The 64,571-nt window shown below is 35.3% G+C and overlaps 1 protein-coding gene and 2 non-coding genes across 16 annotated transcripts; 2 read left to right on the top strand and 1 right to left on the bottom strand.

The window, feature by feature from the left end:
• Positions 1-12,671: 12,671 nt before the first annotated feature.
• On the bottom strand, positions 12,672-12,779 carry LOC148578206 (small nucleolar RNA R71). The gene has a single exon (XR_015903777.1). It is a non-coding gene; the product is annotated as a small nucleolar RNA R71 (small nucleolar RNA).
• Positions 12,780-24,656: 11,877 nt separating this feature from the next.
• On the top strand, positions 24,657-24,764 carry LOC148578205 (small nucleolar RNA R71). Its single transcript, XR_015904571.1, has one exon. It is a non-coding gene; the product is annotated as a small nucleolar RNA R71 (small nucleolar RNA).
• A 26,429-nt stretch (positions 24,765-51,193) lies between these two features.
• On the top strand, positions 51,194-56,087 carry LOC107633681 (calcium-transporting ATPase 8, plasma membrane-type). Of its 14 annotated transcripts, none has more exons than XM_088501671.1 (17): positions 51,198-51,502; positions 51,710-51,756; positions 52,042-52,157; positions 52,251-52,438; positions 52,556-52,722; positions 53,025-53,092; positions 53,573-53,689; positions 53,773-53,815; positions 54,079-54,235; positions 54,494-54,550; positions 54,672-54,761; positions 54,886-54,955; positions 55,158-55,228; positions 55,343-55,403; positions 55,489-55,560; positions 55,695-55,748; positions 55,857-56,087. In XM_088501671.1, exons 9-14 carry the CDS (start codon positions 54,125-54,127, stop codon positions 55,379-55,381), a joined length of 438 nt encoding a protein of 145 aa, XP_088357797.1. In that variant the 5' UTR covers positions 51,198-51,502; positions 51,710-51,756; positions 52,042-52,157; positions 52,251-52,438; positions 52,556-52,722; positions 53,025-53,092; positions 53,573-53,689; positions 53,773-53,815; positions 54,079-54,124; the 3' UTR covers positions 55,382-55,403; positions 55,489-55,560; positions 55,695-55,748; positions 55,857-56,087. The 14 variants fall into 14 exon arrangements, with proteins under 14 accessions (XP_088357789.1, XP_088357791.1, XP_088357797.1 ...); XM_088501670.1 differs by having other exon boundaries at positions 51,200-51,502; positions 52,556-52,718; positions 54,116-54,235; XM_088501664.1 differs by having other exon boundaries at positions 51,200-51,502; positions 54,116-54,235.
• Positions 56,088-64,571: the final 8,484 nt, after the last annotated feature.

Here is a 64,571-nt window from a genome sequence, read left to right as displayed (position 1 = left end):
AAGTAAGTAATTGATGCATAAATCCACTTCCGGGGCCCACTTGGTGTGTGCTTGGGCTGAGCTTGAGTGTTGCACGTGTAGAGGTCATTCTTGGAGTTGAACGCCAGCTTTTGTGCCAGTTTGGGCGTTGAACTCCACTTTGCAGCTTGTTTCTGGCGCTGGACGCCAGAATTGGGCAGAGAGCTGGCGTTGAACGCCAGTTTGCGTAATCTAAACTTGGGCAAAGTATGGACTATTATACATTTCTGGAAAGCCCTGGATGTCTACTTTCTAACGCAATTGGAAGCGCGCCATTTTAAGTTCTGTAGCTCCAGAAAATCCAATTTGAGTGCAGGGAGGTCAGAATCCAACAGCATCACCAGTCCTTCTTCAACCTCTGAATCTGATTTCTGCTCAAGTCCCTCAATTTCAGCCAGAAAATACCTGAAATCACAGAAAAATACACAAACTCATAGTAAAGTCCAGAAATGTAAATTTAACATAAAAACTAATGAAAACATCCCTAAAAGTAACTAGATTCTACTAAAAACATACTAAAAACAATGCCAAAAAGCGTATAAATTATCCGCTCATCAAAGCCCTGAGCAACAAGTCGGGCTTTAAATTTGTTGATGGAACCATCTGGATTCTGTTTAACATGAAACACCCATTTGCTACCAATTGCACGTCTGTTCGGAGGCAGAGCGGTGAGCTGCCAGGTACTATTCTTCATCAATGCTGCATATTCGTCTTCCATTGCTTGTCGCCAATGTGGTGGTATTGTCATGGCTTCTTTGGCTGTTTTGGGTAAAGGGAAGGAGTGTAGTTCAGAATTGAAGAGTTTAGGTTTGGTGATGCCGTTCTTGGCACGGGTAGTCATGGAATGAGTGTTAGATAGTGCAGAGAGTGTGGAGACAGCTACAGGTCTTGAAGGGTTGATGGAATTAGTGATGTTAGCATGTGAATTGCTGACTTGATAGGCCAAATCTGTAGATTGGGGATCTGAGTTAATAGATTGGTGAGGAGGAACTGAACTAGGCAAGGTAGAATGAATGAGAGGGATAGTTGGGAAGGTGGAGGATAAGGGTGATTCTGGAGAAGGTAATGAACGAGGACAAAAGCCAAGAGTTGGGTCTTTGAAGGGAAAATGATCTTCTTGAAATATGACATTTCTTGTGATAAGAATCCTGCCATCTGTTTTGAGGCATTTGAACCCCTTGTGGTGAATTACTGGGCCAATATAGACATAGGACTCAGACCTGAATTGCAGCTTGTGTTTGTTGTAAGGGCGAGTGTTAGGGAAGCATAAGCAGCCAAATACTTTCACCATTTGAAGAGAGGGAGCTTTGCCAAACAATTTGCAGCTTGGAGATTGGAAATTCAACACTGGTGTAGGTAGTAGGTTTATTAAGGTTGCAGCAGTCATGAAAGCATCAGGCCAATACTGAACAGGCACTGTTGCTTCTGCCAACAATGTGAGCCCCATGGTTGTGATGTGCTTGTGCTTTCTTTCTGCTACACCATTCTGTTGGTGAACGTGTGGACAAGAGAACCTATGCACAATTCCTTCAGACCTCAAGTAGTTAGATAAACACAAAAATTCTTTTGCATTATCAGATTGTAATGCTTTTATTCTAGTACCTAATTGGAGTTCCACCATTTTCTTAAAAGCAAGGAAGACAGAATAAATTTGTGATCTACTTTGAAGAATATAAATCCATGTAAATTTGGAAAAGGCATCAATAAAGTGAATGTAGTAACGTGAGCCATTTATTGAAGGGACAGGGGAGGGACCCCAAATGTCTGTGTACAACAATTCTAAAGGCGCAGAAAAAGTTGAGGAAGAAGTGGGGAGAGGAAGCTGTTGGGATTTCCCCATACATCAAGAGCTACAAAGTGATGAGGGAATTTGATAGGGTATTTTACAATTATTAAGAATCTTGGACAGAATTTGAGAAGAAGGGTGACCTAATCCCCTGTGCCACAGCTTGAAGTTGGATGATTTCCGCACATGGGCAGTGAGTGCAGCTGGGCTTAGGCTTTGTGCTTTAGCTTGGCCAAAACTATATAGACCCTGCTTAACAGTTCCTTGGAGGAGCGTCTCCTTGAAATCTTGACATTTCACCAAACACTTGTTAGGATGAAATTCAAGCCATACATTATTATCACAAACGAATTGATGAATACTTAAAAGATTCTTCGTGAGTTCAGGAACGTGTAGCAATTTGTTTAGCGTAAAAACGTGCTTTGAAGAAAATGGTTTTAAGACGGAACTTCCAACATTAGATATTTGTAAGGCATTACCATCACCCACAATTACTTGCTCATTGCCATTGTAGCCTGTAAATTCAGAGAAGTTGCTTCTGTCAAGAGTCATGTGGTGTGTTGCGCCAGAATCCGGGTACCAATTTGGATCATAAACTGTTGCTTGATCTAGAGGAATGTTGCTCGTAGCAATATTAGCACTGGTTCTGCCAGTTGACTGAGTGCTTCCACCTCCACTACTATTCTGATTATTGTATCTATACCAGCAATCACGAGCACTGTGACCTGCCTTGTCGCACAGTTGACAGACTATTCTATCATAATTTCTTCCATAGCTGCTATAGTTTCCTCTTCCTCGTCGCGGATTTGCTCGACCAGAGTTCATTCTGCCATTTTCTCGTCCTCTTTGCATAAAACTGCCTCTATTGCTTGAAAAATTCCTATATCCTTCTCTATCACCATAGGTAGATTCAGAATTGTATCTGCGCTGTTGAGACGGATGAAACTGTGCAACATTTGCCATCATTGGTTCTGGTTTCTTGAATTTCTCTAACCATTCTTCTTGTGCCATCAGCATTGCTTCTAACGCTCCAATTTGAAGAGGCGTGTCTCTGGTGTTGATTGATGTGATAAAGGAGCTATATTCTTCAGAGAGGCCTTCAAGAATGGCTTCAACATGTGCTGATTCATCAATTTGAGCTCCTACTGACACTAATGCATCCACAGTTTTCTTTATTTCTAACAAGTAATTTGCCATTGTACCTTCTTTCTTTGTGTTGCTGAGCTTTGCTCTCAATTCCCTGACCTTGGCTTTCATTTGTGCAGCGAAAAAGTCCTGAAGTCTCTGCCAGATCTGATGAGAGGTTGTACATCCTACCATTCTTGCTGCAAATGATGGAGTCATTGAGGCTAGGAGCCAGGTTTTCAAGAAAGAATCTTGCCTCTTCCAGATCTTGAATTCTGCAGTTACTATGCCATTTCTTTTATCTTCTTCTAATCGAAATTGTGTTGGAACATTCACTCTATTGATGAAATCTACAAGCTCATGAGCTTCGATGGAGGCTTCAGCTTGATCCTTCCAAGGAAAATAGTTTTCCTCATCTAATTTGATTGAAATCGGAATTGAAAAATTGTGCACCACTGCTGCTGGTTGATTTATTGCAATGCTTCCACTTACTGGTGGTGGAATAGCCATGGCTTGAGACATTTCTGCCATTGAACCCTAAAGCTCTGATACCATGAAATGGTATCGGTAACTCAGAGTGTTGTGAGAGAGAGAGAGATGAAGCTTAGATGAATGAATGAGAGAATGAGAATGTGATTATTGTGTAGCAGCTACAACTGATAGGAGTTTATATACATATGTTAAGACACGTGACTTGCTGCACCTGTTACCACTAATTAGTTGCTAACTAATTGCTAAAGTGACTCTAACAAACTTCTGTTATTCTGTTCTATTATCCTGTCAGTACCAATTATAAGATCCAGAAATTTATTTTCTGGCAACAATAATCCAATTTTTTCATCGGCATTTTTAAGAGATGTGGGACAGAAGTAGAACGTGCCATATACTACATTTTATATACCGCTTACACTATAGTAATATATAGGTCGTAGTTATATGAATGATTGAAAATTGATTAAAAATTTTTAAATTATAAAAAAATATTTTATCCTTCAAATAAACAAATAATTAAGACAAAAAATGACATTTATTTTTTTTCCCTCTCTTTTCAAAGGAAAACCAATTCTCATGCAACGTAGCAAGGCGTTAATCAAAGTGACATTAACTGATTTTGAATTGGATGGAGATTTATGAGGCCAAGTGGAAACAGCCGAATCACATTTGTTGGTCTATTTTGGTTGTGACTTGTGAGGTAGCTGCTACTCACTCAGATTTATTATTATTATTATTATTATTATTATTATTATTATTATTATTATTATTATTATTATTTGTTAATGTTTTTTTATTAAGAATTTATTAATTTTTATTATATATATAATAGATACGTTACGTTGTTGAAAAATTTTATATTTTATCTTTTTATATAAACTTTCAATTGAGAATACTAAGATAATTCCTAGGAAACAAAATCCTATTAGTAGTTGCTTAGATAAAAATATTTTTATATAAAAATAATAATTAAAATGTAGCCACATATTATGTTAAATAGTTAAATCAAATATAAAATTATTTAACTAATATTTTATATTATTATTTTTTTTATGAAGATATATATATATGAAATACTTTTGTTCCTCCCAAAATAAAAAATGATTGATTAGAAATATCTAGAATTCATATTCTTTATAAAGGACCAGAGATACCTTGCTTACGTATCATTGGAAAGAGGCTTTAAAAAAGATATAGATATATGATATTTATCTATGTATATTGAATTGCGAATATAGAAATAATACAATTATTTCAGATTCGACAAAATCTGAATATCCGATATAGATGAAAAAAAATAAATAAAATGGGTGAAAACATTTTTCAATAACGGAATATATTTCTAATAAATTCTACAGTTATATATATATATATATTAAGTAGTCATTTTTATTATATAATTTAGTGATTCTTAAAAGAAAAAGCACTATATACACTTAAATGTTGAATACATGATTCTCTTTCTCAGGGCCAATCAGCTACTGAAGAGAAGTCATAAGACACTCATCATTTTAATCAATTGATGACTTACCTTCACCAAACTTTTTCTTTCTCTTGTAGATTACGATCGAGTATGACTACTTTACAATTATTAATTAATTTTATTGTTTTACTAATTAACAAGTACTCATATGTGGAGAAAGTACATAAAATTAATTTCTAGTTAAATTTCAATTTTTTTCAAAAGTATTTAAAGTTTATAATTTATAGTTTATAATTTATGATTAAAAATTTATAATTTAAAATAAATAAAATACTTTTATATTGACTGAGAGCTGTTTACTCTATTTTAATTTTTTTTCTTCTATTTTTTAATTAACGTACATCCACGTGTAATCATATAGAATATTTAGATTGAGTTGGAGTTCTGAAATAAAAGTTTTAGTACGAATAATTGCGTGCTCCTAATTGCATAATGTGCATGTGAAAACCGAAACAGACAATAATATCAAGACAAAGGAAAAGGTAAAGGGAAATGGAATTGGGTCCCACGGGCATATATATGTAATGTGAATATGTGATTGTGAAGAGTGAATAGTGCAGCATCTACGTACTGCAGCTATAAATTGTTTTCCATCACTTTCGTAATAATATAAATTTCTCTCTCATTTTCTTAGGTATATATTTCTATCTAAATACATTAAACTATTAATAAGTATATATTGTCTAAATATATTGAATATAATGAATCTTAGAAGGAAAAGATATACTTATTAATAAATTAAAAATGTAGTAAAAAATATATGGTTCAACTTTAATTATTATATATTCGTGTATGGTTATATAATTTTTAAGATAGTAAAATATTGAGTAAATTATCTTAATATATATGAAAAGAGGTTTATGTAAATATTTTTATATTGAAAAATCCAAAATTTTACATGTATATAATATAAGTAATGCTGATATCATTTAGGGTGCATTCTTTTTAATGTTTTTAGCAATTTTTTTCTATCTAGATATATTTGTATAGATGGTGTAAAATAATCAAAATTTTGAAAGAAAGAATAATTCTTTTGAAAATGCGAAATTCAGTGTTTTTGACTCAAATTATTTTAACTTTTGCACTTATATATAAAACATTAAATTATTGAAAATAAGGAAAAACAAATATGTACAAGAAGTTATCTACATTATGATAAGTGTTTTACGAGAAAAAAATAAATTGGTCATCTTTGTCTTTTAGTTTAAGTTGTGATTGAAGTTCTTTTGTTTGAGTGTTTTTCACTTTTTTTTGTAATAGTAACTATCACTATGTGTATTGAAGCTTAGCCTTTGATTATTTGAGCATATACGTATTAAATTATTGTTTTTAGTAATGGTGATTCTTAGATATTTTTTTTATTGCTTTAGTTTAAATGTTTTTATTGGTGATATTGTGCTATTGCTATATTTTAAATGTTCTTTTTTTTTTTTTTAATGTTCAGTAAATACTTAGTACTTATTCTTGGTTGAATATTGGTTTTGCATTCTGTTTGTACTTGATGATAAATTTTAAATTGATAACTTTGTTACTGACTTACTACTTGATAAAAATTGCATTGCTTGTATTATTGATTAATTGTTCATTCTTGCTTTTTTTTCTGTTGTTAAATTTTGTTAAATTTTTTTTTTACGGTGTTACTGATTCACTACTATTAAGTGCTTTTTTTCTGTTGTTTTATCATTATGCTGAGATGGTTAAACTTGAATTGAAAATTTTGTTAATTTTTGTTAAAGCATGTTAATTATTGTACCGATTTTGTTAAAATTATGTTGAAAACTTTGTTAATCATAGTTAAATCTTATTCATTTTTGTTAATATTAGTATATTTATTTATTGTTTTATTATAAAATAATTATTCCGATTGAAACATTATTGAACAGATTGAAGCAATAAACTAATGAACCAATAACTAGAGCGGTTCAATGACCGATCTGGTTTTCAGAACCTAGGTTATAGGTATGGCGCGAAGGAGGCCTGATTAGAGAAATCGGGGTTCTGTTTTCCCAGCGGGAAGAGTTCTGGATCATTACCACTAGGTGACATCTAACGTATCGGGGATGCCCTCTAGGCTGGACAAGGATGATCTTCAAAAATTGTGGGACGAACGGGTCATTTGTGGTGGTGGTAAGGCAGAGCATCATCACAGGTTGGTGCTTACCGGAAAGGATGAGATGGTGTGCTATATCAACTTAGATTTTTCCTGGATTCCTAATTGGATATGGGTCCATGAGCCGTTATTCACGAAAGGGGGTTCGATTCCCGTTTTCTAATTTTGTTATGGCCCTTTTGAATATGTGTTTTATGGAACTGTCCCAATTGCACCCGAATAGTTAGGCGGCGACCGAAATTTTGAGTTGGTATATGATTTTTTGGAGATTCCAGCTCAGGTCGAGGTGTTTCTGTACTTTTTTCTTTGTGCTATTCCAAATAAGGAAGGAAAGCATCAGGAAGGGGTCTGTTTCATTCTGAGCTCAGCCCAATTGACAAGTCTTTAGCTTGTTCGAAGCCTCATTATATGGTTTTAAGGAGGATTACTCTAAAATTCGTCTTGCTTGAGGTCGTCATCCCTTTTGGTTGACCCAAGAAGGGGAGCACCGATTTTCAACCTACTGAAATTATGGTGCGTGTTCTTCCTATCTGACGAGGATAACTTACAAAAGGCTATCCCCAAAGAATAAGGATATAGCCGATGTTCTGTTGGCTATTTGGGGGGATAGGCCTCTGAATTCCCGAGATGTTATGGGAGATCGAGAGGCGAGTAGGCAACTTGTCGGTAGGTGTTTTGCATATTTGTGCTTTGTGTTCTCCTTTTTTTTATTTTCACCAGGGAAGAAGCTACGAAGAAGGCAGAGGAGGCAGGTGACAAGATCCAATGGTTGTCGGATTGTGAAATTGAGCTGCTGGTTTAGGTGACTAAGGCCTGGCAAGAGGGCGCCGATGCAAAGAAAGCTGTCGAGGCCACTCGTTTCGAGGTGAAGAGCTTGAAAGCAAAGTTGCAAAGATGAAGAAGGAGAATGGGGAGCTGGCAGCCAATGCGATGGATGCCATCTAGACCATTGAGGAAGCTTTAAAGGCACAAATTCAGGTGGTAGCTCTCGATGTGGATGTTTCTGTTCTGGGGTCATTTCGCATTGTGCGGGATGGGGAGATTGTGGAAATGGCTTAGTATTTTGCCTTTTTTTATTATTCTTTTGCCTATTTTTTCTAAGTTTGATTGCTATGTGTTCGACGGATATTTGAATAATTTGCTTGTCTTTTTGGCTGTTTAATGTTAATTTCTTTGATATCCATTTGTGTTGGCATCTGGGGTAATCAGTGCCCGAGTTGCCTTTACAATTGTATACTACTTTTGTGACTTGATATAAATTCTTTAAAAGGGGGAATTTAAGATTGTCAATAATATTCGAAAAAACCTTACAACATGAGGGCCTCGTTAAAACCTTCTGTCTATCCGGGTAGGAAAGAGTACCTGGTGCACGAAATTGCGATCATCAACAATGGCGCCAAAGACTTGGTGCTCTCAAATGTGAATCACACTTTGTCACAACTTCGCACAACTAACCAGCAAGTGCACTGACCTTACGTGAGTAAGGGTCGATCCCACAGAGATTGTCGGCTTGAAGCAAGCTATGGTCACCTTGTAAATCTTAGTCAGGCGGATTCAATTGGTTATGGGGATTTAATAATTAAAAGATAAATAAAACATAAAATAAGGATAGAGATATGATGAGCGGATAATTTATACGCTTTTTGGCATTGTTTTTACATAGTTTTCAATATAATTTGATTAGTTTTTAGTATATTTTATTAGTTTTTAATTAAAAATTACATTTCTAGACTTTACTATAAGTTTGTGTATTTTTCTGTGATTTCAGGTAATTTCTGGCTGAAATTGAGGGACTTGAGCAAAAATCAGATTCAGAGGTTGAAGAAGGACTGCAGATGCTGCTGGATTCTGACCTCCATGCACTTAAAGTGGATTTTCTGGAGCTACAGACCTCCAAATGGAGAGCTCTTAATTGCGTTGGAAAGTAGACATCCAGGGCTTTCCAGCAATATATAATAGTTTATACTTTCCTCGAGTTTAGATGACGCAAACTGGCGTTCAACGCCAGTTTCATGTTGCATTCTGGAGTTAAACGCCAGAAACAGGTTATAAACTGGTATTCAACTCCAAGAAAAATCTCTACACGTGTAAAGCTCAATGCTCAGCCCAAACACACACCAAGTGGGCCCCAGAAGTGGATTTCTGCATCATTTACTCAATTCTGTAAACCCTAGTAACTAGTCTGATATAAATAGGACCTTTTACTATTGTATTAGACATCTTTGATCAGTTTTATGCTATCTTAGACCTTTATGGGGGCTGGCCTCTCGGCCATGCCTGGACCTTGTTCTTATGTATTTTCAACAGTAGAGTCTCTACACACCATAGATTAAGGTGTGGAGCTCTGCTGTTCCTCATGAATTAATACAAAGTACTATCGTTTTTCTATTCGATTCAAGCTTATTCCGATTCTAAGATATTCATTCGCACTTCAATATGAATGTGATGATCGTGACAGTCATCATCATTCCCAACCTATGAACGCGTGCCTAACAACCACTTCCGTTCTACCTTAGATTGAATGAATATCTCTGGGATTCCTTAATCAGAGTCTTCGTGGTATAAGTTAGAATCCATGGACGGCCATTCTTGAGATCCGAAAAGTCTAAACCTTGTCTGTGGTATTCCGAGTAGGATCTGGGAAGGGATGGCTGCGACGAGCTTCAAACTCGCGAGTGCTGGGCGTAGTGACAGACGCAAAAGCATCAATGGATCCTATTCCAATATGATCGAGAACCGACAGATGATTAGCCATGCAGTGACAGCGCATTGGACCATTTTCACTGAGAGGACAGGATGCAGCCATTGACAACGGTGACGCTTAACATATAGCTTGCCATAGAAAGGAGTATGAATGATTGGATGAAGACAATAGGAAAGCAGAGGTTCAAGAGGAACAAGCATCTTCATACGCTTATCTGAAACTCTCACGAATGAATTACATAAGTACCTCTATCTTTAATTTATGTTTTATTTATATTTTAATTATATTTTAATTATCGAATATCCATAACCATATGAATCTGCCTGACTGAGATTTGCAAGATGACCATAGCTTGCTTCAAGCCGACAATCTCCGTGGGATCGACCCTTACTCACGTAAGGTTTATTACTTGGACGACCCAGTGCACTTGCTGGTTAGTTGTGCGAAGTTGTGACAAAGAACTAAGATTATGAACGTGCGTATTAAGTTTTTAGCGCCGTTACCAAGGAATGAACCGTCACGATTTCTGCGCACCAAGTTTTTGGCACCGTTGCCGGGGATTGTTCGAGTTTGGACAACTGACGGTTCATCTTGTTGCTCAGATTAGGTAATTTTATTTTTATTTTTATGTTATTTTCGAAAAAAAATATTTTCAAAAATATATTTTTCTTCAGAATTTTTAAGAATGAATTCTAAAGTTTCATGAAGCACGTTGAAGCCTAGCTGGCTGTAAAGCCATGTCTAATTCATTTGGACCGAGGCTTCCACTTATCAGCATATGAAGTTGGATGAAGTATCAACTGTTGTATGTCTGATTTGTATCTGCTAAAGCTTGGCTGGCCATTGGCCATGTCTAGTGTTTTGGACCGGATCTTTCACTGAAAGCTTGGCTGGCTAGTGAGCCATGTCTAATTCCTGGACCGGAGCTTTAGACTAACATTGCAGATTCCTGGAATTCTTATTAAAAATTTTGAAATCCTTATTTTTTTTAATTAATTTTCGAAAAATCCAAAAAAACTTTATAAAATCATAAAATCAAAAATATTTTTTGTGTTTCTTGTTTAAGTCTTGTGTCGATTTTTAAGTTCGGTGTCAATTGCATGTTTATCTCTTTCTTGCATTTTTCGAAAATTCATGCATTGCATTCTTTATGATCTTCAAGTTGTTCTTGATGAATCCTCTTGTTTGATCTTCATATTTTCTTGTTTTGTGTCTTTTCTTGTTTTTCATATGCATTCTTGCATTCATAGTGTTTAAAAATTAAAAATTTCTAAGTTTGGTGTCTTGCATGTTTTCTTTTCTTGAAAAATTTTCAAAAATAAGTCTTGATGTTCATCTTGATCTTTAAAGTGTTCTTGGTGTTCATCTTGACATTCATAGTGTTCTTGCATGCATCATGTGTTTTAGTCCAAAATTTTCATGCATTGCATCATTTTCATGTTTTTCTTCTTCTTCATAAAAAATTCAAAAAAAAAAAAAATATCTTTCCCTTATTCTTTCATAAATTTTTGAAAATTTGAGTTGACTTTTTTAAAAATTTTTAAAATCTAGTTGTTTCTTACGAGTCAAATCAAATTTTCAATTTAAAAATTCTATCTTTTTCAAATCTTTTTCAAAAATCAAATCTTTTTCATTTTTCTTTCATAATTTTTGAAAATTTCAAATTGATTTTCAAAAATCTTTTTCTTATTTTGTTTCATAATTTCAAAATCGTTACTAACAATTAATGTGATTGATTCAAAAATTTTAAGTTTGTTACTTTCCTAGTAAAAAAGGTTCGATCTTTAAATTTTAAATCATATCTTTTTTTTTCTTGTTAGTTAAGTAATCAACTTTAATTTTCAAAATCAAATCTTTTTAAAAATTTCTTTTTCAAACCTTTTTCAAAATAAGTTTCAATCACATATTTTTCAAAATCAATTTCAAAATCTTTTCTAACTTATTTTCTAACTTCCTATCTTTTCAAAATTTGATTTTCAAATCTTTTTCAATTAACCACTTAACTTTTTGTTTGATTCTTATCTTTTTCAAAACTACCTAACTAATTTCCTCTCTTCAATTTTCGAAAATCACCTCCCTCTTTTTCAAAATTCCTTTCTAATTAACCAATTATTTTAAATTTTAATTTTAATTTTATTTCTTTTTTTTTCGAATTATAACCTTAATTTTTAAATTAAAAACAAAAAATTTTTTATTTTAATTTATTTAATTTTCGAAAATTCCATCCCTCATCCCCTTCTATTTATTTATTTATTTATCTACTAACACCCCTTTTTCACCCAAGAATTCGAACTCATTCCTCTCCCTTGTGTTTGAATTCTTATCTTTTCCTTCCTCCATTATTCTCTTATATACTTACATAAGGAATATCTATACTGTGACATAGAGGATTCCTCTTCTTTTTTGTTTTCTTCTTTTTCATATGAGCAGGAACAAGGATAGGAACATTCTTGTTGAAGCTGACCTTGAACCTGAAAGAACTCTGAAGAGGAAGCTAAGGGAAGCTAAAGCACAACTCTCTGGAGAAAATCTGACTGAAATTTTTAAAAAAGAAGGAGACATGGCCGAAAATAATAACAATGCAAGGAAGATGCTTGGTGACTTTACTGCACCTAATTCCAATTTACATGGAAGAAGCATCTCAATCCCTGCCATTGGAGCAAACAATTTTGAGCTGAAACCTCAATTAGTTTCTCTGATGCAACAGTACTGCAAGTTTTATGGACTTCCATCCAAAGATCCTTTTCAGTTCTTAACTGAATTCTTGCAGATCTGTGATACTGTTAAGACCAATGGGGTTGATCCCGAGGTCTACAGGCTTATGCTTTTCCCATTTACTGTAAGAGACAGAGCTAGAATATGGTTGGACTCTCAACCTAAAGACAGCCTGAACTCTTGGGATAAGCTGGTCACGGCTTTCTTAGCCAAGTTCTTTCCTCCTCAAAAACTTAGCAAGCTTAGAGTGGATGTTCAAACCTTCAGACAAAAGGAAGGTGAATCCTTCTATGAAGCTTGGGAGAGATACACGGAACTGACCAAAAAGTGTACTTCTAACATGCTTTCAGAATGAACTATTCTGGATATATTCTATGATGGTCTATCTGAATTATCTAAAATGTCATTGGACCATTCTGCAGGTGGATCCATTCACCTAAAGAAAATGCCTGCAGAAGCTCAAGAACTTATTGACATGGTTGCAAATAACCAGTTCATGTACACTTCTGAAAGGAATCCTGTGAGTAATGGGACGCCTCAGAGGAAGGGAGTTCTTGAAATTGATACTCTGAATGCCATATTGGCTCAGAATAAAATATTGACTTAGCAAGTCAATATGATATCTCAAAGTCTGAATGGATTGAAGGAATCATCCAACAGTACTAAAGAGGCATCTTCTGAAGAAGAAGCTTATGATCCTGAGAACCCTACAATAGCAGAGATGAATTACATGGGTGAACCCTATGGAAACACCTATAATCCCTCATGGAGAAATCATCCAAATTTCTCATGGAAGGATCAACAAAAGCCTCAACAAGGCTTTAATAATGGTGGAAGAAATAGGTTTAGCAATAGCAAGCCTTTTCCATCATCTACTCAGCAACAGACAGATAATTCTGAGCAGAATCCATCTAGCTTAGCAAATATAGTCTTTGATCTATCTAAGGCCACTGTAAGTTTCATGAATAAAACAAGGTCCTCCATTAGAAATTTGGAGGCACAAGTGGGCCAGCTGAGTAAAAGAGTCACTGAAACTCCTTCTAGTACTCTCCCAAGCAATACAGAAGAAAATCCAAAGAGAGAGTGCAAGGCCATTGATTTAACCATCATGGCCGAACCTACAAGGGAGGAGGAGGACGTGAATCCTAGTGAGGAAGACCTCCTGGGACATCCAGTGACCAATAAGGAGTTTCCCTTCGAGGAACCAAAGGAATCTGAGGCTCAATTAGAGACCATAGAGATTCTATTGAACCTCCTTCTGCCCTTTATGAGCTCTGATGAGTATTCGTCCTCTGAAGAGGATGAAGAAATTACTGAAGAGCAAGTTGCTAAGTACCTTGGTGAAATCATGAAGCTGAATGCAAAATTATTTGGTAATGAGACTTGGGAAGATGAACTTCCTTTGCTCACCAATGAACTGAATGCATTAGATAGGCAGAAATTACCTCAAAAGAAACAGGATCCTGGCAAATTCTTAATACCCTGTACCATAGGCACCATGACTTTTGAGAAAGCTCTGTGTGACCTGGGGTCAGGAATAAACTTAATGCCACTCTCTGTAATGGAGAAACTTGGGATCTTTGAGGTGCAAGCTGCCAGAATCTCATTAGAGATGGCAGACAACTCAAGAAAACAGGCTTATGGACAAGTAGAGGACGTGTTAGTAAAGGTTGAAGGCCTTTACATCCCTGCTGATTTCATAATCCTAGACACTGGGAAGGAAGAGGATGAATCCATCATCCTTGGAAGACCCTTCCTAGCCACAGCAAGAGCTGTGATTGATGTGGACAGAGGAGAATTAGTCCTTCAACTGAATGAGGACAACCTTGTGTTTAAAACTCAAGGATCTCCTTCTGTAACCATGGAGAGGAAGCATGAAAAGCTTCTCTCACTGCAGAGTCAACCGAAGCCCCCACAGTCAAACTCTAAGTTTGGTGTTGAACCACCACATTCAAACTCTAAGTTTGGTGTTGGGAGGTCCCAACAATGCTCTGATCATCTGTGAGGCTCCATGAGAGCTCACTGTCAAGCTATTGACGTTAAAGAAGCGCTTATTGGGAGGCAACCCAATGTTATTTAATTATATCTATTTTATTTTCCTTTTGTTATTTCGTGTTTTATTAGGTTGATGATCATGTGGAGTCACAAAAACTACTGAAACATCAAAAATAAAATGAAAAACAGCATTGAAAATAGCACACCCTGGAGGAGAGCAGTCTGGCATTTAAACGCCAGAAACAAGCATCTGTCTGGCGTTTAACGCTAGAAACAAGCACCAAGCTGGCGTTTAACGCCAGAAACAAGCATCTGCCTGGCGTTAAACGCCTGAAACAGGCTACATTTGGCCGTTTAACGCCAGAAACAAGCAGCAATCTGGCGTTAAACGCCAAGATTGCACAGCAAGGGCGTTTTACACGCCTAATTGGAGTAGGGATGTTAAGTCCTTGACCCCACTTGATCTGTGGACCCCACAGGATCCCCACATTTTCTTCTCTCCTCTTCACACCTTTTCATAACTCTCTTCCCCAAATACCCTTCACCAATCACCTCAATCACTCTTTCCCATCACCTCTTCACCACTCACATCCATCCTCTCTTCCCCATAAACCCCACCTACCTCCAAAATTCAAACTCTTTTCCCTCCAAACCCCTACCCTAATGGCCGAACCCTAAATCCCATCCCACCCCTATATAAACCCCTCTTTCCTTCTTCATTTTCACACAACACCACCCTCTCTTCTTACCCTTGGCCGAATACACCTTCTTCCTCCATCTCCTCCATTCTTTTTCTTTTTCTCCTTCTTTTTTTCTTCTTTTGCTCGGGGATGAGCAAACATTTTAAGTTTGGTGTGGTAAAAGCATAGCTTTTTGTTTTTCCATAACCATTTATGGCACCTAAGGCTAGAGAAACCTTTAGAAAGAGGAAAGGGAAGGCAATTGCTTCCACCTCTGAGTCATGGGAGATGGAGAGATTCATCTCAAAGGTCCATCAAGACTACTTCTATGAAGTTGTGGCTAAGAAGAAAGTGATCCCTGAGGTTCCTTTCAAGCTAAAAAAGAATGAGTATCCGGATATCTGACATGAGATCCGAAGAAGAGGTTGGGAAGTTCTCACCAACCCCATTCAACAAGTCGGGATCTTAATAGTTCAAGAGCTCTATGCAAACGCATGGATCACTAGGAACCATGATCAAAGTGTGAACCCGAATCCAAAGTATTGGCTTACCATGGTTCGGGGGAAATACTTAGATTTCAGTCCGGAAAATGTAAGGCTGGCATTCAACTTGCCAATGATGGAAGAAAATGCACGCCCCTACACAAGAAGGGTCAACTTTGATCAAAGGTTGGACCAAGTCCTCATAGACATATGTGAGGAAGGAGCTCAATGGAAAATTGACTCAAGAGACAAGCCGGTTCAATTAAGAAGGCATGACCTCAAACCAGTGGCTAGGGGATGGCTAGAGTTCATTCAACGCTCAATCATTCCTACTAGTAACCGGTCTGAAGTTACTATAGACCGGGCCATCATGATCCATAGTATCATGATTGGAGAGGAGGTGGAAGTTCATGAGATTATACCTCAAGAACTTTACAAGGTGGCTGACAAGTCCTCCACTTGGGCAAGGTTAGCCTTTCCTCACCTCATATGCCACCTCTGTAATTTGGCAGGAATTGACATAGAGGGAGACATCCTCATTGAAGAGGACAAGCCCATCACTAAGAAAATGATGGAGCAAATAAGAGATCATGGACCTCAACAAGAGCATGAGGAAACTGCCCCACCATGAAATCCCTGAGATGCCTCAAGGGATGCACTTTCCTCCACAAAACTATTGGGAGCAAATCAACACCTCCCTAGGAGAATTAAGTTCCAACATGGGACAACTAAGGGTGGAACACCAAGAGTACTCCATCATCCTTCATGAGATTAGAGAAGATCAAAGAGCTATGAGGGAGGAGCAACAAAGGCAAGGAAGAGACATAGAGGAGCTCAAAAGCACCATTGGTTCTTCAAGAAGAGGAAGACACCACCCTCACTAAGGTAGACTCATTCCTTAATCTCCTTGTCTATTTATTTTTCTGTTTTTTCGTTTACTATGCTTTATGTTTGTGTCTTCATTACATGATCATTAGTGTTTACGTGTATATGTCTTAAAGTTATGAATATCCTATGAATCCATCACCTCTCTTAAATAAAAAATGTTTTAATTACAAAAGAACAAGAAGTACATGGTTTCGAATTCATCCTTGAAACTGGTTTAATTATTTTGATGTGGTGACAATACTTTTTGTTTTCTGAATGAATGCTTGAACAGTGCATATGTCTTTTGAATTTGTTGTTTATTAATGTTAAATATGTTGGCTCTTGAAAGAATGATGAAAAAGGAGACATGTTATTTGATAATCTGAAAAATTATAAAAATGATTCTTGAAGCAGGAAAAAGCAGTGAATACAAAAGCTTGCAGAAAAGAAAAAAGAGAGAAAAGAAAAATGGCGAAAAAAAATAGAAAAAGAAAAAGCAAGCAGAAAAAGCCAAAAGCTCTTTAAACCAAAAGGCAAGAGCAAAAAGCCAATAGCCCTTAAAACCAAAAGGCAAGGGTAATAAAAAGGATCCAAGGCTTTGAGCATCAGTGGATAGGAGGGCCTAAAGGAATAAAATCCTGACCTAAGCGGCTAAACCAAGCTGTCCCTAACCATGTGCTTGTGGCGTGAAGGTGTCAAGTGAAAACTTGAGACTGAGCGGTTAAAGTCGAGGTCCAAAGCAAAAGAAGAGTGTGCTTAAGAACCCTGGACACCTCTAATTGGGGACTCTAGCAAAGCTGAGTCACAATCTGAAAAGGTTCACCCAGTTATATGTCTGTGGCATTTATGTATCCGGTGGTAATACTGGAAAACAAAGTGCTTAGGGCCACGGCCAAGACTCATAAAGTAGCTGTGTTCAAGAATCAACATACTGAACTAGGAGAATCAATAACATTATCTGAATTCTGAGTTCCTATAGATGCCAATCATTTTGAACTTCAATGGATAAAGTGAGATGCCAAAACTATTCATGAGGCAAAAAGCTACTAGTCCCGCTCATCTAATTGGAGCTAAGTTTCATTGATATTTTGGAATTTATAGTATATTCTCTTCTTTTTATCCTATTTAATTTTCAGTTGCTTAGGGACAAGCAACAATTTAAGTTTGGTGTTGTGATGAGCGGATAATTTATACGCTTTTTGGCATTGTTTTTACATAGTTTTCAATATAATTTGATTAGTTTTTAGTATATTTTTATTAGTTTTTAATTAAAAATCACATTTCTAGACTTTACTATGAGTTTGTGTGTTTTTCTGTGATTTCAGGTAATTTCTGGCTGAAATTGAGGGACTTGAGCAAAAATCAGATTCAGAGGTTGAAGAAGGACTACAGATGCTGCTGGATTCTGACCTCCGTGCACTCAAAGTGAATTTTCTGGAGTTACAGAACTCCAAATGGCACGCTCTCAATTGCGTTGGAAAGCAGACATCCAGGGCTTTGCCCGAGTTTAGATGACGCAAACTGGCGTTCAACGCCAGTTCCATGTTGCATTCTGGAGTTAAACTCTAGAAACAGGTTGCAAAGTGGAGTTAAACGCCAGAAACAAGTTATAAACTGGCGTTCAACTCCAAGAAAGACCTCTACACGTGTAAAGCTCAATGCTCAGCTTAAGCACACACCAAGTGGGCCCCAGAAGTGGATTTTTGCATCATTTACTCAATTCTGTAAACCCTAGTAACAAGTCTGATATAAATAGGACCTTTTACTATTGTATTAGACATCTTTGATCAGTTTTACGCTATCTTAGACCTTTATGGGGGCTGGCCTCTCGGCCATGCCTAGACCTTGTTCTTATGTATTTTCAACGGTAGAGTCTCTACACACCATAGATTAAGGTGTGGAGCTCTACTGTTCCTCATGAATTAATACAAAGTACTATCGTTTTTCTATAAAATTCAAGCTTATTCTGATTCCAAGATATTCATTCGCACTTCAATATGAATGTGATGATCATGACAGTCATCATCATTCCCAACCTATGAATGCGTGCCTGACAACCACTTCCGTTCTACCTTAGATTGAATGAATATCTCTGGGATTCCTTAATCAGAGTCTTCGTGGTATAAGTTAGAATCCATGGACGGCCATTCTTGAGATCCGAAAAGTCTAAACCTTGTCTGTGGTATTCCGAGTAGGATCTGGGAAGGAATGGCTACAACGAGCTTCAAACTCGCGAGTACTGGGCGTAATGACAGACACAAAAGGATCAATGGATCCTATTCCAGTATGATCGAGAACCGACAGATGATTAGCCATACAGTGACAGGGCATTGGACCATTTTCACTGAGAGGACTGGATGTAGCCATTGACAACGGTGACGCCTAACATACAACTTGCCATAGAAAGGAGTATGAATGATTGGATGAAGACAATAGAAAAGCAGAGGTTCAGGAGGAACAAGCATCTTCATACGCTTATCTGAAACTCTCACCAATGAATTACATAAGTACCTCTATCTTTAATTTACGTTTTATTTATATTTTAATTATATTTTAATTATCGAATATCCATAACCATATGAATCTGCCTGACTGAGATTTTCAAGATGACCATAGCTTGCTTCAAGCCGACAATCTCTGTGGGATCGACCCTTACTCACGTAAGGTTTATTACTTGGACGACCCAGTGCACTTGCTGGTTAGTTGTGCGGAGTTGTGACAAAGAACTAAGATTATGAACGTGCGTATTAAGTTTTTAGCACCGTTACCAAGGAATGAACCGTCACGATTTCTACACACTAAGATATCTATGTAATTCATTGGTGAGAATTTCAGATAAGTGTATAGAGATGCTTTCGTTCCTCCTGAACCTCTGCTTTCCTGCTGTCTTCATCCAATCATTCCTACTCTTTTCCATGGCAAGCTGTATATTGGGCATCCCCGTTGTCAATGGCTACATCCCGTCCTCTCTGTGAAAATGGTCCAATGCGCTGTCACTACATGGCTAATCATCTGTCGGTTCTCGATCATACTGGAATAGGATTTACTATCCTCTTGCGTCTGTCACTACGCCCAACACTCGCGAGTTTGAAGCTCGTCACAGCCATCCCTTCCCAGATCCTACTCGGAATACCACAGACAAGGTTTAGACTTTCCGAATCTCAGGAATGGCCGTCCAGGGGTTCTAACTTATACCACGAAGACTCTAATATCTCAGACTCGGTCCCCTGTATTAGATATCCAAGAGATACTCATTCTATCTCATCTTCATGTAGAACGGAAGTGGTTGTCAGGCATGTGTTCATAAGTGAGAATAGTGATGAGCGTCACATAATCATCATATTCATCATGTTCTTGGGTGCGAATGAATATCTTAGAATAGGAATAAGCTTGAATTAAATAGAAAAACAATAGTACTTCGCATTAATTCATGAGGAACAGCAGAGCTCCACACCTTAATCTATGGTGTGTAGAAACTCTACCATTGAAAATACATAAGTGATGAGGTTTAGGCATGGCCGAATGGCCAGCCCCCATAAAGGTCTAAGATAGCATAAAACTGATCAATGATAGATCCGAAGATGTAAATACAATAGTAAAAAGTCCTATTTATACTAAACTAGTTACTAGGGTTTACAGAAATGAGTAAATGATACAGAAATCTACTTCCGGGGCCCACTTGGTGTGTGCTTGGGCTGAGCATTGAGCTTTACACGTGTAGAGGTTTCTCTTGGAGTTGAACGCCAGTTTGTAACCTGTTTCTGGCGTTTAACTCCAGAATAGGGCAGGAAGCTGGCGTTGAACGCCAGTTTGCGTCATCTAAACTCGGGCAAAGTATGGACTATTATATATTGCTGGAAAGCCCTGGATGTCTACTTTCCAACGCAATTAAGAGCGCGCTATTTGAAGTTCTGTAGCTTCAGAAAATCTACTTTGAGTGCAGGGAGGTCAGAATCCAACAGCAACTGCAGTCCTTCTTCAACCTCTGAATCTGATTTTTGCTCAAGTCCCTCAATTTCAGCCAGAAAATACCTTAAATCACAGAAAAACACACAAAATCATAGTAAAGTCCAGAAATATGGTTTTTAATTAAAAATTAATAAAAATATACTAAAAACTAACTAAATCATATTGAAAACTATGTAAAAACAATGCCAAAAAGCGTATAAATTATCCGCTCATCACAACACCAAAGTTAAATTGTTGCTTGTCCCCAAGCAACTGAAAATAAAATAGGATAAAAAGAAGAGAATATACTATAAATTCCAAAATATCAATGAAACTTAGCTCCAATCGGATGAGCGGGACTAGTAGCTTTTTGCCTCTTGAATAGTTTTGGCATTTCACTGTATCCATTGAAGTTCAGAATGATTGGCATCTATAGGAACTTAGAATTTAGATAGTGTTATTGATTCTCCTAGTTCAGTATGTTGATTCTTGAACACAGCTACTTTATGAGTCTTGGCCGTGGCCCTAAGCACTTTGTTTTCCAGTATTACCACCGGATACATAAATGCCACAGACACATAACTGGGTGAACCTTTTCAAATTGTGACTCAGCTTTGCTAGAGTCCCCAATTAGAGGTGTCCAGGGTTCTTAAGCACACTCTTCTTTTTGCTTTGGACCTTGACTTTAACCGCTCAGTCTCAAGTTTTCACTTGACACCTTCACGCCACAAGCACATGGTTAGGGACAGCTTGGTTTAGCCGCTTAGGCCAGGATTTTATTCCTTTAGGCCCTCCTATCCACTGATGCTCAAAGCCTTGGATCCTTTTTATTATCCTTGCCTTTTGGTTTTAAGGGCTATTAGCTTTTTGCTCTTGCCTTTTGGTTTAAAGAGCTTTTGGCTTTTTCTGCTTGCTTTTTCTTTTTCTTTTTCTCTTTCTTTTTTTTCGCTATTTTTCTCTTTTTTTTCGCAAGCTTTTGTATTCACTACTTTTTCTTGCTTCAAGAATCATTTTTTATGATTTTTCAGATTATCAAATAACATGTCTCCTTTTCATCATTCTTTCAAGAGCCAACATATTTAACATTCATAAACATCAAATTCAAAAGACATATACATTGTTCAAGCGTTCATTTAGAAAACAAAAAGTATTGTCACCACATCAAAATAATTAAACTAATTTCAAGGATGAATTTGAAACCCTGTACTTCTTGTTCTTTTGTTTTTAGAACATTTTTAATTTAAGAGAGGTGATAGATTCATAGGACATTCATAACTTTAAGGCATAGACACTTAGACACTAGTGATCATATAGTGAAGACCCAAACATAAATAAAATATAAAGCTCAAAAATCGAAAAACAGTAAAATAAATAGACAAGGAGATTAAGGAATGAGTCCACCTTAGTGAGGGTGGCGTCTTCCTCTTCTTGAAGAACCAATGGTGCTCTTGAGCTCCTCTATGTCTCTTCCTTGTCTTTGTTGCTCCTCCCTCATAGCTCTTTGATCTTCTCTTATTTCATGAAGGATGATGAAGTGCCCTTGATGCTCCACCCTTAGTTGTCCCATGTTGGAACTTAATTTTCCTAGGGAGGTGTTGATTTGCTCCCAATAGTTTTGTGGAGGAAGGTGCATCCCCTGAGGCATCTCAGGGATTTCATGGTGAGGAATTTCCTCATGCTCTTGTTGAGATCCATGCTCTCTTGTTTGCTCCATCCTTTTCTTAGTGATGGACTTCTCCTCTTCAATGAGGATGTCTCTGGCCTTAGGTGCTATAAATAGTTATGAAAAAAAAAGCAATGTTTTTACCACACCAAACTTAGAAGGTTTGCTCGTCCTCGAGCAAAAGAAGAAAGAAGTAAGTAGAAGAAGAAGAAAATGGAGGAGATGGAGGTGTGTGAATGGTTCGGTCAAAGGGGTTTTAGGTGGTTATGATGTGTGAAAAGGAAGGAGTGATGGTTTGAATTTGAGTGGGTGGGTGTAGGTGGGTTGTATGATGGTTTTGGAGGAGTAATGAAGGTGATTGGTGAAGGGTATTTGTGGAAGAGAGTTATGAAAAGGTGTGAAGAGGAGAGAAGAAGTGGTGGGGATCCTGTGGGGTCCACAGATCCAGTGGGGCCAAGGACTTAACATCCCTGCTCCAATTAGGCGTGTAAAACGCCCTTGTTGTGCAATCCTAGCGTTTAACGCCAGACTGCTGCTTGTTTCTGGCGTTAAACGCCCAAATGTAGCCTGTTTCTGGCATTTAACGCCAGGTAGATGCTTGTTTCTGGCGTTAAACGCCAGCTTGGTGCTTGTTTCTGGCGTTAAACGCCAGACAGATGCTTGTTTCTGGCGTTTAAACGCCAGAATGCTCCTCCTTCAGGGTGTGCTATTTTTAATGCTGTTTTTCATTCTGTTTTTTATTTTTCAGTAGTTTTTGTGACTCCACATGATCATCAACCTAATAAAACATGAAATAACAAAAAGAAAATAAAATAGATATGATTAAATAACATTGGGTTGCCTCCCAACAAGCGCTTCTTTAATGTCAGTAGCTTGACAGTGAGCTCTCATGGAGCCTCACAGATAATCAGAGCAAGGTTGGAACCTCCCAACACCAAACTTAGAGTTTGAATGTGAGGGTTCAACACCAAACTTAGAGTTTGGTTGTGGCTTTCCAACACAAAACTTAAAGTTTGACTGTGGGGCTTTGGTTGACTCTGCAGTGAGAGAAGCTTTTCATGCTTCCTCTCCATGGTTACAGAAAGAGATCCTTGAGTTTTAAACACAAGGTTGTCCTCATTCAGTTGAAGGACCAACTCTCCTCTGTCCACATCAATCACAGCTCTTGCTGTGGCTAAGAAGGGTCTTCCAAGGATGATGGATTCATCCTCATCCTTCCCAGTATCTAGGATTATGAAATCAGCAGGGATATAAAGGCCTTCAACCTTTACTAGCACGTCCTCTACTAGTCCATAAGCCTGTTTTCTTGAGTTGTCTGCCATCTCTAATGAGATTCTGGCAGCTTGCACCTCAAAGATCCCAAGTTTTTCCATTACAGAGAGTGGCATTAAGTTTATTCCTGACCCCAGATCACATAGAGCCTTCTCAAAGGTCATGGTGCCTATGTTACAGGAAATTAGGAATTTACCAGAATCCTGTTTCTTTTGAGGTAAGTTCTGCCTATCCAATGCATTCAGTTCATTGGTGAGCAAGGGAAGTTCATCTTCCCAAGTCTCATTACCAAATAATTTGGCATTTAGCTTCATGATTGCACCAAGGTACTTAGCAGCTTGCTCTTTAGTAACGTCTTCATTCTCTTCAGAAGAAGAATACTCATCAGAGCTCATGAAGGGCAGAAGGAGGTTCAATGGAATCTCTATGGTCTCTAGATGAGCCTCAGATTCCTTTGGTTCCTCAAAGGAAAACTCCTTATTGGTCACTGAACGTCCCAGGAGGTCTTCCTCACTAGGATTCACGTCCTCCTCCTCCCTTGTAGGTTCGGCCATGATGGTCAAATCTATGGCCTTGCACTCTCTCTTTGGATTTTCTTCTGTATTGCTTGGGAGAGTACTAGGAGGAATTTCAGTGACCCTTTTACTCAGCTGGCCCACTTGTGCCTCCAAATTTCTAATGGAGGACCTTGTTTCATTCATGAAACTCACAGTGGCCTTAGATAGATCAGAGACTATATTTACTAAGCTAGATGGGTTATGCTCAGAATTCTCTGTCTGTTGCTGAATGGATGATGGAAAAGGTTTGCTATTGCTAAACCTGTTTCTTCCACCATTATTAAAGCCTTGTTGAGGCTTTTGTTGATCCTTCCATGAGAAATTTGGATGATTTATCCATGAGGGATTATAGGTGTTTCCATAGGGTTCACCCATGTAATTCACCTCTGCTATTGCAGGGTTCTCAGGATCATAAGCTTCTTCTTCAGAAGATGCCTCTTTAGTACTGTTGGATGATTCCTTCAATCCATTCAGACTCTGAGAGATCATATTGACTTACTGAGTCAATATTTTATTCTAAGCCAATATGGCATTCAGAGTATCAATTTCAAGAACTCCCTTCCTTATAAGCGTCCCATTACTCATAGGATTCGTTTCAGAAGTGTACATGAACTGGTTATTTGCAACCATGTCAATGAGTTCTTGAGCTTCTGCAGGCATTTTCTTTAGGTGAATGGATCCACCTGCAGAATGGTGCAATAACATTTTAGATAATTCAGACAGACCATAATAGAATATATCCAGGATGGTCCATTCTGAAAGCATGTCAGAAGGACACTTTTTGGTCAGTTCCTTGTATCTCTCCCAAGCTTCATAGAGGGATTCACCTTCTTTTTGTCTGAAGGTTTGAACATCCACTCTAAGCTTACTAAGCTTTTGAGGAGGAAAGAACTTGGCTAAGAAAGCCGTGACCAGCTTATCCCAAGAGTTCAGGCTGTCTTTAGGTTGAGAGTCCAACCATATTCTTGCTCTGTCTCTTACAGCAAATGGGAAAAGCATAAGCCTGTAGACCTCGGGATCAACCCCATTGGTCTTAACAGTATCATAGATTTGTAAGAATTCAGTTAAGAATTGAAAAGGATCTTCTGATGGAAGTCTATAAAACTTGCAGTTCTGTTGCATCAGAGAAACTAATTGAGGTTTCAGCTCAAAATTGTTTGCTCCAATAGTAGGGATTGAGATACTTCTTCCATGTAAATTGGAATTTGGTGTAGTAAAGTCACCAAGCATCTTCCTTGCATTGTTATTATTTTTGGCCATGTCTCCTTCTTTTTCAAAAATTTCTGTCAGATTTTCTCCAGAGAGTTGTGCTTTAGCTTCCCTTAGCTTCCTCTTCAGAGTCCTTTCAGGTTCAGGATCAGCTTCGACAAGAATGTTCTTATCCTTGTTCCTGCTCATATGAAAAAGAAGAGAACACAAAAGAAAATATGGAATCCTCTATGTCACAGTATAGAGATTCCTTATGTAAGTATAAGAAGAGAAGAATGGAGAAGAGAGAAGATGAAGAATTCGAATTTCAAATTAAAATAAAAGAAAAATATTTTTGTTTTTATTAAATTAATTAATTAGAATTCGAAAATATAAAAAGAAATAAAATAAGATTGAAATTTAAAACAATTAGTTAATTAAAAAGAATTTTGAAAAAAAAGGTTAGTGATTTTCGAAAATTAGAGAGAGATAATTAGTTAGGTAGTTTTGAAAAAAGATATGACTGAAACAAAAAGATAAGATTGATTGAAAAAGATTTGAAGCTTAATTTTTGAAAAGATAAGAAGTTAGAAAAGATTTTGAAATTGATTTTGAAAAAGATGTGATTGAAATTTATTTTGAAAAAGATTTGAAAAAGAAATTTAAAAAGATTTTATTTTTGAAATCAAAGTTGATTGCTTGACTAACAAGAAACTAAAAAGATATGATTCTAGAGTTTAAAGATTGAACCTTTCTTACTAGGAAAGTAACAACTTGAAAAGTTTTTGAATCAATCACATTAATTGTTAGTAATAATTTTGGAAAAAATGGAAATAAGAAAAAGATTTTGAAAATAAATTTTGAAAATTTTGAAAAATCATAAGAAAAATGAAAAAAATTTGATTTTTGAAAAAGATTTGAAAAAGATAGAATTTTTAAATTGAAAATTTGATTTAACTCATAAGAAACAACTAGATTTTAAAAAATTTTTGAAAAAGTCAACTCAAATTTTCGAAATTTATGAGTGAAATAAGGGAAAGATATTTTTTTTATTTTTGAATTTTTAATGAAGAAAGAGAAAAACACAAAAAAGACACAAGACATAAAAATTATGAATCAAAACACACAATGCATGCAAGAACACTATGAATGTCAAGATGAACACCAAGAACTTATTTTTGAAAATTTTTAAGAAAAGAAAAACATGCAAGACACCAAACTTAGAAATTTTCAATAATTAGACACTAATAAATTAAAAATTCATATGAAAAACAAGAAAAGACAACAAACAAGAAAAATTTAAAGATCAAACAAAGAAATTCATCAAGAACAACTTGAAGATCATGAAGAACAAATGCATGAGTTTTCGAAAATTTTAAGAAAAATTAAAAAGATGCAATTGACACCAAACTTAAAAATTGACACAAGACTCAAACAAGAAACACAAAATATTTTTGGTTTTTATGATTTTGTAAATTTTTTTGGAGTTTTTTCGAAAATTATTTTGGGAAAAACGAAAAAGAAGAAATTTTTTTTTGTATTATTTTCGAAAATAAGAAATAAAAAGCTTAAAAATAAAATAAAATTACCTAATCTGAGCAACAAGATGAACCGTCAGTTGTCCAAACTCGAACAATCCCCGGCAACGGCGCCAAAAACTTGGTGCACGAAATTGCGATCATCAACAATGACGCCAAAGACTTAGTGCTCTCAAACGTGAATCACACTTTGTCACAACTTCGCACAACTAACCAGCAAGTGCACTGGGTCGTCCAAGTAATAAACCTTACGTGAGTAAGGGTCGATCCCACGGAGATTATCGGCTTGAAGCAAGCTATGGTCACCTTGTAAATCTCAGTCAGGCGGATTCAATTGGTTATGGGGATTTAATAATTAAAAGATAAATAAAACGTAAAATAAGGATAGAGATACTTATGTAATTCATTGGTGAGAATTTCAGATAAGCGTATAGAGATGCTTTCGTTCCTCCTGAACCTCTGCTTTCCTGCTGTCTTCATCCAATCATTCCTACTCCTTTCCATGGCAAGCTGTATGTTGGGCATCACCGTTGTCAATGGCTACATCCTGTCCTCTCTGTGAAAATGGTCCAATGCGCTGTCACTGCATGGCTAATCATCTGTCGGTTCTCGATCATATTGGAATAGGATTTACTATCCTTTTGCGTCTGTCACTACGCCCAGCACTCGCGAGTTTGAAGCTCGTCACAGCCATCCCTTCCCAGATCCTACTCGGAATACCACAGACAAGGTTTAGAATTTCCGGATCTCAGGAATGGCCGTCCATGGGTTCTAACTTATACCACGAAGACTTTAATATCTCGGACTCGGTCCCCTGTATTAGATATCCAAGAGATACTCATTCTATCTCATCTTCATGTAGATCGGAAGTGGTTGTCAGGCACGTGTTCATAAGTGAGAATAGTGATGAGCGTCACATAATCATCACATTCATCATGTTCTTGGGTGCGAATGAATATCTTAGAATAGGAATAAGCTTGAATTGAATAGAAAAACAATAGTACTTCGCATTAATTCATGAGGAACAGCAGAGCTCCACACCTTAATCTATGATGTGTAGAAACTCTACCGTTGAAAATACATAAGTGATGAGGTTCAGGCATGGCCGAATGGCCAGCCCCCATAAAGGTCTAAGATAGCATAAAACTGATCAAAGATAGATCCGAAGATGTAAATACAATAGTAAAAAGTCCTATTTATACTAAACTAGTTACTAGGGTTTATAGAAATGAGTAAATGATGCAGAAATTCACTTCCGGGGCCCACTTGGTGTGTGCTTGGGCTGAGCATTGAGCTTTACACGTGTAGAGGCTTCTCTTGGAGTTGAACGCCAGTTTGTAACCTGTTTCTGGCGTTTAACTCCACTTTGCAACCTGTTTCTGGCGTTTAACTCCAGAATAGGGCAGGAAGCTGGCGTTGAACACCAGTTTGCATCATCTAAACTCGGGAAAATTATGGACTATTATATATTTCTGGAAAGCCCTGGATGTCTACTTTCCAACGCAATTGAAAGTGCACCATTTGGAGTTCTGTAGCTCCAGAAAATCCACTTTGTGTGTAGGGAGGTCAGAATCCAACAGCATCTGCAGTCCTTCTTCAACCTCTGAATCTGATTTTTGCTCAAGTCCCTCAATTTCAGCCAGAAAATACCTGAAATCATAGAAAAATACACAAACTCATAGTAAAGTCCAGAAATGTGGTTTTTAATTAAAAACTAATAAAAATATACTAAAAACTAACTAAATCATTCTGAAAACTATGTAAAAACAATGCCAAAAAGCGTATAAATTATCTGCTCATTAGTACCCTTGTAAAAAAAAGCAAAGGGATAAAATACAAATCCTAAAAATATAAAACTTTCCTCTATTGAGTTGGAGGAGATTTCTTAAGAGTAGAATCTTCGTAAGTTTGCAGCATTTCATGATTTCGATAGCTTGGTACTGTTGAGATTCTCGAGTCTATATGATCCTTTGTTGATTACAGTCCCGATCTAATGTCGTTGCATCATAGTACTAGGTCCTCCTCTCAAAATTCTAACTTTATGACTTTTCGATTGTATCTCTGACTTATCTTTTGCTTTAGGGCTAGTTCTTGCAGGTGTGCTATGCTTCTTACTTCATCAACTAAGTCTCTGGCTGCCGCTTGGTTCCCTGACTTCTACTGGGATGATGACTTCTACTCCATACGTTAGCCTGAAGGGGTTTCCCTAGTCGAGCTCTGGGGTGATGTTCAGTATGACCAGAACACTAACCCGAGTTCATCTGCCCATAGGCCTTTAGCTTTGAACAATATTTTCTTTAGTCCTTTCAGAATGACCTTGTTGGCCGCTTCAACCTGGCCATTAGTCCGAAGGTCTTCTATTGAGCTGAAACTTTGCGAGATGTCAAACCATTCTAAGAATTCTTGAAAACTTTTCTCGTTTTCTGATACCACGACTTCAGGTATGCCGAATCTAGTTATGACTTGTTTCCAGAAGAATGCTTTATGGAAGATATGCCATATGGAGTGTACTTTGTATTGCTTAAAAGTCTTTACTAGTTGAAGCGAGTCCTGGATGATGGTCAGCTAGAAATATCTGACTTGGATAACTTTTAGCGCATGGGTTATGCCTCTGACATGGAGGCCACAACGTCCCTCATGGATTTCTTGTAGAACATCGTTCGTCTGATGAAGTTCCAGGCATTTGAGGAGGGGCTAGGTGAGTCTTCTTTTATACAGTTGTCGTGCTATGATGGTGTACTTAGCATCTTTTCCCCTCACGCACTTTGCTTCTCCCAGTTGGTGGGTAAGTCTCTCTTTTCTAGGTATCGTATGATGTGGGTGGTCCATGACTGTTCGTTATACACTAGGAGGTTTACTTGGAATGTTGGGGACATGGAGCGTGTTCTCACGACCTCTTATATTAAAGAACAATTTTTGAAGTAAGGCTTGGTACTTGCTAGCTTAGAGTGAGAGTAGGTCTGCTCGCACGTTCTTCTCCCTGGGTATGTGCTGGACCGTTACCTTGTCAAAGACAACCAACAACTTCTTTACCTTGGAGAGGTATCTTTTGCAATAAGGGGTTTTGTGACTGGTAATTTCCCTTAATCTGAGAGCTGATTATCTAGAGAATCACTACATGTAACACCCTACCACACAGAACTGTATGCTTAAGCCGTAAAACAGAGGTGGTGTGGTATTACGACCTCTAATATATATATATATATATATATAACGGTAGCTGAAAGAATATAATATCCAAGGAGCCTTGAAGGTTGGTTTAAGCAGATCGTGAAAAACAAAGGCGCAACGCTCAAGACAACGATTACTTGTGTACAAAGAAAGTATAGATACATAAATATATAATAGGATCGAAGTGTCAAGGATACAAATAATCAAGCTCCGGGCTCAACCTGTGAAGCTAAGGCTGGTCGAAGAATATTTACACAGATATTTACAATCCCAAGATCCAAAATACTCAAAACAGACCCTATGTCTGCATCAAGCCTCTATGAGGCACAAAAGTAAAATATATATACAATGAGAGTTCTATACATATATATATATATATATATATATATATATATATATATATATATATATATATATATATATATAAACATAGTAAAATACAACATCCAAAAGTCCCACTTTCCTGCAGAGTAAGTCCAGACGCCTAGTGAGGTGACTCTCGACCTACATCTGAAAAAGATAACACATGTATGGGATAAGAACCAGGAGTTCTCAGCATGGTAATGGTGCCAGCATACATAATATATAAGATCCCGGAAAAGCCAGAGATGATCCTAGAACTCCGACACTCAGATATAAAGCTTAGAGTTAAAGTTTAAAGCCATAATACAAGTTGAGCTATCTAAGGTTCCTAAGTCTACCTCAATTCTACTTATTCCTCAGCTTCTCACCTTCCTCCAATCCTCCAAAAACTTTGGTGCACAGACAAGGAATACAGATGAAGCAAACACAAGTAGGATACAGATACAATAGGTAGCAAATATAGCAGGTAAGCATAATAATCACATAGGCAAGCTCAATTAATGCACAATCAAACAAAATACACATATGCATATGATGGATGCCTGCCCTATGGCTGATAAGTCTTATCTGTCGGTTATAAAGCCAGCCCGACATGTTCGGTAGCTAACCTTGGACAGTCTCTCATGTGCGCTGAAAGAGCTGGAAGATTGATGGTTTAGAAATTATAGTAAACTCTCGTTGCAAGTATAGTTACTAAACCAAGCAATCAACCTTTCTTACAAACGTTTGGTTGTCACAAGTAACAAACCCCTTTAAAATTGATAACTGAGTATTTAAACCTCGGGTCATCTTCTCAAGGAATTGTAGGGAGGTATGTTCTTATTTTTGGTTATGAGTTTGTAAATTGGGGGTTTTGAAAGTAAGGAACGAGTAATTTAAATGACAAGTCGTTAAAATAATAAATAACAAGGATCTTGGCAAGGTATAAGAACTGGAAGTCCTATCCTAGTTATCCTTATCAATTGTGATGAGAATTGGATTTTTCTCCCACTTTGTTAACCTCTAACTATGAAGGTAAGTTAAGTGGATGAATTAATTCTGATTCCTCAAGTCCTAGTCTTTTCTTGGGAAAAGTTAGAGTTATTGGAACTTGAATTAATTCTTGAAGAATTCTAATTTTCAATCAACAATGAGTTTGATAACTCGTGAGTTACCAATTACTTAACCAAGACCAAAAGGAAGAAAATCTACCAGAATAAAAATGTCTTCAGATTGGAAGCAATAATAACATAAATAAAAGTAAGCAATCATAAACTGAAATACCTCAAATAACATTAATTAGGAGAATCATATGTAACATGGAAGAGTTTCATAAATTAAATTAAGAAAATAATAAAAGGAAAATTGAACCTGATAAAAAGAAACAATCCTGAAAGCAAGAGAAATCCTAATCCTAAATCCTAAGAGAGAGGAGAGAACCTCTCTCTCTAAGAACTACATCTACTCCTAAAATTATGAATATGAAAAGCATGATTATGAATGGATGCCTTCCCCCACTTTATAGCCTCTAATCTGTGTGTTCTGGGCTGAAAACTGGGTCAAAAACAGCCCAAAAATCACCCCCAGCGATTTCTGTTACGTTCAGGTCGCGGAAAAGTGACGCGGAGGCGTCGTCCACGCGTTAGCGTGGATTGAAGTTCGCAGATGCGACGCGGGCGCGTTCTTCACGCGTTCGCGTTGCCTAACGTCGGGGCAGCTATAGTAAATTATATATCAAATCGAAGCCCCAGACGTTAGCTTTCCAACGTAACTGGAACTGCGTCATTTGGATCTCTGTAGCTAAAGTTATAGCCGTTTGAGTGCGAAGAGGTTAGACTGGACAGCTTAGCAATTTCTCCAACTTCTTGTATTCCTTCCACTTTTGCATGCTTCCTTTCCATCCCTGAGTCATTCCTGCCCTGTAATCTCTGAAATCACTTAACACACATATAAAGATATCTAATAGTAATAAGAGAGGATTTAAACATAGGGAACTTAAGGCCAAAGAAGTATGTTTTCAATCAAAGCACATAATTAGGAAGACAAATGTAAAACCATGTAAATAGTATGAATAAGTGGGTAAAGAGTTGATAAAAACCACTCAATTGAGCACAAGATAAATCATAAAATAGTGGTTTATCAACCTCCCCACATTTAAATATTAGCATGTCCTCATGCTAAGCTCAAGAGAAGCTATAAAGATGAAGAGGAATGGTAGATTAATATGAAATGCAACCTATCTATATGAATACAACTACATGCAAAATGTTTCTACCTACTTAGTTAAAAGTAAAAAAATCCTTCAAGAAGAAATATGAACTGGATTTCACTAATTCAAATCATGAAAATGAAGTACAAATAGACTTGCAAGAAGAAAATAGCTCATGGAAGCAGGGAACAAGGAATTGAGCATCGAATCCTCACTGGTAGTGTATACACTCTAATCACTCAAGTGTTTAAGGTTCGATTCTCTCAATTCTCTACTAACCTTGCTTTCTAAGGCTTGCTCTTCATCTAACAATCAACAAAAGTTTAATGCTCAGATACACATATCAAGAGGTCTTTTAAGGGTTGTAATGGGATTAGGGTCAAGGTAGGATTGTATTTGGCCAAGTGGACTGAAATCTGAATCCTTAATTAACTTAAACTTTTCCCACCTAACTTAAGACAATCCATGTAATCAAAGTACAAAACCTAACTGTCCATTAACCATGTTTTCCACATATTCATGCATTCTAATTTCAAGTACAGTACATATGCATTACTTTCACCACTTATTTTGGGGCATTTTGTCCCCTTTTTGCTTAATTGCTCTTTTTTTTTCTCACTTCTTTTTTTTATATATATATTATTATTTTTTTCTTTTATTTTTCTCAATGCATATGATTAAATTATTGGGTGCATGAATCATGTCCTAAACATTTTTTTTCACATTTTCAGAAAATTCTAACATACTCAATTCTCAAACCAAATATTTCCAAACCCAATTTCCCCACACTTAATTCGTGAGCACTCTCACTAGTCTAAGCTAACCAAGGATTCAAATCAAGGACATTATTGTTTTCCGCTTAGAGTTAGTGATGAGCTAAAGTAAAGAATAAAGGGGTAAAATAGGCTCAAAATTGGTTTGCAAAGGATAATGAAAGGGTAAGGCCATATGGGTATGTAAGCTTAGTAAAATAAAGGCCTCAATCATGTAAGTGTATGCATACATCAAACCATGGAAATATAGAATTACGCAAGACAAAGATCACAATTTTAGAGAGAAAAACACACACCAAAAATAAAATATTAGTTGGTAAAGTGCAACCAATTCAAATAGGCTCAAAAATCTGACAGGTTTTGTGTGTTCGAGCTCTAAACCATGTTCCAGTATAATATTTCTTCAAACAAGTGTAACATTAAATTTTATTCAAATTAGTGAAATGCTCTAAAAGGTTTCTTGAAAAAGAAAATATTACTTCAACCAAGTGGTAAAATATGCACAAAATCAAATAATCATGCAATCAAACATGCAAATGCAACAACTAACAAGGAAAATAAACCATTGGTGTTGAGATAGTAGAGTAACTAACCCATGGAGATCGGTATCGACCTCCCCACACTTAAAGATTGCACCGTCTTCGGTGCATGCTAAGATGTGCAAGTGGACGGATTGTTTCAACTGACGTTTTTCTCATCAAGAAATGTGCGTAGGAACTTGTTTGTCTCTCCCATGTAAACGTCTTCCGGTGCTGTTCCTGGTGGCCATCCTGAAAGAAAAAGGGAAGAAAAGTAACCCAAAACAAAGATAAAAAACAATTAAAACATGGGTTGGTTAATGCAAAATAATGAGGGTCTCAATTACATGGTAGCTACAATATGTAAGTGAGAAAACAATAGAAGCACATGGCATACCAGTGGTGTAAAATTTTGCAACAATGAGGGACAGTGTGGGTAAGGAGAGGTAATGTAAATTCATGTCAATGCAAAATTAATGCAGGTATAAAAGATTGGCATTGTTTTAAATAATATTACCTAACTAGAATAAAACAAGTCTCTAAGCACCTAAAATAATTCAAGAGAAGATGCAACAGTGAAATAAGAAAATTCAACACCAAAGGAAAAATAATGAATTTAGAAAAGAAAATAAAAATATGCCCAGGATTAAAATGTAATGAATGAAAGTATGTAAATAAATTAGGTAAAATAGAATGGAAGTGAAAAAGGATGAGAAGTTAAAAAGATAAAGTAAGAAAGAAAGAAGAAAGAAGAAAAGATGGAAGAAATTAGGATTGGGGAAGAAAAGATAAGATATTTGGCTGATCTGGATAAGCTGTGCGCCGCATGTGACGCGGACGCGTGAGTGACGCGGTCGCGTGGTGCGCGATAAGGTCAGGTGACGCAAACGCGTGGGTCACGCGATCGCGTGGCCTGATTTGTGCGATTGGCGCGAATGCAGCCTCGCGTTCGCGCAGCTCTCTGTTCGAAACTCTTTTTGCCAAATTTTTGGATGACGCGGTCGCGTGGTTAACGCGATCGCGTGAATGTCCTTTCTTTTAAAAATGACGCGAACGCGTGGGGCACGCGGTCGCGTGATTGGGCTTGTGCTTCTAGCACGAGTCCAACCCAATTCCAGCTCAACTTTCGGCCATACACCTTTTTACGTCGATTTACAGGGCCACGCGGACGCGTCAGCGACGCGGTCGCGTGGGGTGATTTGTGCCAAAGGCACGCCTCCAGCCACGCTTTTGCGTGACTCTCTGTTCATTTTTATTTTCTTTCAAACGCACTGGTGACGCGGACGCGTCAGCGACGCTGCCGCGTCGCGTACGTGTTTTTTTTTTTTTTTTTGCAGTATACAGAATGCAATGCTAATATGAATGTTATGCAAAACTCCAGGTTCAATACAATAAAATAAAATAAAATTCGAAAACAAATAAAACTAAATAAAAAAATGAAAAAGGAACGATCATACCATGGTGGGTTGTCTCCCACCTAGCACTTTTAGTTAAAGTCCTTAAGTTGGACATTTGGGGAGTCCTTTGTTATGGTGGCTTGTGCTTGTACTGATCCTTGAATCCCCACCAATGTTTGTAATTCCAATGGCCTCCGGGATCCCAAATCTTGTTTCTACACCCGTCTTCAAGTTGATTATCATGATTCCATCCGGGTGGTTCAGCCTTAGAATTCTCACTGAAGCGTCCAAACAACTTCCCAGACCCATTCAATTGAGCTCTACACCAACCTTTGCGTTTAAACTTAAAGCTTCCAACCATAATGAACCTTGCAGGACAATTCTTACCACTGACCATCTTCCTCTTACTCTTAATGCCACAAAGAGCTCTAAGTTGACCATCCGTCTCCAATAGCCCATATTCAAGAGGAATTAGAAAGCTAAGGGATATGAATTTTACCCACTTGAATGTTGTGAAGGATGATGACAACTTAGGGGGAAGGGTTTCTAATGATCTTGCAAGCTCCACTCCTTTGTGTTCTTCTTTGACCACTTCCACCTCTTTGCAAACTTCTTTAATTTCAACCTCTTCCTCTTGGTAGCTTTCTTCCAATTCAATCTCTTCTTCATTACTTACCAAGGGCATGGGAGGTAGTGCTTTTTCTTCTTTAATTTCCATCTCTTGATCAACCTCTTCAAAGTCTTTAGCCATGATATGCCTTGGAGGTTGTACACCCTCCTCAACATCAATTTCAAACGTCTTTGAAGGAGGTTCTATGGCTGGACTTTTCCAAGGAGGTTCTGCATCTCCTAAGTCTGTAACTACTTCTTCTTCTTCAATAATTCCGGCTTCCTCCACTTGTTCCGGTACAAATTCATGCTCCTTACTGTCCACCAGAGTTTCTAATGTCTCCTTCATGCTACGTCCTTCATTAGATTGTCCACATGAAGCCATGGGGGTTCCTTGAGTGTTCGAATGTCGGGAAGCTAATTGATTTATTGCTTGATTCAATTGATGAAGTGTGGCATTAAATTTTTCAAATGTTTCCTTAAGTTTCTCCGTTGATTCTTGGGGTGATGGATATGGACATGATGCATAGGGAGGTGGTGGTTCTTGGGAGTAATTGGGTTGGAATTGGAGTGGTTCTATATATGGTTCATATGGTTCATAAAGTGGTTGGTATGGTGGATGAGGGTTAGGATCATATAAAGGTAAATGGTGGTAGTTGGCTTGTGACTGTGGTGGTTCAAAGTTGTGTTGGGGAGGTGGTTCATAAGCACATGGTGGGGCTTGTTGGTAATTACAAGGGGGTCCACCATATCTATCAGCTTGGTATGCATTGTAGAGTGGTCCTTGCCCATGATATCTTGGAGGGTGTTGTTGCCTAAAGGGTTGATCAGATCCTCTTGGCTCCATCCATCTTTGATTGCTTAGACCTTGATGCATATTCCTGTTATAGCTTCCACTCCTTTCAACAGATTTAGAACCAAACTCAAAGTGAGAGGGGTGAGAATTCATGGTAGCTAATAATAATTAAAAACGAAAATAAAAAATAAATTTAAATTAAAAGGTTATTGAAATTTAAATTTGAAAATTAAATTTTAAAATTTGAAAATTAAATTTTGAAATCTGAAATTTGAAATTTGAAATTTGAAATTTAAATGTTGAAATTTGATTTTTGAAATAAGATAAGATAAGATTTTGAAAAAGATATGATTTTTTTGAAAAAGATTTAAATTTTGAAATTTAAATTTTGAAATTTTAAATTTTGAAATTTGAGATTTTAATTTTAAATTTTTAAATTTGAATTTTGAAACTTGAAATTTGAAATTTTGAAATTTGAGTTTTAAATTTTGAATTTTTTGAATTTAATGAGGAAAGAGAAAAACAATAAAATGACACCAAACTGAAAATTTTTAGATCAAAACGAAGAAAACAACTAAGAACAACTTGAAGGTCAAGATGAACACGAAGAACAACTTGAAGATCAAGATGAACACCAAGAATAAAATTTTTTTGAAAAATTTTTAATAACTAAATAAAAACCAATAACCTCTTAATTTATGAAAAAGCAAAAATAAAAAAAATAAAAACAAGTAAAAAGCAAATATTTACAATAACCAATAATAAGGCACACGTTTGCAATTTCCCGGCAACGGCGCCATTTTTGAAAGAGCTGGAAGATTGATGGTTTAGAAATTATAGTAAACTCTCGTTGCAAGTATAGTTACTAAACCAAGCAATCAACCTTTCTTACAAATGTTTGGTTGTCACAAGTAACAAACCCCTTTAAAATTGATAACCGAGTATTTAAACCTCGGGTCGTCTTCTCAAGGAATTGCAGGGAGGTATGTTCTTATTATTGGTTATGAGTTTGTAAATTGGGGGTTTTGAAAGTAAGGAACGAGTAATTTAAATGACAAGTCGTTAAAATAATAAATAACAAAGCTTTTGGCAAGGTATAAGAACTGGAAGTCCTATCCTAGTTATCCTTATCAATTGTGATGAGAATTGGATTTTTCTCCCACTTTGTTAACCTCTAACTATGAAGGTAAGTTAAGTGGATGAATTAATTCTGATTCCTCAAGTCCTAGTCTTTCCTTGGGAAAAGTTAGAGTTATTGGAACTTGAATTAATTCTTGAAGAATTCCAATTTTCAATCAACAATGAGTTTGATAACTCATGAGTTACCAATTACTTAACCAAGACCAAAAGGGAGAAAATCTACCGGAATAAAAATGTCTTCAGATTGGAAGCAATAATAACATAAAAAAAAAGTAAGCAATCATAAACTGAAATACCTCAAATAACATTAATTAGGAGAATCATACGTAACATGGAAGAGTTTCATAAATTAAATTAAGAAAATAATAAAAGGAAAATTGAACCTGATAAAAAGAAACAATCCTAAAAGCAAGAGAAATCCTAATCCTAAATCCTAAGAGAGAGGAGAGAACCTCTCTCTCTAAGAACTACATCTACTCCTAAAATTATGAATATGAAAAGCATGATTATGAATAGATGCCTTCCCCCACTTTATAGCCTCTAATCTGTGTGTTCTGGGCTGAAAACTTGGTCAAAAATAGCCCAGAAATCGCCCCCAGCAATTTTTGTTATGTTCAGGTCGCGGGAAAGTGACGCGGAGGCGTCGTCCATGCGTTAGCATGGAATGAAGTTCGCAGATGCGACACGGGCGCGTCATTCACGCGTTCGCGTTGCTTAACGTCGGGGTAGCTATGTCAAATTATATATTAAATCGAAACCCCAGACGTTAGCTTTCCAAGGCAACTAGAACCGCATTATTTGGACTTCTGTAGCTAAAGTTATAGCCGTTTGAGTGCGAAGAGGTCAAGCTGGACAGCTTAGCAATTTCTCCAACTTCTTGTATTCCTTCCACTTTTGCATGCTTCCTTTCCATCCTCTGAGCTATTCCTGCCCTGTAATCTCTGAAATCACTTAACACACATATCAAGGCATCTAATGGTAATAAGAGAGGATTTAAACATAGGAAACTTAAGGCCAAAGAAGCATGTTTTCAATCAAAGCACATAATTAGGAAGACAAATGTAAAACCATGCAAATAGTATGAATAAGTGGGTAAAGAGTTGATAAAAATCACTCAATTGAGCACAAGATAAACCATAAAATAGTGGTTTATCACGCGCATCCCCAACAGTTTATGCATGGCTTTTTCTCAATCATAATCAAATTCAGCTCGTTGGTGGAAATTCCAGGGAGTTAAAGTGCCCGGCCACATCTTACGACGTAGGGTCAATAGAGTATCGAGTCTCGACCTGGAGTAAGTTATGCTAAGCCACTGCATCTACGCAGAAAAACTCGTATCTCAAATATAAAGAAGTGCACAAGTCAATATATCATTCATATTCATTCATTCAATATCATTATGGCCAATAATCATCAATTATATAACATTTCTACACTTCTCAATCATAATTTATCATATCTCAAACTTTCTTCACTTCCAAGTTACCATCCCTTCATAGTTCAACCCCCTTCACTATCATTACAACTAAGTTTTAGGGTCTTAGAGAGTAAAAATAGAGGTTTAGAAGTTTGAAATTATGTCAAAATCACAAAATACAATGTTGCTGAAAAATAAGATCCTGCGTACGCATGTACATTCCCGCGTATGCGGGACATCAAAACAGAATAAAATGCCCGCATTGCGTGCAAGTGTCCACGTACGCAACCCCTTAAATTTTCATTCTCGCGTATACATGCACCCTCCGTGTACGCGAGACATCAAAACAGAATAAAATGCCCGCATCGCGTGTGTGCTCGTGTACGCGAGTTCTGCAGAATGGTTAAAAATTGTTAAGTGCTACAGAATCTACTTTACACACCAAACTTCCGACGTGCATAACTCTTCCGTTAGAAATCACTTTTAGTCCGTTCTTTGAACAGCGTAAACATCACGAACCCAATTTTTATTTGAGATAAATTTGGAGAAGTTTGGGAGTCTGGAAGCCAAGTTTTGGCCTGTCAAAGTTCGGTCAAAAATCAAGTTTTTCTCAAAAAACCACAAACCTCTATTTTTACCAATTACACAATTCACTATCAACATTCCAAAGTACTACACAGCACCAAAACAATCCAAGTTATTATCTCAATATTCTCATTTATTCCAAAACACACAATACACCATTTTCATCAATCCCAACCCAACAATCCATATACAAACAACATAATCCATCAATGCATCAACAATCATAATTCATGTTCATCATTCTCTCTACAACAACAAGAATCAAAATCAGCATATTATCCACATCAACCATATCATCCAATACTCAACTCAATATGTATTGAATTAATCAAAATCACTAAATTTGCACCAACACATAATTCATCTTATCCTATGGTTGTCTAACCTATGTTTTTACAAAACATTATATGTTGTCTATGAGAAACTAAAACCATACCTTGGCTGATTCCTCTAAGCCAAAGACACCTCAAATTGGCACAAAACTCAAGTCTCCAACGTTTCCACCCTCCAAGATTCCAGCACCCAAAGCTCAACTAAGCTTCCAATCTCCTCACTCATGCTTCAATGTCACATATGCACTACTTGATTCATACCATTACATCCATACACACAAACTCAATGTTCAACCACAAATAATTAAGAAATTTACGGTGAGAATCTTTACTTTGCCCTTGCCTCAATCGAACAAAAACATGCTAATTCTTCAAGTTAATTTGGCCCTAAACATCAAAATAACCAAAAATCTCAACATCCAAATCATTGAATTTTCGAAATTGGGGAAGAGAGTGATGAATGGCCTAGAGTGGGTTTGGAATTTCACAAAATAGAATTTTTTCGTTGCAAGTATAGTCCAAACCCAACAATTGACCAACACCAAAGTTTAAACTAAGAATTGTCACAATTCAAATCAAATAACCGGGAGTTTTAAGTCCTGGGTCGTTCTCCTTAAGAATTGTAATGTAGTGCTCAATTATTGGCTATAGGGGAATGGGGGAATTGATTTGTAAGAGGCAAGTAATGTTAATAGCAAGAAAGTAAATGAGCATGCAAAGAATTAAACTCAAGGCAATTAATCAAGAAAAAGGGAAATTTAAATGCTAAGAAACCTCTTGGTCAGGAGTGAGAGTTAAGGTTATCTATCCTAGCCATTGACAACAAACATATGATGATTATGAAGAGTTAATCCTATTAAGTCAACCCTAACATCGAGGATAAGTCAAATAGGCATAATTGATCTCAATCCATAAGTCCTAGCCAACTCACTAATTAACTTAGTGAAAGACTAGCGTTAATGGAAATCAAATCAATTAACTACTTTAATATATCAATCAAGAATGGATATCAATGACTCAAGGTCACCTAAGTTCTCAATTCCAAGCCAAGAGTGGAGAAAAACTATATTAAAACTAAGCAAGCATTTTATCAAACACTTGGTGTGAATGAAAATAAAATCATATTAAATTGCAATAAAAATAAATTCTAAAGCTACCAAAAGCAAGAAAATAATAATAACAACTCAATTGAATAACAATAAACAAAGAAACATTAAATTGTATTAATAGAAATTCAAATTAACAAAAGCGTTCATAAACTAAAAATGGCAAAAGATGAGAAATTAACAAGAAGAACTAAGAGAATTAAGGCAATTAAACAAGGAAAAGTAAATGAAACTACACTAAAACAAGAATTAAAGATAGAAATTGAAGAGAAAATAAACTAAGAAACCCTAATTTGTAGAGAGAAGGGGGAGCTTCTCTCTCTAGAAGATGACCTACAACATGATACTAAGCTAAACCTAATTGCTCCCCCCTTATTTCCTCTTGAATTAGGGTTGAAATAACTCAGAAAATGAGTTAGATTGCGTTCTAGAAGCCCAAAAATTGCTGCCAGCGTTTTGCATTTAATGAGGTCACGTATTGGAACTTGTGCATACGCACACATGCTAATTTTTTCACTTGTGCGTACGCACAAAGGGTTGTGCGTACGCACGACTGCACGCTTCCACCTATGCGTACGCATGCATAGTTGTGTGTACGCACACTTGCTGAAAAGCTCTAAACTCTATTTCTTTATGAATTCTCCACTTTTACATGCTTTTTCTTCATTCCTTCAATCCAATCTTTGCCGTACAAGCTTGAAATCACTCAACAAACATATCAAGGCATCAAATGGAATTAAAGTAAATAAAATTTAGTAATTAAGGGCCTAAAATGCATGTTTTCACTTTTAAGCATAATTTAGGAAGAATTTACAAAACCATGCTATTTCATTGAATAAATGCAAGAAAAGTTGATGAAATCCACCCAATTAGAGCAAATAAATACCATAAAATGTGGATTCATCAGAGAGCTGAGATTGAGATTGAAACTTTCTTACCAAATTAGTTAGTGGGCTTTGTAGAGCTCAACGTGGTGGTCGCATGGCCGCAAACAGTGCGGCGTTCGGAACTCGGAGTTGGAAGATATATGAGATTGAATGTAAATTTGAGTTTGGATTCATAAACTTCTTTCTTTCTTCAGCGTTCCTTGCTGAATGAATGAGGAAGAAGGAGATTCATTAACTGTAGGTGGCTTTGTTAGTTGGGCCTTGGGCCTGGTTTGGATCCGGTTCGACCGATTCACCCCGTTCGGTCAATTTTGGGCCAAAACTTTTAATATTAGAGTAAAAATTTATATTTTAATTAATTTTACCTCATAAAACTATAAAATTTAATTTTCTAATTTTTATTAATAATTAATTTATTAGCTAATTATTCACTAATTACGCGGGATTTACACTACATACCTCTAGAACCTTTGCCCCGACCTCTTTTGCTAGGATTAGCCCTGCTAGTAAGGCTTCATATTTGGTTTGGTTGTTGGAAATATAGAATTTATATCAAATTCACTATCCAATTAGTATCCCAATTTGGTTTTCTAAGATAACACCTGCCCCTCCGAAGTTGTACGTTGTTGAGTCATCAACGTGGAGCTTCCACGACTTAGAAATCTCACTTCCTGGGGTTATCTTGGTGACAAAATCTGCCATCTCTTGAGCCTTGATTGTAGTTTTGGGATCAAATCACACTTCATATTAGGATAGTTTGATGGTTCAGGAAAGCACCCAATCCGCTAGATTTGGTTTCTGGAGTACTTTCCTGACTGCTTGGTTTGTTCGAACTATGATTAAATGGCTTTGTGAGTACTGTCAAAATTGTCGGGATGAAGTGAGGAAGGCGTAAGCTAGCTTTTCGAGGCGTGTGTATCACATCTCAACATTCTTGAACACTTTGCTTATGAAGTACACGGGTAGTTAAGTTCTTCATTCATATTCCTGGACTAATGTTGCAGCCAAAGCTTCCTCGATTATGGAAAGGTAAAGGTATAATGTCTCTCCTAGTCAGGGTTTTGAGAGGATGGGTGGTTATGCTAGCACTTTTTTGAAGTGCTTGAAGGCTTCCTCGCATTCAGACCCCACTAGAATTTTGTGCCCTTTTTCATGAGCTTAAAGAGGGGAAGTGCCTTTTGTGCCGATGCTGCAAGGAAGCATGATAACGTAGTTAGATAACTTGTCAATCTTTGGATGTCTTTTAGGTTTTCTCAGGCTAGTTATTTCGAAAACAACCGACACTTCTCCAAGTTGGCTTCTACTCCTCTTTGTGTGATCATGAAATTCAAAATTTTCTGGCCTCCATTCCCAATGCATACTTGGCCAAGTTTAGCCGCATTTGGTGCCTCCTAAGGATTGCAAATATAATCTTCGGGTCGCCAATTAACTCGTTGTCCTTTTCTATTTTGATGGACATATCGTCTACGTATACCTCAAGTTTTGTCCTTCATGAGATCCATGACTTGTCCTTTTAGGGTGAAAGGAAGATTTTTGTTACCGAAGGTGAATGTTTCCATTGTTCATCCAATTTGTAGTTTTCTCATCTCCTTCTAGTTCCGATCTTGGCTGGTCATCTTGTCGAGTATCTAAGTTGGCTAGAAAAATCCTAGCTGTATCTCAAGATTGCTTTCCTGAGTGCTAGGCTTGTGTTATTGCATTGCACTGTTGCCTCATTGTTGCCATGGATAGTACCCACCGTGTCGTCGTCAGCCTAAAACTTCATGATGAGGAACTTGGTGAATTTGACAGTGGATAGGTCATTGATTATTTTTCTTTCGAGGATGATGTTGTAAGCCGTTGAATCTTGGAGTACTACAAACGTGGAAAATAAACTTTTCTTTTGGTCCCAGGTTCCAATAATGATTGGTAACATTATGGAGTCATCTGGTTTGATGAAGATGTCCCTGAGACCCATTACCCTGGTGAGGTAACTTTGTAAATTTTTGCTTTACGATCTAGGCTTGTCAAACGTTCCCTGAAGAGAATATTAGAGTCGGCTCATGTGTCTATCAGTATGCATTTCACAATTCCTATTTTGACTTTTGACAAGATAACGAATGGGGTGTCATCTTTTGAAGTGTCATTTTGGCAATCTTCAGGATGGAAAGTTATAGTTTGAATGTCGATGAATTTTTTGTTTCCTAGGGCATCGGCTAAAACTTGGAGGTAATTTTTTAGCAGATATAGATTTCTCATGCACGGTTTTTCTTATGATGATGTTTTACCATTATGGTTGGGTCTGCATCAGGGTTTTCTTAGGATATGGTTTTGATTCCTCTAGGATTTTTATCTTCTTGTTCTGGAGATCACTCTCTTTCCATCTTTCTGGGTTCTTGAATTATTTTGGTAAACTTGGAGAGTTTGCAATCTCTGATGGCCTATTACAGCGCATCCTTGAGATCAAAGCAATCTTGGGTTTTGTGTCTATACCCTCTGTAGTAGTTGCAGTATAGGACTTTATTGCCTCCCGTTCGATCTTTCAGCTGTCTGGGCTTTGATAGAACTCCCCTTTTAGCGATATGTGATACATTTCTGCGATGGGGCTGGAAGCTAGGTGTAGTTTGTGAATTCCCAATTCGAGGAGGCCAGTTGGGGATGGGGGGCTTTGGTTGTTCTCTATGCACGCCTTTGTGTAAAGGGTTCGAGTTGTTTTAGGGTGCCATGTTGTTGTGATGCCATTTATTGTTGCCACAACTTGGATAACTTCCTCGTTGTGAATCTATTTTCTAGCTATATTTTGGATTTTGTGCATTGTCTAGACTGGTTTTGTCATGAGGTGCTTCAAAAAATCCTTGTTCATTAGTCCATTGGTTAGGCATATGCTTGAGACTGAGTCGATTAACCCGTCGATGTCGCGATCTAGGTATTTTCTCGTGGATTTGTCAGATCGTTGGGTGACTTCGTATAAGCTGATCGGATGTTTTACTTTGGCAATCTGTATAGTGTATGGCGCTAATATTTTTTTTTGAGATATCGTTAAACATGAGATTGAGTGCATTAAACCATTTGATAGCTGGTCCGGCTAGGGTAATCGGGAAAGCACAACGTCGAACGTTGTTCACCGCTCCTTCGATATTCATCCTTGTCTCGAATACTGTTATATGTTCTTGAGGATCTTTGGTACCATCATACTTCATGTCAGTGGGCTTATCGATATTTTTTGGTAACCTGATCCTCAGGACTTTGTCAGTGAAAAGGGTTACTCTCACTACATATTCATTCCTTCTCCACTTGGGGTCTGTCTGGGTACTCCCATTGTCGCCTTCTTGGCGATGATCGGATTTCCGAGATTAAATGTGATCTCTTCGTCTTTTGCAGTGCCAGTTTAGAGATTTAGTCCTCTGATCTTTTTGGGAGGCAATTTGGGAAATTGCTTTCCTAGTGTTAAAGCTCCTATATTATACGATTTGTGTTGTTGCCTAAGCCGGTGAATGGCCTGCTTCCATTCGATTATTGGTCTTCTTCCCGAAATTGTTGTCCCGGTTCATTGGGGGTTACCTGTGTGTCAACTACGCTAGCTACCCTCCCGTGGTCGTGCAAGCCACCGTTGTTTTTTGGTCGTTGTTTGTAAGGTGGAACATGTTGATTTGGGTTTTGGTGATAGTTTGACTTTAGGTGAATTAGCTGTTGTTCTTTGGGTTTGTCAGCCACGCTGTCGGTGCTTGAACGATTTCCGACAAACGACGCCAATAAGAAGAAGTTACCTACACTACTTGATTATGAGAGACGAAAAGCCATCGAACTGGCGAGTGGAGCCAACGAACTCTTGGGACTGCATAGGATGGTACCTGTAATGCTACTCCGACACCCAAATTAAAGAGTTAATGAGGTTGGGAGTTAAAGTTTAAGGCTGAATTGATCATACCTAAGGGGAAGACTCCTATCCCCTTTTATAGGATTACTAACTTATTTTATTCGAAAAGATGTATGGCTTTTTAAATTTCAAAAGGGAGTTAGGGATACAAATATTCAAAAAGAAGGCTTTTCGGAGAGGTTAAACTTTCTTGGAATCAGTTCGTTTGGGCTAGTCGAAGCCTATGTGACATATCCATAACAAAATGACTTTTGTATTTAATAGATGATTTATTTATTTTATTTAAATTTTTGTATAAATATTTAAATAATTATTTAAAAAATATATGAAAAAATATGAACAAAATTCAATCTCTAAATTCTTTTTATTTTGTTAAAAATTTTGACTATTTAAAAAAAATATAAAAAAGATTCATTTAGCATTAAATCATCAAATTTTAAAAATGAAAATTTTTTATTTTTTCAAATTCTAATTACAAAAAATAATATCAAATTTGATTCTTAAAATTTTTAAGTATATATATATAATATTTTATTATTTTTTATATTTTTAAATCTTTAAAAAAATATTCTTATAATTATAATATTTTAAAATTATTTTTCTCATTATTTAAAAATTTTTTCTAAAACATTTTCCCCTCACTCTTATCAAATTTAGACTTTTTCACTTAAATAAAATAATTTTATTCCAAATTTACCTGATTCTCCTAAAGTCATTTTCAAAATGTGAATACATTTTTTTAATAATATATAAATCGTTTCAGGGTCTTGTGGTTTATATAATACATTAATCACTGCACTCTGGGATGATTTATATATGAATGGCTGTGAAGAATAACATGTAAATCGTTTTAGGGTGACCAACTTTACCAGGGTAGTTTGTTTTACGTATTTAAGACTAAACCACAACAGCCTAACACGATTTACTTGCATCTATAAATATACGAGGATGCTATAAACGACTCAAACGTAGCGTACTCATAAATTATATCTTTTGAATTATTTTAAAAAAATTAAATTTATGTATTAAAACTTAGTACTTTTTTTATTTAATTTGATTTTTCTAATGAAATTAATAATTTAAATTAAAATTTTAATTAAATTTGATAACAATAAACGTAGTCGTATTATTGTATTCATATGATTAATTGTGTTTATTCAATTTTAAAAAAATTAATGGTTTAAAAGCAGTTTAAATTGAAAAATCAATGTATTCATACTAGTTTTAAAAAAAAATTATAAACAAAAGTGCTCTTATAATTTTAAAATTTTAAAATTTAAATATGGCCTATCTCACAAAAAAATATAAATGTAAATAATACTTTAAATTACATCTTTTTTAAATTTCTCTCAAACTCAATAAATTTTATACCATCTTTGTGTATTTATAGACTCATACTTTTTATACATTATTTTGGGTCTCTAAACTTTATTAACTTGAGGATAAATTATACCTACATATCGAAAGTATGTCAAATTGAACATAAATTATGACATCCTGCTGAGGACTAAGAATGATTAACGTATTATATAAATTATAAAATTTTCGCATGATTTATATATTATTAAAAAAATATTTATATTTTAAAAATAATTTTAGAAGAATCAGATAAATTTAGAATGAGACTATTTTATTTAAATAAAAAAAAGCCTCAAATTTAGGAGTCACATTAGCATTGCATTGTCACTTGTTAGTTACAGTCTGGTGGTTTGAAGGGAAAGAAGTGGAAGCATAGGGCACATAGTTTCGTGCAGAGCCCAACATGGATGGATTCATCATAATATTCTCACATGAATTGTGTCAGTCTGGTCGTCTCAACAACGTACATTTCGTACGGTGCCGTAACATGCCATACAACTTTTTTTTTTTTTAACTTTTCTTTCCTTTGAAGATTATATTCTTTTTCTTATTATATATTTTGTCATTAAAAGTGTATATATAATATAAATTTTTTTTCCAAAATGTTAAAATTTAGCCATTAAAATTATATTTTATAATTTTATTTAGTCTCTCTTATAATCTTGAATATGAATCAAATAAATCATCAGTAAATAATTACATTGAAATTTTACAAAATCAAAAACTAAATTAAGAAAAAAATTGACACTTTACCCTATATTTTAACTCAAAATTAAAACTAAACATTCGATTTGATCCAAAAAAGTTTAAATCAAACACTTTGATTTTTAACAATTTTTTGTTACTAAAGAGGTTCTCAAGAAATTAATCCTTCTAAAAAAAGGATAAATTTATCTTATAATAATATTAATTAGAAATCTAATTGTCTTAAAATAAAATTTATTAAAAAATTATTTTTTAATATAAATATTAAAATTTTATTGAAAGGAACAAAAAAATTAATCACTTTGATAGAAGTAATTATTCAAGATTTCTAAAGTAATAAGAATTTATTAAAAACAAAAATATATGATTAAAATTCATTAAAAAGTAAAACATATTTAAGTGTATACTCCTACAACTGATGTAACAAGTGAAGGGACACTTCATCTTTTTTTTTTTTAGATAAGATTTTGTTAATTTGTCCACTAAAAATACGTGTTAAAATCGTTATAAAAGAAGATGTTTTACAAAAAATTATTAAAAAAATATTTTTTTTATATTTTCAATGTATTAAATTAATAAAAATTAAAAAACTTAAATTTTTTTATTATTATACTTTTAAAATATATCTTTAGAATATAAATTAGCTTAATCTCTCTTTATATACCAGGAAAAATTTTACTCAAACTTTTAAATATTATATATATATATATATATATATATATGTATTTGTGGGTTTAAATTTTTTTTATAAATAATTTATAGGGTAAAAAACCCAAATAAACCAAGCTGAAAAATTTATTATCCAAATCAGCCAAAACAAAAATTATTTCAGCAATCTACCAATGGCCATTTATATATAATTCGAATCAATATGATTCGAACTACAAATACATGTAATTCGAAACAACTTGCTTCGAATTACGTTTGAATAAATATGCATGTAATTCGAATCAAGTAGATTCGAATTAGTAGGCTCATGTGACTCTATGGAGTTCGAATCATATTGATTCCAATTACTAGTGAGTTGCCTATATAATGCTACGTTAGTTGGATATATATCAAATTTTTTTCACATTCTTACTTGGATAGTTGGATATATATCTTATAGTTGATACAAAAGATATTTACTGTATAATTTTATTTTTCTAAAAATATTATATATATATATATATATATATATATATTGATGATTATACAATTTTAGAAATATTTAAAAAGTATTATTAAAATTAAAATTATATTTTTTATTATTTGACAATAAAATTAAAAATTAAAAATTAGGGATTAATATTGCTAGGTAGCCAGTAGTTGTGGTGGCAAATTTGTACCCTAACAAAAATATTAGGGATTAATATTGCTAGGTAGACACAAAAAACAGCCAGAACTTGCCTTATTTAGCATTAATTATATAAATTTGGTTACAGAATATTTTTAAAATTATACAGTAAAATAAAATTATATAGTAATTCGAATATAGAAATATAATTTAGAAAAAAGTATATAAACCAATAAATTATAACTCAAATGACATAATTTTTTCATACTAAATTAAGAGGTTACAGATTCGAGTCTCACTATCTTCGATAATAAAAAAAAAGAGTACATAAAATTTTATTTAAATTTATTTTTAAATTTATAACTGGTACAAGAAATACGCATATTTAAACTTTTAATATATCAAAATTTTATTTAAATTTCAATCTTTTTGATTTGGCAACTTCTTTCATTACTTATTTAAATTTTTCGTTCATTAGTTTTATTTCTCTAATCCTTATAAATTAGATTTCAAACTGCTATTATTCTATTTAAAGTAACAACACGCTAAAAAATAAAATATTGGATTAGTACAGAGAGAGTCTGCTAGTGGCTCTTTTAGAAAAAATAGCATACTGTTCAAACTCTCGTACTCACTTGTACTCCCACTCTCTTCTAAAGAACTTGGAAACGTGTTGTTTAAATTCTCTTTAGGAAATAGTGATCAGTTTCAAATCTAACTAAATAATAAAAATAAATTAAAAAAAAGCGTATAGTTTAGAATTGTGAATGATTTATAAGGAATGAAGATTAGTTGCTTAAATACAACAGAGAAGGGAAGAGTTAGTTGATATAAATAGTGAAAAGAATGTAAAATATGAAAAATTCGTATTTAGTAGAGGAGGATTTTGATACCAACAAAACAAACACAATTTCTGTAACTATTCTTGTATTTAAATTTTTTTGTAAATTTAATGATACAACTATAATATTTATTAATATTTCATTCAATCTAAATAATAATAAAATATATAATTTTTTTAAAAATTGATCTAAATTAAATTATTAACATTTTTATTATTTAAAAAAATTATATTTTTATACTTACAAACACATATCTCAATTAATTACATATCAACTGCACATATGAGTTTGTAAGTATAAAAATATAATTTTTTGATATATATAAAAAATAAAAATATAATTACATATCAACTGCACATATGAGTGTAATTAATTTAAAAAAATAAAATTATACAGTAAATATTTTTTGTATCAACTATAAGATATATATCTATCTATCCAAGTAAGAATGTGAAAAAAAATATGATATATATCCAACTAACGTAGCATGATATAGGCAACTCACTAGTAATTCGAATCAACTTAATTCGAACTACCTAGTGTCACCAATATTGAATAATTCGAATCAATATGATTCGAATTCCATAGAGTCACGTGAGCCTACTAATTCGAATCGAGTCAATTCGATTTACCCTTCTCTAATTCGAATCTACTTGATTCGAATTACATGCATATTCATTCAAACGTAATTCGAAACAAGTTGTTTCGAATTACATGTATTTGTAGTTCGAATCATATTGATTCGAATTATATATAAATGGTCATTGGTGGATTGCTGAAATAATTTTTGTTTTGGCTGATTTGGGTAATAAACTTTTCAACTTGGTTTATTTGGGTTTTTTACCCTAATTTATAAATCTCGTCACTAAGCGTTAAAGTATACTAGACTTTTAGTAAGCTAATCGATATAGCTAATTTTTTTCTCCACACACTACTAGAAAATTAGTTATTACAGACGGATATTTCCGACGGATTTTATCCCACTGAAATACAGAGGGAATTTCAGAGGGATTTTTTGTCGGAAAACAAAAAAATGGATTAGCATAAATTACAGACGGAAAAGAGAATCCGTCGATAATTCCGTCGGAAAAATTAATTTTTTTCAGTGAGAAATAGTTACAGACGGAAAATCCGTCTGTAATTAAATAGACAAAACGCTGTCTTTTATTAAATTATTACAGACGGATTTTTTCGTCTGTAATTTAAATTTTTCGTCGGAAATATATTAAAATAAGGAGATGAGTCACTCTACTCCCGAGTACTGCAGTTCACTTTTTTTCACGTGAATTACTCCCATGCCTTCTCTCTCTCTCTCTCTCCATTGAAGCTCCATTGAAGATGTGACGTCCTCCGCTGTTGCCGTCACCGCCGCCGCCGCGGCTCGCGTCGCACGAGCTCCTTCCACCGCCGCTCTCAATGTGTTTGCTCCTTTCGTCGTCACACGAGCTCTCTCAGCCGTGCTCTTGTCTTACGAGCTCCCTCTGTCGCTGCTCTCGGCGCTGCTTCTTCTCTCCTCGCCGGAGGTTTGTCATCGTCTTCTCTCATCGCTGTTAGTTCAGGTAGGCCTCCGCCTCCTTCTTGTCCCTAGCCCTAACCCTTCCATTGTGATTCTGTTCCGATTTCATTATCCCTAGCCCTAACCCTGTCCCTTCCCTGTTTTTCTTAACCCTAATTCTCGTCCCTTAACCCTAATTTTCCGTTTGTTCTCTCTGGTTTAGAATTATGTTATGTGGATCGATTTTAATCCTACTTTGTTTTTTTTTCAGGTCCGCTGAAGGTTACACCATCTATGGTCGAGTGAAGATCCCCAGCAGTATGCTTTGTTTTTCTTTTTTGTCACTCTGATTTTTATTTTCTTACTTTTTAGTTAATTCAAAATCTAATTGTTGGATGGTGACTGATGCGAATAACCATTGCATTTGAATTGGCAGATTTTTTATATTTTGTTCAATAAACTTTAGAGTGTATCTGATAATGTTAATTGAGTGGAATTCAGCAAGGTTTTGCTAGAGTTCATTGTGGTGTGCATCCATTCCTTTGTGTGCATCCATTCCTTGCATCCATTTCTTGTTAATGGTGTGCATAAATTTGTTTGTAGATTTAGGAACAAAAAACTATATATGGGATAAGGGATAAGGGATGATTTGAGTTTCCAGATATGGGATTCAATTATGACTGGTGGATTTGAATTCTATAAGATGGACGGATTTTCAGGTCTGATATATGTTATTGATAAAAATAAAAAATAAAAAAAAAGAGAGAAGAAGATGGATAATGCTAATTTTTTACTTCATTTTTCATTCATAGCCAGGAGCACTTTCAGTTATTTCAGCTATAGATGAAGAAGTGAAATCTGAGAATGTAGATTCAGTGTTCCACATTGGAGACATAAGCTATGCCACTGGTTTTCTAGCAGAATGGGATTTCTTCCTTAGCCTTATTAATCCAGTAGCTTCCATAGTTTCTTATATGACAGCAATTGAGAACCATGAGAGGTAATATTATTGTTATTATTATTATCATTATATCATAATCATTAATGGAATTAAAGTAGTGATGTTATCATTAATTACTAGGCTTATGGTTTATAATATACTTTATTATATACTCAGGGATTATGTGAATTCTGGTTTAGTATACATCACTCCTGATTCTGGTGGGGAATGTGGAGTAGCATATGAAACATATTTTCTAATGCCAACATCACTCTATTGAACAAGCAAGTGTTCATTTCACTGTTATATCAACTGAGCATGATTGGTCACAAAATTCTGAGTAGGTAAATTCAGAGAAGCTTTTTTCATATTACGTCACAATCTGACATGTCACTAACACGTCAACATATCATTGTTATGTGAACATCTCTTTTAACCGTATTAACCCTCAAGGATATAATTGAGACATATTTAAAGCATAAGAGAATAAATTAAAACAAATTAAACATTAAAAGATATTTTTAAAATTTTTCAAAATCTTCAAGGACAAAAATATACTTTAACCTTTTTCTTATCATGTTCATATCTATGGTTTAATATTATAAGTTTTTTAATACATGTAATTTAACTGCACTATTTTTTGTAGTATGCATGGATGAAAAAGGACATGGCTTCAGTTAATAGACAAAAAACTCCATGGCTAATATTCATGGGGTGAGTTTGGTTTAGTTTAGTTTAAATCATAGGCTTATTCAATTTCACAGTATATATATTCATTGATCATAATATTTTAAAATGTTTACAGACATAGGCCAATGTATACCTCAGATCATTCATCTGCTGACAAAAATTTTGTTGCAGCTGTGGAGCCATTGCTATTAGCCAATGAGTTTCGTAGTTAGTAAATCAAGTTCCATAGACTATATAGACCCTTAAATTTTTTGTTCACTTTATATATTTATTCTTGGATTGAATTGAACCAGGTTGATTTGGTTCTTTTTGGGCATGTGCATAATTATGAGAGAACTTGTTCTGTATATCAAAACCAATGTAAAGCCATGCCCAAAAAGGATTCAAAAGGAGTTCTATTTGATTATTCTATTTTTTGCTGCTTTTAGGCTATGTATTAGTTTTCATTTTCTGGAGGTTAGTGCTTTTCTAATGACTAGACAAAAATTCTCTTCTTTTTTTTAGCAAGCAGCGCTTGTGCTTAACGCTTCTCGCCGATTTCGCTACATCTTGGACCTGAAGAAAGAAGAAGAAAAGGAGCAAGTGCTGAGAAAGATTAGAGGGCATGTTCAAGTCATCAAAGTTTGGTTCCTTGGCTGGTTCTCTTTATAATTGCTCATCTATCAGACATTAAATGGATTTTAATTAATTATTCTTCCTATTAGGCAGCGTATCTTTTCAAGGAGTCTGCAAAAAAATTGAATAGTGGTGAGTCAATCTTCTCGTGATTATTTGTGTATACAAGTAGTATACTAGTTTCCTTTTCCCAATTCACAAGATTTAGGTGCTTTTCCTCTTGGATTGCTTATGAAATTGGGAGTAAGTTTTCTCATGTTTTGCATTTGTGATTGGTAGTATTTTTCCTTGCTTGAAGTTGTTAGTTATTATTAAACCACTGTTTTGTGCCTAATATAATTGATGAGTACTACTTGTATGTACTACTTCATGACCAATAAACTTTCTTATATTAGATGACCAATTCTGCCTTTTGTTACTACTGAGGACCAGAAAACTGCCATGGTCAAGGCTTTTAAGGCATGTGCCTTTCTCAGGAGATGTCCTTCACTAACACTGGGTTCTATGTTGGAGGAGATTGCTGCTATTCTTCCTGGCCATGAATTTGCTTCTGTGAGTGACATTCAGTTAAACTCTTCATCTTCATCATCATATTAATTTTTTCTACTCATTCTTATGTAGCCATGTTTTTACATTCTTATGTTGCATTTATGCTTTATTTTCCTTAAGTACATTTCTAATCTTTTCTTCGTCTCAGTGATATTCTTCTTTTATCAAAAGATACAAAAATTCACCCCACTGTTTCCTTAATAACTGCTTTACTGCCTGTCTTTGAGTTTGGTCATTAACTTTATCTGTTGCATCATGTAGATTTTGTTGTCAAACATGGCTTATGCAGATGACAACGAATCTCTTGTTGAAGCTGAGGTTCTCTCCTTTCTTTCTCATTAATAAGTCTTTTTTCTCAATATATTAAAGAATGATTTTTGGTTAACTTTATCATTCTTTTTGCCATGGCTGATGTCTTTGTTTATGTTGTCTATAATAGATGTTTGTTTGGGATGCTTGCAAGGATCTGACCTTGATTATTTCAATGGTAGCTGCTACAGCTTCATTAGTACTGGGGATAAAATCTGAGGTGAGAAAATGTGGTAGAGTAAATTTTAAATGTTGAGAAATAGGTTGATTAGGAATATGTTTTTAAATGTTGAGAAATAGCCAAATAGGTTTTCATCCATAGAAGAATTAATTTTATATTTCAGGGTATTAAGGAAGGATGGTATGATGGTGGAAGCATTGCTTTTGCAGTTATTCTTGTTATTGTTGTTACAGGTACTATGCCAATATTTTGTCTTTGTAAAGTTTCTAATAAAGCATTCAAACATGTTCTATGGTTCTGTTTCTCAACTTGATTTTTTTATATAACTTTGTTATATATTATGGAGGTTATCACTTATCACAATAGTTACATCTGTAGTAATATTATCGTTTGAAGTGTGCATCACTCTCTTTCTTTCTCCGCTTCCTTTTGTAGCTATAAGTGATTATAAGCAGTCTCTTCAGTTTCGGGACCTAAATGAGGAGAAGAGAAACATTCGTTTGGAGGTTTGATTTTTGCTTCTCTGTACTTCTTTATTATTACTATTATTATTATAGCATCCTCCTTATCATATTTATATATTTTTTTTCAATCTTTAAAATTTCTCTCTGCATGAGAAGGTAATTGGAGGAGGTAGAAGAGTTGAGATCTCAATCTAGTATGACGGGGGAGAGCAATATTGTAAGTGTTTTTTTCTATTATGTGCTGAATAAGAAAAATTACTTGTCTCATTTGTTAAGTTTGATAATCATTTTCCTTTTTGCAGGTTGAAAAGAATTCTAAGAACCCTATTCTGCTATCTGGTTGTAAAGTTGCAGATGGCAGTGGTGTTATGCTCGTAATGTTTTACTTTCTTTTGCCATGTGTGTGTGTGTGTGTCTATATATTGATTGCCATGTGTGTGTTTTACTTTTTTTGAAATTCCTCTCATCATTTATGAACTGAGTAACTCAAATCTTGTCTTTTTCCCAGTAATGGCTTCGGGATCCGATGATGCTCTTAAGAGTGTTGGTTTAGTCTTAGCAGGTAATAACTAATAAGTGTTTATCATAAAATGAAAAATTTTAATTTTGATTCTGGGGTTGCAGTAAATTCAATAATCACTTTTATTTCTAATGATATAAATGTTTTCAGGACTTACCAACTGAATCTGGAACTGTGATCCCCTATGTTCACTTGATGAAACAAGCTCACAAGATTTTGAGGACAGTTATATAGTCTTGTTATTTGCATAACTTAGTATATTTGAACAATACATTGAGTTTATGTTTTGAATTATAGTTGATGTATCAACACACTTTGATGTATGGTTGTTACTTATTATTATAGTTGATGATCAATACATTTTGTTTATGTTTTGAATTATATTGACTTGCTTGTTTATAGTATTTTTCTTTTAGTTTGATAATACGATGAGTTTGTTTATCTTTTGAAATATTATAAATATTCGAATACAAATTAGATAAAAATTTGTATTAAATTTATATTTATTTTGTATGAAAACAAGCTTATTTTGTAATTAGAAAAATAAAAAAAAATTATTTTACCTTACTGACGGATTTACAGAAGGATTTTCTGTCTGTAATCAGAGTATGAGATAATTTTCCAAAGTTCAAATTACAGACAGAAAATCTGTCGAAAAATCTGTCTGTAATTACAGACGGAAAATCTGTCTGAAAATCCGTCTGTAAGTCTATAATTACAGATGAAAAATCTGTCTGAAAATCCGTCTGTAATTACAGACAGAAAATCTGTCTGAAAATCTGTCTGTAATTACAGACGAAAAATCCGTCTGAAAATCCGTCTGTAATTACAGACAGAAAATCCGTCTGAAATTCTGTCTGTAATTACAGACGGAAAATCCGTCGGAAAGTTCGTCGCCTTCGGAAAATGGAGGGAGAATTTACAGAGGAAAAATTCGTCGGTAACTAGTAAAAATCCGTCGGTAATTTTCCGACGGAAAAAAATCCGTCGGTAAATAATTTCCGACGGGACTTTTACAGAATGACAAAATCCGTCGGTAATTTCGTCAGTAACCAAAAATCCGTCTGTAATAAAGACTAAATCTGTCTGTAAATCTGTCTGTATTAATCCATTTTCTAGTTGTGACATACCCTCCTAATTCGGAGAAACACAAAATAAAGAATTTGAATGGGCAAAGGAAAGGTGACCTAATTCCTTAGAGCATCCCAAATTAAATCCCATCCAAAAATATAAAAAATGAATTTCCAAAACACACCATTGATAAGATAGATAGCTTTCTTCCTCCATTATCATACATGCAAAATGTTGCCTAACATTTGTATCATCAAGTGAACTACTTCAACTATGCTATACCAAAATCAATCACAAAGTTTATTATTTATATAGAATTTGTATCAAAATATGAAATATATATATATTAAAATAATTAAAAAATATAATATATATTAATACACATAGTATTTTTAGAATCACTTTGTATGCAGTGATTTGTAATTAAGTATATATATAAGAAGAAAATCATATGTAATTATATGTAAATTAGTATTATGAAAAATAAGATATATATATATATATAAGAAAGAGGGACCTTGTGAAAGCTTAGCTAGGCTGTCATGATTGGGACTCCAAGAATCAAATCATGTTGAAATTAGCTGCTAGACATTAAATGCCTGCCACATGCTAAAGGCTACTGCCACTCCCAACACTCTACCAAACCTATCATCTCAATAATACGCTCTTTCCATTCTTGTTTCCTCATGGCTGCTATATGTCTTTTTTTGTTTTTCTCCTTGTTAACTTTTAACGAAAAGTGAAGTACAAATTAGGTTAGCTATGTTTTTTTAGTTATCTACTAGTTATTTAATAGCATGGGAAGAATTTAAGCGTATATGAAATACTGGTGTTTTAATAGTTTAAATCGTTGATCTTAATTGTAATATATATATATATATATAAAATGTATAATAATTAAAACTAATTATTAAAATTATTAGAATATTAGTGTTTTAAATACATTTGAAAAGGTTCTAATAGTATATATTTGTATGTATAATTTTTTAGAAAAATGTTAAGTATTTCAAGAACAGTATATTCCAATAATTTTAGACGTTGATCAATTGTTAAAATTGACCAGTAACTAAAATTACTGAGGCACCGTTATTTTTGGAATAATTAAAAATTTTCTTAACTTTTTAACTAATTTTGAATTATCATATATTGAACACCTTTAACAATGTTGTTCTAATGTAATAAGTTGTTTCGTTTCGTTATATGTATAGGACATTATAATAGGGATATGGAGACACAAAATTATATTTAACAAATAAGATATAAATAAAATATTATATTTTAAAATATTAAATTAGTATATTTTATTTTTTTAACAAGAAGTATACAAAAAAATTAATAAAAGATATAACTTATTTTTTAGTTAACTTTATTAATTTTTTATAATTTTATGTGAAAAAAATGAGATAAATTGAACTATTTTTCATATTTTTATTTTATATTTAATTTATTATTAAATAAAATATTAATTTTTATATTTTTATTATTTATATTTTATTCTCAATATCATGTCTTGTTCTATTTTTAAAATTAAATATATAGTAAGAGAATATGCTTTAATAACCAACGACAAGATACATAAAAAATTGGGTAATTCATCCCTGTAAACCAAAGCAAGTTTAAAATTATCTGAATCTCCCAAATGCAAAAACGTTATTTAGATGTCTCGTTTCATAATTTTATGTAAATCGAATTCAATGAAGTCGAATTAGGCTTGTTAGTATTAAATCGAATTTATAGAATTTCAATTACTTTATTTTGTGTTCAAATGTAAATAGAATTCAATGAATTCAAATTAGGCCAAACACTAGTAAATCGAATCAATGGGTATCGATTTACATACACACTACTAAATCGAATAAAAAAGCTTTGATTTAGCCCCTTAAAATGAATTCGATTTTTACATGGAACTGGCTAATGGTAAATTGACTCCATTAGCTTCGGTTTAGCATGAATTCTATGATATATATCGAAAGGAGTTAATTCGATTTAGTATATGCCTGACGTATGTAAATAGGAACTGAACGTGAAATTTTCACCATAGTGGGATCACAATAGCTAGTGATGAAAGTTTTTTGATTAAATTCCCATAATGGTCCCTGAGATTGACGCCGTGCACCAAAATCGTTCATGAGATTCCAATTGCACCAATTATATTCCTGAGATTGGAAAATTTGCACCATAGTAGTCTCTGACCCGTTTTCCGTTAACGACGCGCTGACGTGGCTTGATGACGTGGACCTTTGGTAAAACGTGTCACTTCATGGTTTGGCCACGTGTAACGATATGATGTCGTGTCAGTCAACAACACGTGGCATACTGACATGAATGGGTACGCCATGTATCACAATGCTATTTTGTCACGTGTCAGATTATGCCACGTGTCGCAATACTATTTGTCCACGTGTCATCCACTATGTCATCGTTACATGTGCACCAAATTGGTTCCTTACTTTGCATCAAATGACTCATTTTAGTCCTTGAAATTGAATGTCGTGCACCAAATTAGTCCCTTCATTAGTTTTTTCTCATTTTTTTATAAATTTAAAATTCTCAATATTTTTTTATACACTAATTTTAATTATATTTTTTATTATACATATTTTATAATAAATTTTTTAATTAATAATGTTAACTTGTATCATTAGAGTACATGTTAACTAAAACCAAAACTTTATTATTGCCTCTTGTGTTTATTTGTATCTGTTTTAATACTGTTCAAGTCATGGTTACAATAAGTACTTATATTGATTAATAGTGTAATATATGAAAAAGCTGCCTAACTAAGTTATAGATAAAATGAATTATTATAATCGACAGTATAAATCTATCTTATTAATTTAGTGAGAAGTTAATTATATGGGAAATCGGACATTTTTAAAATGGATGGGAATAATGAATTTATATTAGTTAATAAGTGCCTTATCAAGTATTCCTAAAATATTTATTAAAATGTTAAATATTAAAAAAATTTGTACTAAGGAATATTATTATACTCTTAACTTACACTCTTTATTAAATCAATATCAATATGTCACATAATTCTTTTAATAAAATATTGTAGAAAAAAATTGTATAATTAAAACTAATATTTTAAAAATATTTTATAAAAATACTTGTATTTAAATAACTTGTGAAAAGATAAAATTAAAATTAGTATATTCAAATATATAATGAGAATTTTAAATTTATAAAAAAAATGAGAAAAACTAATGAAAGGACTAATTTGGTGCATGACATTCAATTTCAGGGACTAAAATGAGTCATTTGATGCAAAGTAAGGGACTAATTTGGTGCACATATAACGATGACACGTGGACAAATAGCATTGCAATACGTGGCATAATTTGACATGTGGCAAAATAGCATTGTGACACGTGGCATACGCATCCACGTCAGCATGCCACGTGTCGTTGACCGACACGTCATCATACATTACACGTGGCCAAACCATGAGGTGACACGTGTCACCAAAGGTCCACGTCATCAAGCCACATCAGCGCGTCGTTAACGGAAAACGGGTCAGGGACTGCTATGGTGTAATTTTTCAAATCTTAGGGACATAATTGGTGCAATTGGAATCTCAGGAACGATTTTGGTGCACGACATCAATCTCGGGGACCACTATGGGGATTTACTCGAGTTTTTTTAGTTCTGGTGCACTATAGAGGGTCAATTAAGAAAAGAAATGCGATCAGGAATTAAATTTACTGATAAGGATCTGCTGAGTGTTTCTCTCAAACCTTCGACAAGTTTCACTGAGTTTCAGGATACTATACTCCAGAAACTGGGGTTGTATGGCGTGAAACGGGTGGAGAAGTTATTCTATAAAATCCCGATTTTCGTGTTGCACAATGATGTGAAGTATGATTCATTCGTCATAAGCAGTGACGAAGATTTGCAAGTTCTGTTCCATTGTCGTCGGCAGTTTCCTGAGGTGAGGACCCCAGAGCTGTTGGTGAAGCTTGTGGATGTGGTATGTAGTTCTGGAGGTTCGAACCGAATTCCTCAATCTTTAGGACATCTAGCTTGCTCTAGTTCCATGCCTATTGGTGCCTCGTCAGCTGTGCCGGTAATTGTACCTGAGGCAGTTTTAGTTGTATCTCTGTCCTTTGCAGCTAATCTAAATAGCAGTGGTGACACAGGAATTGGTGAGACTAGACCTTGGGGGAGGTTGCGATTGCGATGCCCAGGGCTCCTATTATGGTTTTGATTTTCGGAGAGGGTGGAGTAACGGATAGGGTTGAGGATGCACTGCGTGATGATGATGATGATGATGATGATGATGATGATGATGATGATGATGATGATGATGATGATGATGATGATGTGGAGCCCGCCACGATAGCTGATGATAGTGACGATGACATAGCAAGGACCACTCCAGTTGTGGGTGGTGGAGCGTCGAGTTTAGGAACTCATTAGCACCCCCCGCATTTTTCAACTTTGGACTTGGTTGCCATGGCACAGCAGGAAGATCTGGGAGTATCTGTTGGTTTTGGGGCCAGAGAGACACAAAATATAGGAGCTATATCTAAATTTCAAATTGTTAGGCAGTTTCAGGATAAAGAGGAGGTCGTGTTAAGCATGAAGACTTATAGCATTCGCTGTGGGGTTGAGTACAAGGTGTTGGAATCCAATCATCGCAAGTACTATGGCAAGTGCAAGGATTTCGGCAACGGGTGCACATGACTCATTCGGGTTGGCCTCCGCCAGTGCAGAGGTATTTGAGAGGTAAAATGGTACAATGGTCCTCACACTTGCCTAGCCACATCGATATCTAGTGATTACAGGATGCTTGATTATCATGTCATATCGGCCTTCATACTGCCCATGATTAGAGCTGATGCTGCCATCTCGATCAAGGTATTACAGAATGTAATGGAAGCACACTTCAGATTTAGACCGACTTACAGGAGGATTTGGATGGCTAAACAGAAGGCCAAGGCGTAGATTTACGGAGATTGAAAAGAGTCATACAATGACTTACCACGATGGGTACTGGGTGTGCAGATCACGATGTGAGGTAGTGTCGTGGTGTTGAGGACGAGTTCTGTGTTGGTTGGTGGGCAAGTGGATGACTTTTCAGCTTATTTCCATCGATTTTTCTGGACATTCTCACTGTGCATCAAGGCCTTCCGTCATTGCAAGCCATTGGTCAGTGTTGACCAGACCCACCTGTATGGCAAATATGGTAGTACACTGCTTGTCGCAATTGCTCAGGACGGTAACTCCAACACCATTCCTATTACATTCGCACTTGTAGAAGGTGAGAATGTAGAGTTGTGGTCATTTTTTTTTATCTCACCTTCGACAGCATGTAACACCTCAATCGGGTATTCTAGTTATATCAGATAGGCACAACGGAATAAAGTCGTGCAATATGGTATAAACCGGCCATCTGCAAGTACGAAATGATCTTGTCATCCAATGGCATACCGTGTTACCTTCTCATGCTGGTGATACATCGATGGGGCTGAATGATGAGCGGATAATTTATACGCTTTTTGGCATTGTTTTGAGGTAGTTTTTAGTATGTTTTAGTTACTTTTTATTATATTTTTATTAGTTTTTTGCAAAAATCACATTTCTGGACTTTACTATGAGTTTGTGTGTTTTTTTGTAATTTCAAGTATTTTCTGGCTGAAATTGAGGGACCTGAGCAAAAATCTGATTTAGAGGCTGAGAAAGGACTGCAGATGCTGCTGGATTCTGACCTTCTTGCACTCAAACGCATTTTTCTGGAGCTACAGATGTCCAATTGGTGCATTCTCAATTGGGCTGGAAAGCTAACATCTTGGGCTTTCCAGAAATGTATAATAGTTCATACTTTGCCTGAGATTTGATGGCCCAAACTGGCGTTCAACGCCAGCCAGAGACCCTTTTCTGGCGTAAAATGCCGGAACTGGCACCAGAACTGGAGTTAAACGCCCAAACTGGCATCCAAGCTGGCGTTTAACTCTAAAAAAGGCCTATGCATGTGTAAAGCTCAATGCTCAGCCCAAGCACACACAAAGTGGGCCCCAGAAGTGAATTTCTGCACTATCTGCACTTAGTTACTTATTTTCTGTAATCCTTAGTAACTAGTTTAGTATAAATAGCACTTTTTACTATTGTATTCGTATCATCTTATGCCATTTTTCACAATTGGAGGCTGGCCACACGGCCATGCCAAGACATTTTTCTCTTATGTATTTTCTACGGTGGAGTTTCTACACCTTATAGATTAAGGTGCCGAGCTCTGCTGTTCTTCATGAATTAATGAAAGTACTATTGTTTCTCTTTCAATTCACGCATGTCTCTTCTCCAAGATATACTCTCGTTCTTAATTCAGTTAAGTCAGAATGAAGGGGTGACATGTGACAATCACCCACTATCTTCATTACTCGCTTAGCCAAGATCCGCGTGCCTGACAACCACAAGCGGTCTATATGATGTTCAACATAGTCATTGAAAGACAGCTGGAGTATAATCTCTTAGGCCTCTGGTTCGTGACTTTGACTTGCATCTCCTGACAATAGAGCAGTTGAACTCACAGAGATCAGAATCTTCGTGGTAAAGGCTAGAACAAACGAGCTTCAAACTCACGAATGTTGGGCGCAGTAACAGTGTGCAAAAGGATAGAGAGATCCTATTCCGACATAAGTGAGAACCGACAGATGATTAGCCGTGCGGTAGCTGTGCCTGGTATTCTTCATCTGAGACAAGAGATCCGACAGATGATTAGCCGTACAGAAGCCGTGCCTGGACCATTTTCACTGAGAGAACAGATGGTAGCCATTGACAACGGTGATCCACCAACATACAGCTTGCCATGGAAGGGAGCACGCATGATTGGATGAAGACAATAGGAAAGCAGAGGTTCAGAAGCAACAAAGCATCTACAAACGCTTATCTGAAATTCCCACCAATGAATTACATAAGTATCTTTATTTTAATTTACGTTTTATTTATCTTTCAATTATCAAAACTCATAACCAATTGAATCCGTCTGACTAAGGTTTACAGGATGACCATAGCTTGCTTCAAGCCGGCAATCTCCATGGGATCGACCCTTACTCGCGTAAGGTTTTATTACTTGGACGACTCAGTGCACTTGCTGGTTAGTTGTACTGGAGTTGTGAAAAGTGTGATCACAATTCTGTGCATCAAGTTTTTGGCGCCGTTGCCGGAGATTGTTCGAGTTTGGACAACTGACGGTTCATCTTGTTGCTTAGATTAGGTAACCTTCTTTCTTGTTTCAACCTTTATTTTATTTTCAAAAAGTTTTTAAAAATATTTCAAAAAAAAAAGTTTTCGAAAAAAAAATGTTCTTCAAAAATTTTTAGAATGAATTCCACCTTAGAGCTCCATGATGATATATTGAAGTTTGGCTGGCTATTAAGTCATGTCTAATCTTTTGGACTGAAGCTTCCACTTATCATTATAGCTATTGGAGGAGCCTTTGGATTCTCATTTATAATTCTGTGCTAAAGCTTGGCTGGCCATTTGGCCATGTCTAATTCTTTTGGACCGAAGCTTTAGACTAACATTGCATAAATCTTGGAATTCTTATTAAAAATTTTGAATTTCTTTATTTTCTTTTCCAAAATAATTTTGAAAAAATACAAAAAGTTTAGTAAAATCATAAATATATAAAAAAAATTTGTGTTTCTTGTTTAAGTCTTGTGTCAAATTTTAAGTTTGGTGTCAACTGCATTTTTTTTAATTTAATTTTTTTTAAATTTTCAAAAATTCATGCATTATGTTCTTCATGATCTTCAAGTTGTTCTTGATGATTTTCTTTGTTTGATCTTT

This window comes from Arachis ipaensis, chromosome B1 (genome assembly GCF_059453495.1).
Source record: "Arachis ipaensis isolate K30076 ecotype BB chromosome B1, ASM5945349v1, whole genome shotgun sequence".
NCBI lineage: Eukaryota > Viridiplantae > Streptophyta > Magnoliopsida > Fabales > Fabaceae > Arachis > Arachis ipaensis.
This window is presented reverse-complemented; position numbering and strand designations above follow the sequence as displayed.

Coding starts and splice junctions, on each gene's coding strand:
- LOC107633681 (XM_088501662.1), top strand. CDS start 51,360: ATGTGTTTGCTCCTTTCGTCGTCACACGAGCTCTCTCAGCCGTGCTCT. Junction 51,467..51,709: donor TTCTTCTCTCCTCGCCGGAG/GTTTGTCATCGT, acceptor TTTTTTTTTCAG/GTCCGCTGAAGGTTACACCA. Junction 51,757..52,254: donor TCGAGTGAAGATCCCCAGCA/GTATGCTTTGTT, acceptor ATTCATAGCCAG/GAGCACTTTCAGTTATTTCA.